This window comes from Pongo abelii, chromosome 16 (genome assembly GCF_028885655.2).
Source record: "Pongo abelii isolate AG06213 chromosome 16, NHGRI_mPonAbe1-v2.0_pri, whole genome shotgun sequence".
Classification (NCBI taxonomy): Eukaryota; Metazoa; Chordata; class Mammalia; order Primates; family Hominidae; genus Pongo; species Pongo abelii.
The window spans coordinates 17,806,512-17,867,459 of NC_072001.2; the positions used below are offsets into that span (position 1 = coordinate 17,806,512).

The window sequence follows — 60,948 nt, forward strand, 5'->3', positions numbered from 1 at the left end:
ACCATAGTGGTCTAGAGCATTAGAACTTATTCCTCCTATCTAGCTTTAATTTTGAATCTTTTAACAAATCTCTTCCTATCCCTCCCTTCCTCTTATACTTTACAGCCTCTAGCATCCTCTGTTTTAACTTCTATAAGATCAAAATATTTTAGCTTCCACATATGAGTGAGAAGCTGTGATGTTTAACTTTCACTCACATAATACCCTCCATTTCTATGCATGTTGCTGTGAAGGACAGGATTTCCTTGTCTTTTATGGCCGAATAGTACTTCATTGTGTACTATTTCCCTCTCCTCCTTTTTCCCTCTCCTCCCCTCCCCTCCCCTCCCCTCCTTGAGATGGAGTCTTGCTCTGGAGTGCAGTGGTGTGATCTTGGCTCACTGTAACCTCTCCCTCCCGGATTCAAGTGATTCTTCCACCTCAGCCTCCCGAGTAGCTGGGGAGGTGCCACCATGCCCAGCTAATTTTTATATTTGTAGTAGAGATGGGGTTTCACCATGTTGGCCAGGCTAGTCTTGAACCCCTGACCTCCAGTGATCTGCCCATCTCGGCCTTCCAAAGTGCTGGGATTGCAGGTGTGAGCCACCGTGCCTGGCCTATATACCACATTTTCTTTAACCATTCATCTGTTGTTGGATCCTTAGGTTGATTCCATATCTTGGCTACTGTGAATAGTGCTGCAATAAACATCTAGGTGCAGATGTTTATTCAATATACTGTTTTCCTTATATTTTTTCTAAATTATCTTTTGATTTCTTTTATGAACTATGAGTTAGTTAAATAGTGTTTCATGTTATTTACAACTATTTGGGGGTTTCCTAGGTAACTCTTATGTCATCAATTTCAAATTAAATTTTATTGTGATCAGAGAATATATTCTATAAAATCTAAAACTTAAATTCATTTAAACTTACTCTTTGATTCAGCATTTGGCCTATGTTGGTGATGCTTTCAATACACGAGAAAACAATGTATATTCAGCATTTTAAGTGTAGTTTTTATAAATGTCAATAAGCTCAAGGTGATTTATAATGAAGTTGAAATGTTCTATAGCCATACGAATGGTTTGTCTTACTGTTCTATCAGTGATGAGCAGAGGGATGTTAAAATCTTTAATTATTACTGTCATTTATCCATTTCTCCCTTCAATTCTGCTTTTTCCTTCATGAATTATGAGGCTTTATTATTAAGTTGGTGTCCCTTTCATAATTCTGAAATGGGGGCATTTCATAATTATGAAATAACCAATTCATCAGAGGACAATTCCTGATATTATTGTCCTCTGATGAATTGGTTATTTCGTGATTATGAAATGCCCCCATTTTCTCTTATAATGCACCCTCTTTTCCAGTCTACATTGCATTTTGCTAATATAGCCACACAAGCTTCCTAATGCTTGCTGTGTATGTGGTTTATCTTTTCTTATAGGTTTACTTTTCACCTATGTGTGTCTTTATGTTTAATATATGTCTCTGGTAGACAACATTAGTTGGGTCTTGTTCCTTTGTCTAATATGACAATCTCTACCTTGTAATTGGATAATTTAGTTCATAAATATGTTAAATGAAACGTGTTGCCACTTTTAAAAACTGTACAATCTCTTTCTTCTCTTCTCATATTTTTGTTTAATTGTATTTTAAGTATTCATTTTAAATTGCATAGATGAGTTAGTTGCAATGCTTTTGTATTGAGTTATTTGTATTACAATAATCATCAATTTATACTTAATCTAAATTTTACTTAGAGGTAATTTTTTACAACTTCATATATAATGTAAAAAACTGATGACATCCTTTTTCTATTTTTACATTCTCTCCAGTGATTGATAGTGTTGTCCACTTTGTCAAATCAAAACAAGGCAACATTTTCCTAAAAAGTGATCTGTGCTCCACCTATCCTATTCATTTGCACTTTTAGGGCAGAAAACTATTCTGCATGATACTATAATGGTATGTGAATCTGCCCAAACTCATAGAATGTATGACAGCAAGCGTGGACCCTAATAGAAACTATGGACCTTGGTGATAAGGATGTGCCAATGCAGGTTGATCAGCGGTAAGTTATGTGCCACTCCAGAGGAGAATGACAGCAAGGGGTCAGGCTGTGCCTGTGTGGACACGATGATGTATGAGAAATCTTTGTATCTTTCTTTCAATTTTGCTGTGAACTTACAGCTGCCCTAAAAATAAAGTCTATTTAAAAAACCCAAAACAACAACAACAACAAAAACTGATGACAGTAACATTTCCTTTATTCCTCTGTCTTTTGTGATTTTTTTAGTGTAAGTTTTTCTATGCACATCATAAACCCCACAATAAAATGATATCTTTTTCAATTTAAATAGTCAGTTTCCTTCAATGAAATTGACAGATTAAAAAAAGCATTTCTTGTTACTTATATAGTTATCATTTCTATGCTTTTCATTTCCTCTAATTTGAAGTTTAGATTTGATGTTATTTCCCTTCAGGCCAAAAACTCTGATAGCATGTTTTGTAGTACAGATTTGCTGGTGACAAATTAGCCCATTTAATTTTTCTGAAAATGTCTTAATTTTACCTTCAACTTTGAAAGATACTTTAATAATATATAGAAACGAACCTGATGCTCTGTCATCTCCAAATACTTTAGTAGAGTGATTCTCAACCAGGAGGAGATTTGCCCTCCAGGAAACATCTGATAATATCTGAAGATATTTTTAGTTGTTCGCCTGGGGAAAGGTGTGAGGAAGATGCTACTGTCGTTTAGTTATTAAAGGCAAACCAAGTCGCTCAACATCCTACAACTCACAGGAAATGCCCACAACAAAGAATTATATGGCCCAAATGTCAAAAGCGATAGTGCCAAAGTTGAAAAACCCTGTTTTCATATATATTTTCTACAAACACAATTGTGTCTATATATGTATATACATATATATAATTCTATATATTACAAATCTATTACAGTAATATGTGTGTGCCCCCCCCCCACAAACACACAATACATGCACAGTACAACTAACAAAACCAGAAAATTGATATTAATATATTGCTACATCTGATTTTCAAGCCCCCATTAAAATTTCACCAATAGTCAGCCGGGCACGGTGGCTCACACCTGTAATCCCAGCACTTTGGGAGGCCGAGGGGGATGGATCACGAGGTCAGGCAATCAAGACCATCCTGGCTAACACGGTGAAACACCGTCTCTACTAAAAATACAAAAAAAAAAAAAATTAGCCAGGTGTAGTGGTGGGTGCCTGTAGTCCCAGCTACTGGGAGGCTGAGGCAGGAGAATGGCATGAACCCAGGAGGCAGAGCTTGCAGTGAGCCCAGATCGCCCCACTGCACTACCGCCTGGGGGACAGAGGGAGACTCCGTCTCAAAAAAAAAAAAAAATTTCACCAATAGTCCCAATAATGTTTCATTGCAAAAGGATCAAGTTCCGCATCATGCATTGCCTTTCATTGTCATGTCTTTTTAATGTCCTTGTATCAAGAATAGATCTTTAAACCTAACTTGAGCAAGATTTCTGGCCCATATTTTCTTTCTTTTTTTCCTTTGCTTTGCCTCTCCTTCCTTTTCTCCTTTCCTTTCCCCTTCGCTTTCCCCTTCTTTTTTCTCTTCCCTCTCCCCTTCCCTTCCCCCTCCCCTTCCTTCTCCTTTCCCCTTTCCCTTACTTTTTCCTTTTCCCTTGCTTCTTTTTTGAATGGCTCCCTTTAGGTTTTCTGAGGTTTCTTGTGACTAGAGTCAGGCAATGCATTTTGGAAAGAATATCACAGAATTGATGCTGTGTTTTTTTCATTGCATCCTATCAGCTGGTACATGATTTCAGTTTGTCTCATTACTGACAATGCTTATTTTGACAGGTTGATAATGGTGGTATATACAAGGCTTCTATCTTGTTATTCTCTATTTCTAGATTCTGTTACTTTATTTTATGTTGCTTTTCCTAAAGGGTAATAGGAATTTTATCTGTTTCTTTGTTTTGTTTTTGTTTATTCCCCTACATATTTTTATTCCTTACTATACTTTTAGTACATAGTACCTAGTGCAAAACACTAATGTATGTTGAACACCAACATTTGTTGAACAAATGTCTGAAACTGAATCTGTCCTGCTACTACAAAATCATATATATATATGTTTTTTTTCCCTATAGGGATACCATCAGCTATGTAGTTGTCTAAGCCAAGACCTCCTGCTGGGACTGATTAAAGCCCATGCATCTTCATTATCCAGAGCCTGTGTTGCTCATCTAGAGCTATAGTCAGGCTAACCACTCCTTCTGGTTAATATCTGAGAGGAAAAATCATGCAGCAAGGAGATAACTGTGAGGGAACAAAAATGGCACAAACCCAGCCTGGATTTCTCTCTCCCCTTTTAAAGATTAATGAATGAAAAAAATTCATCATTAGATGTAGTTGGTTTCTATTACATAAAAAGGAAGCTGACGAAATATATAACTGAGTTATATACCTACATCCAATTGGTTCTATTTCTCTGGGGAAGTCTATTAAAGAAGTTATTGAGTATTGTTTACATGTACACTGACAAATATGTCTAAAGGTTATGTCTGAACACCTATAAATTTATATCAATGATTATATTTAGTTCATTCTTATTACACTGGATTCTAATTCTTATGAAGTTGATGTTTGGTAGAATTAATGATAAAAGGAGATTCTGTCCCCTATTGAAATTTGTGTGTAGTTACATGCCAGAGTTTTGAAGATTGAGGAAAAGGTTGAGCTTAAGTAATGTTATGGGCAAACTCAATGCCTGAATGTAAGATAGTACTTTACTTTGAAAGATTTGGAGGATTTCATAATGACTTTTACTTTTGCTAGTTATTGATACATTCACACGTAAATTAAGGTTTACTTAGGTAAGCTCAAGGAAATCGTGCTTTTTCTCAGGCTTATTTTAAATCTGAATATTTTTACTGCCTTTGCTTTTACAAGAAAATATTCATCATTGTATTTTTTGTCTTAATTTTCAAAGTCAAATGTTAATTGTTTTTGTGGGATTACTTTGGCAAATATGGGAGATCCCCAAACAAATTTTAAACAGTTTTTTCAGCCGGGCGCGGTGGCTTAAGCCTGTAATCCCAGCACTTTGGGAGGCTGAGGCGGGCGGATCACGAGGTCAGGAGATCGAGACCATCCTGGCTAACAAGGTGAAACCCCATCTCTACTAAAAATACAAGAAAATTAGCTGGGCATGGGGTCGGGCACCTCTAGTCCCAGCTACTCCGGAGGCTGAGCCAGGAGAATGGCATGAACCCGGGAGGCGGAGCTTGCAGCAAGCCCAGATCGCACCACTGCACTCCAGCCTGGGCGACAGAGCGAGACTCTGTCTCAAAAAAAAAAAAAAAAAACACAAAGTTGTTTCTGTTCTCCTTTGTTTTCTACTTTCTCTTAAATAGAAATATATTTCTTTTACAAGTAAATACCATGAATTTAAAAAATAATAAATTATGACTTTCGTGAGGATCAGTTCTCCCAGACATTGGTTTAGCTAATGCCAGCTATTTGGTATAAAAATCTGTGTCAGTGGAGAGGTGAAAAAGAGCTAAAGGAAGAATACGAAAGACAACAGCATCTTTAAGAAGTTCCTCTTTTTTATTTTTTTATTTTTTGAGACGGAGTCTTGCTTTGTTCCCCAGGCTGGAGTGCAGTGGAACGATTTCTGCTCACTGCAAACTCCGCCTCCCGGGTTCACGCCATTCTCCTGCCTCAGTCTCCCGAGTAGCTGGGACTACAGGTGCCCGCCACCACGCCCGGCTAATTTTTTGTATTTTTAGTAGAGACGGGGTTTCACCGTGTTAGCCAGGATGGTCTTGATCTCCGGACCTCGTGATCCACCCGCCTCGGCCTCCCAAAGTACTGGGATTATAGGCATGAGCCACAGCGCCCGGCCAAGCAGGCTCTCTTAAAAGAAATCAGTTCTTGTTTTCTTACAAGTTATAACTTCACTACACTAAAGTCACATTTTTTAATAACTTAGGAATTTTCCGAAACTTCAAATACCCTATGGCCCAATGGTAAAACATCAGATGACATTTGCCCCTGATTTAAACCATTTTTCTTTTCCTCTTTCTTCTTTATTTTTCTTATACTGTCTCCTCATTTCTTTTTCTCTCTTCCTATTTCTCTTTTTCTCTGTTTCTTCCTACCTCCCCTCGTGACTTTGTCTCCTCATCCCATCCCCGTGCTACTTAGATGCCACATCAATTTGACTAGCCTCAAATTTACAATGAATATTTTTTAAATTCATGCTTCTGAAACTTTTAAACGATGAAGAGGTGTAAATGTCTCAAATAATAATTTGCTTGATGGCTGAAATGAATGGCATTTCTCAAAAAGGCCAAGGGACTGAATACAGAAATTTAAACAATAACTTTCTGTTAGTGATATGGTTTGGATGTTTTGTCCCCTCCAAATCTCATGTTGAAATGCAACCTCCAGTGTTGGAGGTGGGCCTAGTACAAGGTGTTTGTTTCCCAAGGGTGGATCCCCATGAATGGTTTTGTGCTGCCCTCCTGGTAATGAGTGAGTTCTTGCTCTATGAATTCACAAGAGATATTGTTGTTTAAAAGAGCCTGGCATCTCCCTTGCTCCCTCTCACCCCATGTAATACGCCAGCTCCACCTTTGCCTTAAGCCATGATTGTCAGCTTCCTGGGCCTCAGCCGAAGCTGAGCAGATACTGGTGCCATGTTTGTACAGCCTGCAAACCATCAGCCAAATACTCCTCTTTTCTTTATAAATTACCCTGTCTCAGGTATTCCTTTATAGCATTGAGATGGACTAATATAGTCAGTTTTGACAACATGAACCTTTCATATTAAAATTTAATTTCTAAATTCACTCATTTACTGTGATTGGTTTATAGCTTTTCTGTAATAATGAGTTTTGCATGTGACTTTCTGTGTGCTTTAAAAATTGATTCACTTTTTAGCTCTATTTTTGGAAACTACCAGCTTCCACTGTTGAGGTAAAAGTATCATCATTGAGGCTCTACTGCTGAGGTAGCTGTTATCTGATTTCCCTTCAGTTCTACTGCTGTCCCAGTGGAAAAAGGGAATCTTCACAACTTACATGACATGTTTGCCTGAACTCTAATCTTCCACATCTGCTGTAGAAAAGAGAGTAAAGTGGCAGTTCAGGGCAGTTTACCCATTTAGAAATGGTGTCTGCTCAATATTTTCCTCTGTGTCACTTACTAAAACATATAAAAGAAATCATGGACATTAAAAGAAAGAGAGGTTTAATGTGATATTTTAATTCTAACAAAGATTTAGGGGCATGTGAATCCTCAAAAGCACATACCCCCTTAGTGTTTTTCATATCACACATATCACATCAGACACATATCACACATATCAGGCACATGTCACACAGAACTTACTATAATTATCAGTTTTTGAAAAAATATTATCATTTGCTTTTTCTATATAAATAATTCTTTTTTTACATATGATTTTCAGTTCTGGGATACACGCGTGGAACATGCAGGTTTGTTATATAGGTATACGTGTGCCATGGTGGTTTCTTATTTGTGTTTTTATCTTATGCCTTTGGCTAGAACTAGATTAGATAATAAAAATATGCATCAGTTTAAGATAGTTATTTTTAGTCATGGTAAGGACATATCTATAACTACTTTGTTAAATTTTATCAGTCACGCATGTTAAATATCATTAAATAAATATCTGAAATTGGGCTGCTGTACCCGAATACCATAGACTTGGTGGCTTATAAACAACAGAAAGGAATTTCTCACAGTTCACCAAGGTACTAGTCGGTTTGGTGTCTGGGAAAAACCTGTGTTCAAAGAAGGCTGCCCTTTCTCTATAACCTCAGTTGGGGAAGGAGCAAGGGAGTTCCAGGGGGCTGCTTTAGAAGGGTGCCAAACCCATTAATGAGGGCTCCTCTCTCACGACTTAATTACTTCCCAAAAGCCCCACCTTCAAAAACCCTCAATTGGCAGTTAGCATTTCAACATGTGAATTTGAGAGGGATATAAACATTTAGTCTGTAGCAGTAAATGTACAATATAAATAAACAGCTTTATTGTTGTGTTGCCTTATATTAATATATACTTCCTAGTATTAAATCTTTGTATGCCAAATCACTGGGGTGGGTGATTTCTTAGTAAGTGTGGAATTCAGTTCCTTTTTCTTTTAAGAATATTTTAACTATGTTTATAAGAGACACTGTTTAGTAATTTTATTTTTTATATTCACTTCATCAAGAGTTGGTAATAGTTGTATTTGCTTTGTAAAATGAACTGAAAGGAAACCACTTTTTATAACTTTATCCGTATTTCGTAGTTTGGGGTCCATTTTACAAGGTTTTTTAAACAGATGCTTATTAAAATCACTGGTTATAGGGACTTTAATAAAAATTTTTAAAATAACGTTTTACTTTTCTTGCAAAAATTGATACATGCAACCTATTTACTATTGTTAAAATTAAGATTCATTTAAGCAGTACCTGTTTATTTTAGTGAAACGTATTTAATTTTCTAAGATAGTATTTTTTGTCTTTAAAACAATTGCTGCATGTTTTTGTTTTTTTCACTTTAAATTTTATATTTTCTGTTTTTGCTTTATCACATTTGCTGTATTTTTCTGTATTATGGGTTATTTGTTAAAGAATGAACTTGTGCATGTTTATAAATTGTTACTGTTTTTGTTTATAATTTATTGCCTTTTAATATGTAATTAGTATTCATTTTAATTTTGCTTGTATGCTTTGCTGTACCATTTTGAAATTCTTGAGTTAAATGCTTAACTATTTTTTATTTATAAAGTTTAAATATTAAATTAAATATGTCCCATGAGTTTAGTCATTTTAATATTCTCACTCATCAGACATTTTTTGGGAACACCATATGCCTTTTCATCAAGTCAGTTTCAAGAAAATGAAAATTTCTTTTTATATATGTATACTCAAAGCTTGGATAGAGAAAGTCTCCACTTCCTTAAGTTGGGGAAAAAGTGATTTCTTCCAGGCTATAGTCAAAAGAGATACAATTATAGTAACTTTTTGTGTTTGTGTGGGTTGTTTTTGTTTGTTTGTTTGAGATGGAGTTTGGATCTTGTTGCCCAGGCTGGAGTGTAGTGGCATGATCTCAGCTCACTGCAACCTCTGCCTCCTGGGTTCAAGCAATTCTCCTGCCTCAGTCTCTCCAGTAGCTGGGATCACAGGTGCCCGCCACCACACTGGGCTAATTTTTGTGTTTGTAGTAGAGACGGGGTTTTGCCATGCTGGCCAGGCTGGTCTGGAACCCCTGACCTCAGGTGATCTACCTGCCTTGACCTCCCAGAGTGCTCGGTTTACAGGCGTGAGCCACTGCAACCAGCCTATAGTAACTTTTTAAAATAGGTTGTGGTGGACAAAAGTTCGCAGAAATAATAAACAGAAAAATCAATTTATTAACACTTTATATTTTATTCTCTAAACAAAATGTTTCTCATTTTTTAAATTTAAATCATGATGGCCTGTAACAGATGAAGCATCTAAAAATTGAAATAAATATATAAACTTTTAACATAAAATATTTTAACATTTTTAGCACAAAAATTTTCAAGATTTTAATTTATATCTTTTTATTACTTTCCATATACTCTCTTGATACATTACCCATTATGTTGATTATTAACATACACTCAAGTCAAGATCTTTTATTATGTGAGGTCATCAGTCAATGATAACAGATATTGATGAATTAGTCTCATCAGAAATTGAGCAACATTTTCATTCAAGACGATACATGGGCCTTGAAAACATATTCAATAATATTGAGTCTCAGTCTTCTCCTGCTGTTTTCTGAGTGTGCATTTAGACCTTTATACATCTATCTATCTACCCACCCATTTATTAAATTTTCAGCATTTACTTTCTACTCCAAGGACCAGAACCATGTTTGTCTTGTTCACTGCTGTACTCCTATTGCAAGGACCTAGAACATAGTAGGAGCTCATTAAACTCTGAGGACTCAAAATAAGTGAATAGAAGTTGTAGCAGGAAGAATTCTAAGCCCCTATGACCTTCATTTCCTCCTGTTACTCTGCTGATACTTCACACGGCAAAGGAGTCTTGCAGATGTCACTAAGGCTAATAATCCGTCAGCCTTAAGACAGGGAGAGTATCTGGGTAAACCTAATCTAATCACACAAAAACTGAACAATCAGGGAGTTTTCTACAACTGAGAGTAGAATGGAAAGTCAGAGAGTTTCAAAGTACAAGAAGCATTTATAGCACCCTTACTGACTTTGAAGACGATTTGCGTCTTCTTTTGAGTTCAGTTTGAGATTATCTTTCTAATAATTGATTAGATTTTATTCCTGTAAAAAAAGAAATAATTTTAAAGGAATCTATTTTTAAATACTCTGAGGAGGGTGATACTATGGGTGCTGGTTGTCCTGTTTCAACTTTGTCTTAATTTCTAATGTAATTAAACTTTGAGTAGGTAATGTGACCTGTGTGGTTTTTATTTTAAAAAATATATTGAGGTTTTATATCATCTATTTTTAAATTTTTCAATGGAAACTTGAAAAAATACTGTTTCACATATTCTTGAATACATATATTAAAAATCTTTTTTTTTCTTGAGACAGTCTTTGCTATCAGTAAAGCTATCCTCAAAAAAATGGGAATTCCCTCCTCCAATTTTCTGAAAAAGTTTGTGTAGAATTGGTATTATCTGTTAGCTACATGTCTGTTAGAAATCACCAGATCTGGTCCTGGAGATTGGTTTCCAGGAAATTCAATTTCTTAGACACATCGCTAAGAGTATGTCCTTTGAGGAACTTGTCCATTTCATCTAAAAAGTCAAATTTGTCAGCATTAAGTTGTTCATTATACTTATTTTCTAATATCTGTATACTCTGGGGTGACAACAACTCCTCTATGCCTAATATTTTTATAATTTGTAATCTTTTTTTTCTTGACCAGTCTAGATAGAGATTTTAACAATTATATTGATCTTCTCAAAGAACCGGTTTTTATTTCCTTTGCTTTTTCTCTATTGTTTTTCCGTTTTCTATGTTATGGATTCTCCTCTACTCTTTCTTACTCCCTCCGTTTCTTCTGTTTACTTTGGTTTGTATCTGTCCTTCTTATTGTTTTCTAAGATGGACACTAAGGTCATAGTTCTGAGACCATTTTTCTTTTTTAAAATAGGCATTTCATGCCATAATTTTCCTTCTAAGGTCTGCCTTTGCCGGATCCCACACATTTTGGTACACAGTTTTCTTTTTCACTCTTCAAAATTATTTGTAATTTATTTCTGATTCATTCTTTGATCCATTGTATTTGGAAATGTTTTACTTTCCACATACTGGGGATTTTCTAGGGATCTGTTATTAATTTCTAATTTAATTTCCCTGTGGACAGAGAATATATTTTACAAAATTTGAATCCTTCTGATGCGTAAGATTTGTTTTATGGTCCAAATCATGATCTATATTGGTAGGTATTCCTCATGCACTTGAAAAGAATGTAAAATCTGTCCAGTGTTCTAAAAAATGTCAATTAGGTCAAGTTAGTTGATACAGTTGTTCAAATCTTATATCAATTTTTTAAACGTAGTTGTTCTATCAATTATTGAAGGAGGGGTATTCAAATCTCTAGTTACAACTGTGGATTTGTCTATTTCTCCATGAAGTTTTATTTTAGTTTCATGTATCTGGAAGATCTATTATGAAGGGTGCAAAGGTTTAAGACATTATGTCGTCTTGATGAACTATCACCTGCATTGTCTGGATACTATTCTTTTAGTCCCTGTCAGTATTGTTTGCTATGAATTCTACTTTGTATGACATTAACACAGGCATTCCAGCTTTCTTTTGATGCACATTAGCATGGTATGTACCTCCCTGTCCTTTTGCTTTTAGCCTATTTATTTGTTTGTATTTAAAGTAGGACCCCTGAAGGCAGCGTATGGTTTGATCTTGCTCTCATATCCATTCTAACAACTTCTGACTTTTAACTGGGCTGTTTGAATCATTTATGTTTGATGTGATTATTAACATATTTGGCAGCTGGGGTGCGGTGGCTCACACCTATAATTCCAGTGCTTTGGAAGACTGAGATAGGAGGACTGCTTGAGGCCAGGAGTTTGAGACTAGCCTGGGCAACACAGCAAGCCCCAACCTCTACAAAAAATAAAAATAAATTAGCTGGGTGTGGTAGCACGAACCTGTAGTCCTAGCTATTCAAGAGGTGGAGATAGGAGGATTGCTTGAGCCCAGGAATTCAAGGCTGCAGCATAACCTAAGGTCGGGAGTTTTTGAGCAGCCTGACCAACAGGGAGAAACCCTGTCTGTACCAAAAAAAAAAAAAAAAAAAAAATTACAAAATTAGCTGGGCATGGTGGCTCATGCCTGCAATCTCAGCCACTTCCTAGGCTGAGGCAGGAGAACCACCCAAATCCTGGAGATGGAGGCCGTGGGGAGCCGAGACCGAGCCACTGCCCTCCAGTCTGGGCAACAAGAGTGAAACTCCGCCTCCAAAAAAAAAAAAAAGTGACCGGGTTTCATGATGTCGCCCAGGCCAGTCTGGAACTCCTAGGCTCATGAGATCCCCCACGCTCAGCCATCCAAAGTCCTGGGATCACAAGCGTGAGCCACCACTCCAGGTCGATCTATTCCTTTCTGATTAATAAAGTGGGCTGGTCGCGGTGGCTCACACCTGCAATCCCAGCACTCCGGGAGGCTGAGGCGGGCGGATCACCTGAGGTCGAGAGTTTCAGACCAGCCTAACCAGCAGGGAGAAACCCCATCTGTACCAAAAACAAAACAAAACAAAACAAATACAAAATTAGTCAGGCATGGTGGATCATGCCTGTAATACCAGCCATTCGGGAGGCTGAGGCAGGAGAACCACCCAAACCCGGAGGCGGAGGCCGTGGGGAGCCGAGACCAGTCACTGCCCTCCAGCCTGGGCAACAAGAGTGAAACTCCGCCTCCAAAAAAAAAAAAAGAAAGAAAAAGAAAAAAAAAAAAGACCGGGTTCCACCATGTTGCCCGAGCCGGTCTGGAACTCCTAGACTCAGGCAATCTGCCACACTGAGCCGTCCAAAGTTCTGGGATCACAAGCGTGAGCCACCACACCAGGCCGATCTATTCCTTTCTGATTAATAAATTGGGCTGGGCGCGGTGGCTCACGCCTGCAATCCCAGCACCCTGGGAGGCCGAGGCAGGCGATCACCTGAGGTCGGGAGTTTGAGACCAGCCCGACAAACATGGAGAAACCCCGTCTACACCAAAACAGTAACAACAAAAAAAAAACAAAAATACAAAATGAGCTGGGCATGGTGGCTCATGCCTGTAATCCCAGCCACTCGGGAGGCTGAGGTAGGAGAACCACCCAAACCCGGAGGTGGAGGCCACAGGGAGCCGAGACCGCGCCATTGCACTCCAGCCAGGCAACAAGGGCGAAACTCCGCCTCAAAAAAAAAAAAAAAAAAAAAAAAAAAGACCGGGTTTCACCACGTTGCCCCGGCCAGCCTGGAACTCCTAGGCTCAAGCGATTCCCCGCGCTGGGCCGTCCAAAGTCCTGGGATCACAAGCGTGAGTCACCACGCGAGGCCGATCTATTCCTTTCTGATTGATTGATAAATTGGTCCTTGCGAGCTGGCTCATCCATGAAATCCCAGCACCCCCAGAGGCCTAGGCGGGCAGATAACCCGAGGTCGGGAGTTTGAGACCAGCCTGACGAAAATGGAGAAACCCCATCTCCACCGAAAAAAAAAAAAATACAAAATGAGCCGGGCACGGTGGCTCATGCCTGTAATCCCAGCCACTCGGGAGGCTGAGGCAGGAGAACCATCCAAACGCGGGAGGCGGAGGCCTCGGGGAGCCGAGACCTCGCCGCTGCACTCCAGCCTGGGCAACAAGAGCGAATCTCCGCCTCAAGAACAAAAAAAAAAAGTGGCCAGGTTTCACCATGTTGCCCAGGCCGGCCTGGAACTCCTAGGCTCAAGCGATCTGTTGCGCTTGGCCGTCCAAATTCTTGGGCTCACAAGCGTGAGCCACCACGCCAGGCCCATCTATTCCTTTCTGATTAATAAATTGGGCCTGGTGCGGTGGCTCACGCCTGCAATCCCAGCACCCCGGGAGGCCAAGGCGGACAGATAAACTGAGGTCCGGGGTTTGAGACCAGCCTAACCAACAGGGAGAAACCCCGTCTGTACCCTCCCCCCAAAAAAAAAATTCAAAATGAGCCGGGCTTGGTGGCTTAGGCCTGCAATCCTAGCCACTCAGGAGGCTGAGGCAGAACCACCCAAACCCGGAGGCGGAGGCCGCGGGGAGCCGAGGCTGCGCCACCGCACTTCAGCCCGGCAACAAGAGCGAAACTCCGCCTCAAAAAAAAAAAAAAAAAAAGAAAAAAAAATTGACCAGGTTTCACCATGTTGCCCAGGATGGTCTGAAACTCCTAGCTCCAGCGATCTGCCGCGCTTGGCCATCCAAATTCCTGGAATAAGAAGCGTGAGCCACCATGCCAGGACTATCTATTCCTTTCTGATTAATAAAGTGGGCCGGGCGCGGTGGCTCACGCCTGCAATCTGAGCACCCCGGGAGGCCGAGATGGGCGGATAACCTGAGGTTGGGAGTTTGAGACCGGCCTAACCAACAGGAAGAAACCCCATCTGTAACCGACCCCCCCCAAAAAAAAATTAAAAATTAGCCGGGCATGGTGGCCCATGCCTGCAATCCCAGCCACTCAGGAGCCTGAGGCTGGAGAACCACCCAAACCCGGAGGCGGACACTGGGGGAGCCCAGACCAGGCCGCTGCACTTCAGCCTGGCAACAAGAGCAAAACTCCGCCTCAAAAAAAAAAAAAAAAGAGACCGGGTTTCACCATGTTGCCCAGGCCCGTCTGGAACTCCTAGGCTCAAGCGATCCGCCGCGCTTGGCCGTCCAAAGTCCTGGGATCACAAGCGTGAGCCACCACGCCAGGCCGATCTATTCTTTTCTGATTAATAAATTGGGCTTTGCGCGCTGGCTCACGCCTGCAATCCCAGCAGCCCCGGAAGCCAAGGCGGGCGGATAACCTGAGGTCGGGAGTTTGAGACCAGCCTGACCAACAGGGAGAAACCCCCTCGCCCCCCACAAAAAAAATTACAAAATTAGCCGAGCATTGTGACTCATGCCTGCAATCTCAGCCACCTGGTAGGCTGAGGCAGGAGAACCACCCAAACCCAGGAGGCGGAGGCCTCGGGGAGCTGAGACCTCATCACTGCACTCCAGCCTGGGCAGCAAGAGCGAAATTCTGCCTCAAGAAAAAAAAAAAAAAAAAAAAAAAAGACACTGGGTTTCACCATTTTGCCCAGGCCGATCTGGAACTCCTAGGGCTCAAGCAATCCGCTGGGCTAGGCCATCCAAAGTCCTGTGATCACAAGCGTCAGCCACCATGCCAGGCCAATCTATTCCTTTCTGATTAATAAATCAGGCCTGGCATGGTGGCTCACACCTGCAATCCCAGCACCCGGGGATGCCGAGGCGGGCAGATTACCTGAGGCCGGGAGTTTGAGACCAGCTCGACAAACATGGAGAAACCCCGTCTGCACAAAAAAAAAAAAAAAAAAAAAAAAAAAATTACAAAATGAGCCGGGCATGGTGGCTCATGCCTGCAATCCCAGCCACTTGGGAAGCTGAGGCAGGAGAAACACCCAAACCTGGGAGGTGGAGGCCGTGGCGAGCCAAGACCATGCCACTGCACTCCAGCCTGGGCAACAAGAGTGAAACTCCGTCTCAAAAAAAAAAAAAAAAGAGAGACCAGGTTTCACCATGTTGCCCATGTTTGGTCTGGAACTTCTAGGCTCAAGCGACTCTCCACGCTCGGCCGTCCAAAGTCCTGGGATCAAAAGTGGAGCCACCACGCCAGGCCGATCACGCCTGTAATCCCAGCACTTTGGGAGGCTGAGGTGGGTGGCTCACCTGAGGTCAGGAGGTGGAGACCAGCCTGGCCAATATGATGAAACACCATCTCTAATAAAAATACAAAAAAATTGGCCGGGTGTGGCGGTGGACACCTGTAATCCCAGCTACCCAGGAGGCTGAGGCAGGAGAATTGCTTGAACCTGGGAGGCAGAGGTTGCAGTGAGCCAAGACAGTGCCACTGCACTCCAGCCTGGGTGACAGAGTGAGACTCCATCTCAAAACAAAAAAATAAATAAAATAAATTGGGCCATGCATGCTGGCTCATGCCTGCAATTCCAGCACCTCCAGAGATCAAGGCAGGTGGATAATCTGAGTTTGGGAGTTTGAGACCAGCCTGAACAACAGGGAGAAAGCCCTTCTGTACCAAAAAAAAAAAATCAGCTGGGCATGGTGGCTCACGCCTGCAATCCCAGCCACTCAGGAGGCTGAGGCAGGAAAACCACCCAAACCCAGGAGACAGGTTGTGGGGAGTCCAGACCGCACCACTGCACTCCAGCCTGGGCAACAAGAGCGAAACTCTGTCTCAAAAAAAAAACTGGGTTTCACCATGTTGCCCAGGCCGGTCTAGAACTCCTAGGCTCAAGTGATCCGCCATGCTCAGCGGTACAAAGTCCTGGATCACAAGTGTGAGCCACCACACTAGGCCAATCTGTTCCTTTCTGATTAATAAATTAGGCCGGGCACGGTGGCTCACGCCTGCAATCCTGTAGTGGGATTTTTAAGGAATTAGAGAGACTGATGGGGTTTAGGAGGTTATTAATTATTTAGGTGCATCGGGCCCAGTCGGATTAACATTTAAAGCACTGAGTTCTGAACAAAGAGTTATCTTTTAAGCCTTTTGTGGGGAGGGGGTAGATCTGTGCAGGGGGAAGCATATTATAGAAGCGAGAAACAAAGATAGTTGTTTAACTGAATCATGCATTATATTATTTTTTCCTTTTTTAGGAAAAATATGTTTTGTGACTTGAGTTTATTTGTTTAGTGACCCTGCAGTTGCACAGCTAGGGAATTAGGGTTTTTATAATGCCTGGGAAGGGAGGAGAGATAAGGCTCACTAGCCATAGAAAAACAGGTCGTTTTTTTAAAGGACTCCAGCTCTTTCCCTTTCTAAGGAGGAATTGGGTTTTTTTTTTTTACATATAACTGAGTTTTTGCTTACACATTTTTAAATTTCTTTTAATTCTTGTTCCCATCCTAGCACCCTGAGAGGCCGAGGTGTGTGGATAACCTGAGGTCGAGAGTTTGAGACCAGCCTGATGAACATGGAGAAACCCCATCTCCACCAAAAAAAAATATATATATATATGTATATATACATATACACATATATACATACACACACACAATTAGCCAGGCATGGTTGCTCACGCCTGCAATCCCAGCCACTCGGGAGGCTGAGGCAGGAATATTTTCTCCCTCCCTTAGACAAAAGACAGCATACACCATTGTGCACTTTATTTATTTTTTGACCTGGGGTGGGGTCTCACTCTGTCACTGAGGCTAGAGTACAGTGGTGTGATCTTGGCTCACTGAAACCTCTGCCTCGTAGACTCAAGCTGTCTTCCCACCTCAGCCTCCAGGGTAGCTGGAACCACAGGTGTGTGCCACCGCACCCAGCTATTTTTTTTGTATTTTTGGTAGTGACTGGGTTTTGCCATGCTGCCCAGGCTGAGCTCTTGGGCTCAGGCGATCCACCTGCCTCAGCCTCCCAAAGTGTTTTCAAAGTGTTGGGAATTACAGGTGTGAGCCACTGCACCGGCCCATTTTGCACCTTTTTAAACTTATCTCAGAGATCACTTCGTATCTGTTTATAGAAATATTCTTCATCTTTTTTTAAATTAGTACTTTGTAGCGTGGATGTACCACTTTTTTTTTTTTTTTTTTTGAGACGGAATCTTGCTCTGTCTCCCAGGCTGGAGTGCAGTGGCGCGATCTCGGCTCACTGCAAGCTCCACCCCCAGGTTCACACCGTTCTCCTGCCTCAGCCTCCTGAGTAGCTGGGACTACAGGCGCCCGCCACCACGCCCAGCTAATTTTTTGTATTTTTAGTAGAGACGGGGTTTCACCATGTTAGCCAGGATGGTCTCCATCTCCTGACCTCGTGATCCGCCTGCCTCGGCCTCCCAAAGTGCTGGGATTACAGGCGTGAGCCACCACGCCCAGCCGTACCACATTTTTACTCAGCTAGTTTTTAACTGACATTTGAGTGTTAGGCCTTCTTTTCTGACATTATTAGACTAAAATATGAAAAGGAAATCTTGCAAAAAATTTAAAAGAAAATTTACCTGTCTTTGTGATCTTGTTGTAGGGAAACTTTTCTTAATGATTAGTATCCAGGATATGAAAAATAGCCTAGTAATGAAAAGGAAAACTTAAGACAAAATGGGCATAGGATGTGAAGAGTTACTTTACAGAGGAAGAAATTGGAACGGTCAGTAAACACGGGAAAAGATAATTGAATAGAAACTAGTGGATAAATGAAAGTTAAAATGAATGTTCTATCATCTTCAGATTGGTGAAAATGTAAGTCTGACAGAATTGCTGGCAGAGATATGGGCCAGTGGAAACTCAGCTAGGTAAAGTGGAGTGCAATTTTATACTCTCTATTGAAGTTGAAGACGCACATACCTCAGCCAAAAAATACATGTGTACAAAGAAATTTGGAAAAACTTTATCACAGTTATCACACATATGCAGTAACATAAGACGATGCAGAATGTAAGTTAACCAACAAGAGATTGGATAATTAAACTCACATCCATGTGGTGGAATATTATACAGCAATTAAAAATGAACATACTAGATTGAAAAGAATTAACATAGGTAAATCTCATAAAGAAAACTTTGAAAAAAAGCTGCAGAAGGATATGCACAATATAGTAACATACGTGAGTAGTTCATTTCCATATTTATGTTGTTTCAATGTTTTTTTTAAAAAAAGAGTTATCAGCTGGGTGCGATGGCTCACACCTGTAATCCTAGCACTTTGGGAGGCTGAGGTGGGTGGATCACCTGAGGTCAGGAGTTTGAGACCAACCTGGCCAACATGGTGAAACCTCACTTCTACTAAAAATACAAAAATTAGCTGGGTGTGGTGGTGCACACCTGTAATCCCAGCTACTTGGTAGACTGAGGCAGGATAATCACTTGAACCTGGGAGGCGGAGGTTGCAGTGAGCTCAGATTGCACCACTACACTCCAGCCTGGGTGACAGAGCAAGACTCCATCACCAAAAAAAAAAAGAGTTGTCACCATATATGTATTGTTTTCTTATATTCATTAGCATGTGGATATAGATATTATTAATACTGTAAATTATTTTGTTTAGTGGTCTAAAGATACACTTCTTGTCTGGATAAGTAAAATACAATTGTTTAAAAATATAAATCTTTATATTTCTTATGGATACATGATTATGTAGTAAAAAATATCTGTGGTGGTAACCCACCAGAGCCAGAGCATGATTGCTTCTGAGGCTAGAGGGAGGGCCGTGGGATTGGAGAGAGCTAGAACAGAAGCTTCAGCTGTGTCTAATTCATTGTTTCTTAAAAAGAATTTGGGCTTACAAGTTCAAATATTAAGATTTGATAACGTGAAATGGATTTTAAAAAATCACCCTACTTTATCTTTGAAATGTTCCATAATTTAAATAAAAGGATTGATATTATATATGTACTTGAGTTGCTATAATGTTTTACATTTTTCTTTGCTTCACTCTGAATTTTTCAATGATCTCTGGGGAAGCTTCAGTCATTTTCTCTCTGAGGGATTTGTGTGTGGTGGTGGTAGTGTTGGTATTAGGTATTATAGTCTTCCTACCACATGAGCAGATTTTACTCACATGCAGTGTGATTGGAAAGGAAAAGCACTGTAACATCTTACAGATATTCATGATTTTTTGTTGTTGGAAGTGAGGGACAGTTCTTATTTCAAACCTTATGTGCTTTTTTGGTGTTTACTTATAGTATTAGTAATGATAGAATGTACAAATCATTAATTTACATTTACTGAGTTTTGCCATCATTTGTAATTCTAAGGTTCCTTTTGTTGTGTAGAAATGTGTTTGAATATCAAAACACTGCGACAATGCATTCTTTCTTATTTCATCCTATTTCTCCTGAAAGTTTACATTTTTTTTTTGGCAGTCTGATTATGATGTACCTTGGTGTGATTTTACTTTGCTTCTTCTGCATAAGGCTCACTGAGCTTCTTAGACCTGGAATTACCAGTTTTCATGAATTTGAGGCTGCAGTGAGTCATGATCATGCCACTGCACTCCAGCCAGGGTGACAAAAGAAGACCCCAGCTCTAAAAAATGTGTGTGTGTGTGTGTGTGTGTGTGTGTGTGTGTTAGGTTTAAATCTGTATCTTGCTATTTATTTGTTCTTTGTTGTCATTTTCCTCTTGCTTTCTTCTGGATGAACTGATTATGTTTTATGACTTCACTTCAACTTTTGTTGGTTCATCAGATAAAACTCTTGGGTTATTTTAGTGATTGTTTTGGGGGTGTGTAGATGACATCTCTAACTTATCACAGTCTATTCTGAAGTCATATGCTACACCTGTATAAGAACTTCACAAGTCTACTTCCACTTCCTCCCCCAGTCTTTGTGTTACAATTAACTTCTGTGTAGGTTTTAAACACCCTAATTTATTTGTATTATGTCCTTGAAATATTCAATTATCTCTTTCAAAGATCTAGGAAAAACGTCACGACATTAATGTTTCTTCATGCCTTTGATAGACTGATGATTCCATCTGGTATAATTTTCCTTCTATTTAAAGATATTCTTTTAAGGTTTTGGTTGTTCAGGTCCGTGGTAATGAGTTCTTTCAGTTTTTGTTTATCTAAACAACTCTATTTCAATTTCATTCTTGAAAAAATATTTCTGCTGGGTAAAAAAAAAATATGTCGACAATAATTTTTCCTTATAGAAAATCCACTGTCTTCTAGCTTGCATTGATTCCTAAAAGACATCTGTATCTATGCTTATCTTTCTTCCTGTATGGAACATGTTTAGTACCCCCACCCCTGCCCTCGCCCCCACCCTCGCCCTCGCCCCTGCCCCCGCCCTCACCCTCGCCCTCACCCCATCTGCTTTTAAAATATTTTTCTCTTTATCTCTGGTCTTGATCCATTCACCTTAGTATAGTTTTCTTCATGTTTCTTTTGCTTAGGGTTTTTTAAACATCTTGAATCGTGGATTTATTGTTTTCAACAAATTTGGAAATTTTTTAGCCATTATTTCTTCAAAACCCCCCAGGTTCCCCTCCTTTGGTGGCTCCGATTATGCATATATTAGGACATCTGAGGTTGTCCTACAGCTCACCTCTCTGATGTTCTGTTCATTTGTACAGTCTTCTTTCTGTTTCATTCTGGATAGTTTCTTTCATTATGTCTTCAAGTTCACTGATCTCTTTTTCCTGCAATGTCTAATCTGCCACTAATCCCATCCAATGTATTTTTCATCTTTAGAACTTTGATTTGGGCATTTAAATATCTTCTAGGCTTTACCTAACACATTCAAATTCTCTTCTAGCTTCTTGAAGATACGGCATATGGTTAAAATAACTATTTTAATAAAGTTCTTGTCTAGTAATTCTACCACTGATACCATTTCTGAGTCAGTTGCAACTGAAGATTTTTCTCCTCGTGTAAGTTGTATTTTCCTGCTCCCCCCTTGCAAGCTTGGTAATTTTTTATTGGATGCAGGAAATTGTGGAATTTACCTTATTGGGTGGTTCATGTTTGTATTCATAAAAATATCCTTCTACACACTGCTTTGAATGTGTCCCAGAGATTCTGGTATGTTGTGTCTTTGTTCTCATGGGTTTCAAAGAACATCATTATTTCCGCCTTCATTTCGTTATGTACCCAGTAGTCATTCAGGAGTAGGTTGTTTGGTTTCCATGTAGTTGAGCAGTTTTGAGTGAGTTTCTTAATCCTGAGTTCTAGTTTGATTGCACTGTGGTCTGAGAGACAGCTGGTTATAATTTCTGTTCTTTTACATTTGCTGAGGAGAGCTTTACTTCCAACTCTGTGGTCAATTTTGGAATAGGTGTGGTGCTGAAAAGAATGTATATTCTGTTGATTTGGGGTGGAGAGTTCTGTAGATGTCTATTAGGTCCGCTTGGTGCAGAGCTGAGTTCAGTTCCTGGATATCCTTGTTAACTTTGTCTTGTTAATCTGTCTAATGTTGACAGTGGGGTGTTAAAGTCTCCCATTATTATTGTGTGGGAGTCTAAGTCTCTTTGTACGTCTCTAAGGACTTGCTTTATGCATCTGGGTGCTCCTGTATTGGATGCATATATATTTAGGATAGTTAGCTCTTCTTGTTGAATTGATCCCTTTACCATTATGTAATGGCCTTCTTTGTCTCTTTTGATCTTTGTTGGTTTAAAGTCTGTTTTATCAGAGACTAGGATTGCAACCCCTGCCTTTTTTTTGTTTTCCATTTGCTTGGTAGATCTTCCTCAATCCCTTTATTTTGAGCCTATATGTGTCTCTGCACGTGAGCTCGGTTTCCTGAATACAGCACACTGATGGGTCTTGAGTCTTTATCCAATTTGCCAGTCTGTGTCTTTTAATTGGAGCATTTAGCCCATTTACATTTATGGTTAATATTGTTATGTGTGAATTTGATCCTGTCATTATGATGTTAGCTGGTTATTTTGCTCGTTAGTTGATGCAGTTTCTTCCTAGCCTCGATGGTCTTTACAATTTGGCATGTTTTTGCAGTGGCTGGTACCGACTGTTCCTTTCCATGTTTAGTGCTTCCTTCAGGAGCTCTTTTAGGGCAGGCCTGGTGGTGACAAAATCTCTCAGCATTTGCTTGTCTGTAAAGTGTTTTATTTCTCCTTCACTTATGAAGCTTAGTTTGGCTGGATATGAAATTCTGGGTTGAAAATTCTTTTCTTTAAGATTGTTGAATATTGGCCCCCACCCTCTTCTGGCTTGTAGAGTTTCTGCCAAGAGATCCGCTGTTAGTCTGATGGGCTTCCCTTTGTGGGTAAGCTGACATTTGTCTCTGGCTGCCCTTAACATTTTGTCCTTCATTTCAACTTTGGTGAATCTGACAATTATGTGTCTTGGCGTTGCTCTTCTCGAGGAGTATCTTTGTGGCATTCTCTGTATTTCCTGAATCTGAATGTTGGCCTGCCTTGCTAGATTGGGGAAGTTCTCCTGGATAATATCCTGCAGAGTGTTTTCCAACTTGGTTCCATTCTCCCCATCACTTTCAGGTACACCAATCAGACATAGATTTGGTCTTTTCACATAGTCTCATATTTCTTTGTTTGTTTCTTTTTATTCTTTTTTCTCTAAACTTCTCTTCTTGCTTCATTTCATTCATTTGATCTTCCATCACTGATACCCTTTCTTCCAGTTGATCGAATCGGCTACTGAGGCTTGTGCATTCATCACGTAGTTCTCGTGCCATGGTTTTCAGCTCCATCAGGTCCTTTAAGGACTTATCTGGCATTGGTTATTCTAGTTAGCCATTCGTCTAATTTTTTTTTTGAGGTTTTTAACTTCTTTGCTGTGGGTTCAACTTCCTCCTTTAGCTCGGAGTAGTTTGATCATCTGAACCCTGCTTCTCTCAACTCGTCAAAATCATTCTCTGTCCAGCTTTGTTCTATTGCTGGTGAGGAGCTGCGTCCCTTTGGAGGAGGAGAGGCACTCTGATTTTAGAGTTTCCAGGTTTTCTGCTCTGCTTTTCCCCCATCTTTGTGGTTTTATCTACCTTTGGTCTTTGATGATGGTGACGTCCAGATGGGGTTTGGTGTGGATGTCCATTCTGCACATTCAAAGCAGTGTGTAGAGGGAAGTTTATAGCACTAAATGCCCACAAGAGAAAGCAGGAAAGATCTAAAATTGACACCCTAACATCACAATTAAAAGAACTGGAGAAGCAAGAGCAAACACATTCAAAAGCTAGCAGAAGGCAAGAAATAACTAAGATCAGAGCAGAACTGAAGGAAATACAGACACAAAAAATCCTTCAAAAAATCAGTGAAGCCAGGAGCTGGTTTTTTAAAAACATCAACAAAATTCATAGACCACTAGCAAGACTAATAAAGAAGAAAAGAGAGAAGAATCAAATAGATGCAATAGAAAATGATAAAGGGAATATCACCACCAATCCCACAGAAATACAAACTACCATCAGAGAATACTATAAACACCTCTATGCAAATAAACTAGAAAATCTAGAAGAAATGGATAAATTCCTGGACATATACACCCTTCCAAGACTCAACCAGGAAGAAGTTGAATCTCTGAATAGACCAATAACAGGCTCTGAAATTCAGGCAATAATTAATAGCTTACCAACCAAAAAAAGTCCAGGACCAGATGGATTCACAGCCAAATTCTACCAGAGGTACAAAGAGGAGCTGGGACCATTCCTTCTGAAACTATTCCAATCAATAGAAAAAGAGGGAATCCTCCCTAACTCATTTTATGAGGCCAGCATCATCCTCATACCAAAGCCTGGCAGAGACACAACAAAAAAAGATAATTTTAGACCAATATCCCTGATGAACATCGATGCAAAAATCCTCAATAAAATACTGGCAAACCGAATCCAGCAACACATCAAAAAGCTTATCCACCATGATCAAGTGGGCTTCATCCCAGGGATGCAAGGCTGGTTCAACATATGCAAATCAATAAATGTAATCCAGCATATAAACAGAACCAAAGACAAAAACCACATGATTATCTCAATAGATGCAGGAAAGGCCTACTGACAAAACTCAATAACCCTTCATGCTAAAAACTCTCAATAAATTAGGTATTGATGGGACGTATCTCAAAATAATAGCTATCTATGACAAACCCACAGCCAATATCATACTGAATGGGCAAAAACTGGGAGCATTCCCTTTGAAAATTGGCACAAGACAGGGATGCCCTCTCTCACCACTCCTATTCAACATAGTGTTGGAAGTTCTGGCCAGGGCAATCAGGCAGGAGAAGGAAATACAGGGTATTCAATTAGGAAAAGAGGAAGTCAAATTGTCCCTGTTTGCAGATGACATGACTGTATATCTAGAAAACCCCATTGTCTCAGCCCAGAATCTCCTTAAGCTGATAGGCAACTTCAGCAAAGTCTCAGGATACAAAATCAATGTGCAAAAATCACAAGCATTCTTATACACCAATAACAGACAAAACAGACAAACAGAGAGCCAAATCATGAGTGAACTCCCATTCACAGTTGCTTCAAAGAGAATAAAATACCTAGGAATCCAACTTACAAGGGATGTGAAGGACCTCTTCAAGGAGAACTACAAACCATTGCTCAATGAAATAAAAGATACAAATAAATGGAAGAACATTCCTTGCTCATGGGTAGGAAGAATCAATATCGTGAAAATGGCCACACTGCCCAAGGTAATTTATAGATTCAATGCCATCCCCATCAAGCTACCAATGACTTTCTTCACAGAATTGGAAAAAACTACTTTCAAGTTCATATGGAACCAAAAAAGAGCCTGCATTGCCAAGTCAATCCTAAGCCAAAAAGAATCAAGCTGGAGGCATCACGCTACCTGACTTCAAACTATACTACAAGACTACAGTAACCAAAACAGCATGGTACTGATACCAAAACAGAGGTATAGACCAAGGGAACAGAACAGAGCCCTCAGAAATAATGCCACATATCTACAACTATCTGATCTTTGAGAAACCTGACAAAAACAAGAAATGGGGAAATGATTCCCTATTTAATAAATGGTGCTGGGAAAACTGGCTAACCATATGTAGAAAGCTGAAACTGGATCCCTTCCTTACACCTTATACAAAAATTAATTCAAGATTAATTAAAGACTTAAATGTTAGACCTAAAACCATAAAAACCCTAGAATAAAACCTAGGCAATACCATTCAGGACATAGGCATGGGCAAGGACTTCATGTCTAAAACACCAAAAGCAATGGCAACAAAAGCCAAAATTGACAAATGGGATCTAATTAAACTAAAGAGCTTCTGCACAGCAAAAAAAACTACCATCAGAGTGAACACGCAACCTACAGAATGGGAGAAAATTTTTGCAATCTACTCATCTGACAAAGGGCTAATACCCAGAATCTACAATGAACTCAAACAAATTTACAAGAAAAAAACAAACAACCCCATCAACAAGTGGGCAAAGGATATGAACAGACACTTCTTAAAAGAAGACATTTATGCAGCCAAAAGACACATGAAAAAATGCTCATCATCACTGGTCATCAGAGCAATGCAAATCAAAACCACAATGAGATACCATCTCACACCAGTTAGAATGGCAATCATTAAAAAGTCAGGAAACAACAGGTGCTAGAAAGGATGTGGAGAAATAGGAACACTTTTACACTGTTGGTGGGACTGTAAACTAGTTCAACCACTGTGGAAGTCAGTGTGGCGACTCCTCAGGGATCTAGAGCTAGAAATACCATTTGTCCCAGCCATCCCATTACTAGGTATATACCCAAAGGATTATAAAACATGCTGCTATAAAGACACATGCACACGTATGTTTATTGCGGCACTATTCACAATAGCAAAGACTTGGAACCAACCCAAATGTCCAACAATGATAGACTGGATTAAGAAAATGTGGCACATATACACCATGGAATACTATGCAGCCATAAAAAATGATGAGTTCATGTCCTTTGTAGGGACATAGATGAAGCTGGAAACAATCATTCTCAGCAAACTATTGCAAGGACAAAAAACCAAACACCGCATGTTCTCACTCACAGGTGGGAATTGAACAATGAGAACACATGGACACAGGAAGGGGAACATCACACACCGGGGACTGTTGTGGGGTTGGGGGAGGGGGGAGGGATAGCATTAGGAGATATACCTAACATTAAATGACGAGTTAATGGGTGTAGCACACCAACATGGCACATGTATACATATGTAACAAACCCGCACGTTGTGCACATGTACCCTAAAACAAAGTATAATAAAAGAAATACAAAAATTAAAATATATATATATATATTCTTGAGCTTTGATCTCTGTGATAAGTTACTTATAAGTAGTTTAATCCTTTCGGGTCTTGCTTTTAAGCTTTGTTGCTGGGATGAGAGCAACAATTCGTCTGTCGCTAATTTTTCACCAATACTGGGTAACATCATTCTTAGTACTTTAATCATTGCCCTGTAAATTGAGGTTTTGGGAGCAGGCTCCATCTTCCTGCTGTGTGAGCTCTCGGGACTATTCCTTGTCATCCCTTTGGGTGGTCTGTTCCTCAACCTCACAGCTGTGAGTGCCATATTAGGCTCTGCAGGTCTCCGCAGTCCTCTCTGTGCAGCTCTCTCCGCTCTGGTACTCTGTAGACTCTGTATGTCTTGGCCTCCCTGGACTTCCAGTTCTGTCTCCTCTATAGTAAGGGAGTCTGCCAGGATCTGCCTGGTGTTCTCCTTCCTGTGTCACAGTCTGGAAACTTTCTACAGGAAATCCATTGGGCAATTTTTAGAACTTGCCTTGTTTTTTTTTATTTTTCATTTAAAAATTTTTTAATTTTTAATTTTTGTGGGTACTTAGTAGATGTATATATTTATAGAGTATATGAAACATTTTGATTCAGGCATACAATGTGTAGTAATCATATCAGGGTAAATGGGTTATCCATCACCTCAAGCATTTATCCTTTCCTGTGTTACAAACAATCCAATTATAATTTAGTTACTTTAAAATGTACAATAAGTTATTGTTGGCTATAGTCACCTGTTGTGGTATCATACTTGATCTTATTCCTTCTATCTAACTATATTTTTGTACCATTAACCATCATCCCTTCGCACTCTCCTTGTTTCCCATGACTCACGGAACACTGTATTTTGTTGCCTGATATTCAGTGGCTTTGGGACCATTTCATCATTTCATTTCATTTCATTTCAATTTCATTTCATTATTTCATTTCATTTCTTTCGACAGGATCTCACTCTGTCACCCAGTCTGGAGTGCAGTGGCACAATCTCACTTCACATTTCATCATTTCATTTCTTCATTCATTTATTTCATTTCATTTCATATGACAGGATCTCACTCAGGATCTCACTCTGTCACCCAGGCTGGAGTACAGTGGCACAATCTCAGTTCACATTTCATCATTTATTTCATTTCATTTCACTTCATTTCATTTCATTTTGTTTCATTTCATTTCATTATTTCATATGACAGGATCTCACTCTGTCACCCAGATTGGAGTGCAGTGGCACAATCTCAGCTCACAATTCATTCCATCATTTCATTTATTCATTTCATTTCATTAATTCATTTCATTATTTCATTTCATTTCATTATTTCATTTCATTATTTCATATGACAGGATCTCACTCTGTCACCCAGACTGGAGTGCAGTGGCACAATCTCAGCTCACATTTCATTTCATCATTTCATTTCATTTATTTCATTTCATTATTTCATTTCATTTCTTTCATTTCATATGACAGTATCTCACTCAGGATCTCACTCTGTCACCCAGACTGGAGTGCAGTGGCACAATCTCAGCTCACATTTCATCATTTATTTCATTTCATTTCATTATTTCATATGACAGGATCTCACTCTGTCACCCAGGCTGGAGTGCAGTGGCACAATCTCAGCTCATATTTCATTTCATCATTTCATTTCTTCATATTTCATCTCATTTCTTCATTCATATTTCATCTCATTTCATTATTTCATTTCATTTCATTTCTTTCATGTCATATGACAGTATCTCACTCAGGATCTCACTCTGTCACCCTGGCTAGAGTGCAGTGGCACAATCTCAGCTCACATTTCATTTCATTCATTTCATTTCATCATTTCATTTCATTTCATTTCATTTATTTCATTTCTTTCGACAGGATCTCACTCTGCCACCCAGGCTGGAGTGCAGTGGCACAATCTCAGCTCACATTTCATTTCATCATTTCATTCATTTAATTTCATTTCTTTCATTTCATCATTTCATTTCATTTCATTTATTTCATTTCTTTCAACAGGATCTCACTCTGCCACCCAGGCTGGAGTGCAGTGGCACAATCTCAGTTCACATATCATTTCATTATTTCATTTCTTCATTTCATTCATTTTATGTCATTTCATATGACAGGATCTCACTCTGTCACCCAGGCTGGAATGCAGTGGCACAATCTCAGCTCACATTTCATTTCATCATTATTTCATTTCATTTCATTTCAATTTCATTTCATATGACAGGATCTCAGTCTGTCACCCAGGCTGGAGTGCAGTGGCACAATCTCAGGTCACATTTCATTTCATTTATTTCATTTCATTATTTCATATGACAGGATCTCACTCTGTCACCCAGGCTGGAGTGCAGTGGCATAATCTCAGCTCACTGCAACCTCTACCTCCCGAGTAGCTGGGACTTCAGGTGTGCACCACCACATCTGGCTAATTGTTTTTCTATTTTTCATAGAGATGGGGTTTTGTCATGTTGCCCAGGCTGGTTTTGAACTCCTGAGTTCAAGCAATCTGCCCACCTCAGCTTCTCAAAGTGCTGGGATTACAGGCGTGAGCCACCATGCCGGACCTGTTTAATACATTTTATATGGTGTTTTAGTTATTCCTAGCATAGGAAGGCCCCTGTTACTCCAATCTGGCTGGTAGTTCCCATTAATTTTTTAATACTTGTGAGTTTGGTTCGTTTGTTTAAAAAATGGTGTTGAGTGTGTGTTCTTTCTTCCTCACCCCTGCCGTTTCCTCTGTATTTGCAGTTTTACTATCATGAGTGTTACACAAAATGCCAAATGTGATTCAGTGGATAATTTAAGGGAGAAGGACAAAAAAACACTTACTTAGTACTTGTCATCAAAAACACAGAGGTGACTTTTTTTTCCTCTCAACAGAGGAGTCATATGGGTAAGCCTTCATATTGCAACATAAAACTATTTCTGCCAAATGAGTCATTAACATTATTTAGTTTGAGCAGATTATTTTAAATGTTGCCTTGAAAAACAAAGCACCAATAGATTGTAGCAGCATTAAAACAAACAAAAACAAAGACAAATAGAATGTTGAAATAATTTTTTCACATCATACCTTCTGTTGCCATGCCCCAACTTCCCATCTTCTGCCTCACCCCAAGAGTAAACTTCTCCTTCTGAAGACAGGGCAAGGCAGTGCTTTCCTTCCGAGTTTATAGCTACTTTCTTAATAAACACATGCTGAATGGATTCAAGCAATGTTGGGGTAGACACCGACTCTGTCCCTCCAATGCCTAGTCTGCCACCTGCAGCATACCCCGTGGCATACAGCGAAGAAAAGAAAAAGCAATAATAACATCAGTTTTTAATCTCCATATCCCCTAAATTTAGTAATTCATAAACCTAATCCATGCTTTAGACATTTTTACCACATAGAAATAAAATGTAAAGTTAAAAATCACAGGAATGTTTATGCCTTTATACATGCTCTATCAAAGTTCTAGAAATGAAATAAAAACATGACTATTAGAAATTCCAAATTCAGAAAACATATTGTGAAAATAAAGTCTCCCTGGAAGCTCTTCCATTTTTGTGTAGAATACCAACTACAATTAACACCAAGAAAAGCAAAAAACAATTTAATTATCTACTATATGCAAATCTGACAATAACAGCCACAAAAACATACCCATAAAAGAACACAAATACATTTTAATATTTCAGCAGGGCAGCATATGAACCACACAGGAAAAAACGCTTTTATTTTTCCATCTAAGTGGGAATGTTTTAGGACACAAAACATCTATGATTAATTTTTAAAAAAACATGATTAATTTAAAAAACACACACACAGTCAGACTGCCGTTTTCCAAATGAAGGCAAACATCCCTCCTGATAAAAACTTAAATGCTGTTCCATGCTGTTTTAGACATCTTTCAAAGGTGCTGCTGCACTGACATAATGTAAGGAAGCCACAAGGGCCAACGCAGGAAGTGAAACCCAAACTCAGGTGGATAAACAAACCCCACCCCTAAAGCCAGCTTCTGGTGGGGAGGGTGTGAGGCTCTGGGGTGCACAGGGTGCAGGGTAATGCAGCGTGCCTCCAAGGACTTCCTGTAGAAAGTGGGGCTCCAGGGGTTACCCCTCAGTGCCTGTGAATAAGAAGAACACCACAGAAAGCTGCCTTTCTCAGCCTCAGCACTGACAGGGAGACAGAGGCTTGTCCCTGAGAATTCATAACTACAACAGGAGTTGGCAAATTATGGCCCATGGGCCAAATCAGGCCCATCATTTGTTTCTGTAAATGAAGTTTTATGGGAACACAGCCACACCCACTCATTTATAATATGTCCAGGGCTGCTTTTGTAGTTGCAACAGAGACCATATGGCCCAAAGCTGAAAATACTATTGTGCCCTTTACAGAAAGTGCTTACCAACCCCACCCTAGAAAAAGGACAAAATAAAGATATTTTGAAACAAACAATCAGAATTAACCAAGGAAAGAATTTCACTAAAGTAAATTGAGAAAGATATGCTAAAGAAGAAGGAAATGATTTTATAAGATCTGAGAAGTAACAAATGATGGTAAGAAATGATAGTAAGCAAAGATATGCAACATTTGGCTAACTCCAAAAAAAACCCACGGTCCATATAAAAGCACCAAAACAACAACAATAATGTCTACGGCAGAGGGGAACAGGTTAGAACCCAAACACTGGGTAACAAGGGGTCACTGATTGGGAGGAGGGGAGAAATACTAATTAACTTTAGGTTTTTAAGTACCTATGTTAAAATAACCAGAGAAACAATGAAAAGAAACAGAATTCTCCTGAGAATTGTCAAAGAGGGGCTATATTTCAAACTTTTTTTTTTTTGAGACGGAGTCTCACTCTGTCATCCAGGCTGGAGTGCAGTGGCATGATCTCGGCTCACTGCAAGCTCCACCTCCCGGGTTCACACCATTCTCCTGCCTCAGCCTCCTGAGCAGCTGGGACTACAGACGCCCGCCACCAGGCCTGGCTAATTTTTTGTATTTTTAGTGGAGATTGGGTTTCACCGTGTTAGCCAGGCTGGTCTCAATCTCCTGACCTCTTGATCCGCCTGCCTCTGCCTCCCCAAGTGCTGGGATCACAGGCGTGAGTCAAGGCACCTGGCCCTCAAACCTTTTTATGAGGCTAGACCACTTTGACACCTGTGCTAGCAGTCCGCCTCTGACACGGTTCACAATGAACCCTGCTTCCAAATATGCATGCTCCTGTACACAGGCACACCCCATTTGACTGTGCCTTGCTTTACTGTACCTCGCAGATACTGTTTTTTATAAACCGAAGGTCTGTGTCAACCCTACACTGATCAAGTCTATCAGCGCCATTTTTCCACCAGCATGTGCTGACTTACTGTCTCCATGTCACGTTTTGATAATTCTTGCAATATTTTAAACTTTTTCATTATTATTTTATCTGTTATGATGATCTGTGATCAGTAATGTTTGATGTTACTGTTGTACTTGTTTTGAGGCATCAAAAACCACACCCATAGAAGACGGTGAACTTAAATGATAAATGTTGTGTATATTCTGATTGCTCCGCCAACCAGCGTTCTCTCATCACTCTCCCTCTCCTCAGACCTCCCTATTGTGTCCCTGAGACACAACTTATTGAAATTAGGCCACTTAATAACTCTACAGTAGCCTCTAAGAGCTCAAGTGAAAGGAAGAGTTGCGTATTTCTCACTTAAGTCGAAAGCTAGAAATGATTAAGATTAGTGAGGAGGGCATGTTGAAAGCCAAGACAGGCTGAAAGCTAGGCCTCTTGCACCAGTTACCCAAGAAAAAGTTCTTGAAGCGCAATTAAGTGCAACTCTAGTAAACACACAAATGATAAGAATGCAAAACAGTCTTATTGCGATAATAGAGAATGTTTGACCAGCATAGACAGAAGATCAAAACTGACACAACATTCCCTTAAGCCAAAGCCTAATCCAGAGCAAGGCTCTAACTCTTCAATTCCACGAAGGCTAAGAGAGGTGAGACAGCTGCAGAAGGAGTCTGAAGGTAGCAGAGATTGGTTCCTGAGGTTTAAGGAAAGATGCCATCTTCATAACATAAAAGTGCGAGGGAAAGTAGCAAGTGCTGATGTAGAAGCTGCAGCAAGTTACGCAGAAGATCTAGCCAAGATCAGTGATGAAGGTGGCTACACTAAACAACAGGCTTTCAATGTAGATGGAACAACCATCTATCGGAAGAAGACACCAGCTAGGACTTTCATAGCTAGAGAGAAGTCAATGTTTGCCTTCAAAGCTTCAAATCTTTTGTTAGGGGCTAATGAAGCTGGTGACTCTATTAGTTGAACTCGTTGAAGTCAATGCTCATTGACCATTCTGAAAATCTTAGGGCCCTTAAGAATTATGTTAACTCCACTCTGACTGTGCTCCAGAAATAGAACAAACCTGGATGGAAGTCAGCACATTTGTTTACAGCATGCTTCACTGAATATTTTAAGCCCACTATTGAGGCCTACTGCTCAGAAAAAAAGATTTCTTTCAAAATATTACTGCTCATTGACAATGTACCTGGTCACCCAAGAGCTCTGATGACCATGTACAGAGATTAAAGTTGTTTTCCTGCCTGCTAACACATCATCTTTTCTGCAGCTGCATGGATCAAAGAGTAATTTCAACTTTCAAATCTTGTTATTTAAGAAATACATTTCAGTCTCTACTAAAAAATACAAAAAATTAGCCAGACGTGGTGGCGGACACCTGTAGTCCCAGCTACTTGAGAGGCTGAGGCAGAAGAATGGCATGAACCTGGGAGGCAGAGCTTGTAGTGAGCAGAGATCACGCCACTGTACTCCAGCCTGGGTGACAGAGTGAGACTCCGTCTCAAAAAAAGAGAAAAAAAACAAAGACATACATTTCATAAGGCTATAGCTGCCATAGACAGTGATTCTTCTAATGGATGTGGACAAACTAAATTGAAAACCTTCTGGAAAGCCATCACCATTATAAATGCCATTAAGTACATTTGTGATTCATGGGAGGAGGTGAAAATATCAACATTAACAGGGATTTGGAAGAAGTGGATTCCAACCCTCATGGATGACCTTGAGGGGTTCAAGACGAGTGGAAGAAGTGACCTCAGATGTGGTGGAAACAGCAAGAGAACTAGAATTAGAAGTGGAGCCTGAAGATGTGACTTAATAGACTATAGTATACACATACTTTTATATCCACTGGGAAACCAAGAAATTTGTGTTACTTGCTTTGTGAAGACACTTGCTTTATTGTGTTGGTTTAGAACCAAGCCTGCATACCTCCAAGTATGCCTACAGCTCCCGCTCCCTGAGTGTGGGCTGGACTTAATGACCTGCTTCTGATGAGCAGAATAGGGCAAGAACGATGGAGTGTGGTCACTTCTGTGATTCAGTTACACAGGACCGTGGCTCTGTCTCGCTCCACTCTCTCTTGCTGGTGCTCCCTCCTGCGCCTCCCTTGCTCTCGAAATAAATGGGGGGAAAAAGCAGCTAATGAAAAGTGAAAATGGGCCAGGTGCAGTGGCTCACACCTACAATCCCAGCACGCTGGGAGGCCGAGGCGGGCGGATCAGTTGAGGTCAGGAGTTTCAGACCAGCTTGGCCGACATGGTGAAACTCCAACTCTACTAAAAATACAAAAATTGGCCCGGTGTGGTGGCAACCACCTGTAATTCCAGCAGCTCGAGAGGATGAGGCAGGAGAATTGCTTGAACCCGGGAGGCAGAGGCTGCAGTGAGCCAAGATCATGCCACTGTACTCCAGCCTGGGCAACAGAGCAAGACCCTGTCTCAGAAAATAAAATAAAATATTCATAGTCTTAATAATGGAAAATAAAAACATTTACTGAATGCCAAAAAATCTCCCTAAAAACCCCAATCAGTTGTGATCTACATAAAGAACAATTATGCTCTGCTTTCTAACCACAATTTTAAAGAACAAAAATATTCATCAAATGTGGGCCGGGTGCAGAGGCTCACGCCTGTAATCCCAACACTTTGGGAGGCCGTGGCAGGCAGATCATGAGGTCAGGAGTTCAAGACCAGCCTGGCCAATATGTTGAAACTCCGTCTCTGCTAAAAATACAAAAATTAGCTGGGCGTGGTGGAGGGCACCTGTAATCCTAGCTACTCAGGAGGCTAAGACAGAGAACTGCTTGAACCCGGGAGGCGGAGGTTGCAGTAAGCCAAGATCAGGCCACTGCACTCCAGCCTGAGCGACAGAGCAAGACTCCCTCTCGAGAGGAAAAACAAACAAACCGAAAATTCATCAAATGTAATAAATAAAACATATACTTTGGATTTTTCCATGTACTTAGCTTTTCTTAGAGCATCTTTTAGAATTATTGCTTCACAAAAAACACTTTGGGAAATGTTTTAATTTATTAACAAATACTGGAGGGCTAGGAAGAAGAGGTTAAAACTTTTTAAAATATACACAATGAATTACGGATACGTGAAAAAAATACAAAATTAGCCAGGCGTGGTGGCACACACCGTAATCCCAGCTACTCAGGAGGCTCAGGCAGGAGAATCGCTTGAACCCGGGAGGCAAAGTTTGCAGAGGGCCGACAAGATCCTGCCATTGCACTCCAGCCTGGGTGACAAGAGCAAGACTCCATCTCAAAAAAAAAGAAAAAGTATATATAGTAAGTTTGCACTTGGGCTACATGAAAATAATGTAAATGGCTCCTTCTCCCTGTGCATCCTTGATTCATAGGTTAAGATAACAGTAGCTGCTACATTAAGTCACGTCACTCAAAACAACTAAGCATTTTCTACATGAAGAAAGGCTGTTTTTCTAAAGGTGTTTAAACATGTTGAAGTTTTTTTAAAACTTGAGTTGTTCAATAAAAAGTACACTTCATAAATTCACATTTTAAAATAATTAGAACTACCTCATAGATGCACGGTACCTTCTAGGTTGCTAAAGACAGGCCCTGCTCAGCACAGAAGCACAAGCTCACACAGCTTCCTGGAAGGCAAACTTGAAGTACCAGAATCAAGTTCTTTCAAGTGCTAATGCTGGTGCTCCGTTCTAGTGTAAAGCCAATTTCCCTTATCATACAGTAACTGAGCACAAGTTCACCTACTGGTTTCAGCTGATTCATTGGGCAAACGCGACACGTCCGCATGTCAGAGAACTGCACGGTGATTTTGCCCTTCAGGGTGATGCGAGTCACGGTGCCTTCTCCAAACTCATCGTGCACAACTTGGCCACCCAGGCGCAGGCGACCATCGATGCCTCCAATCACGGCCAGGACCGCCATGAGGCCCCCCACTTCAGGGTTCTCGGAGTCGGGGAAGTAGTCCTCTAACTGGGCCTAGTGCAGACCAAACAGCGAGCTCGACCAGGGACACTCACGGAGCTGCCCAATCCCTACAGGTTTACCGTTCAACTAAATTAATTCTGAGACCACAAACCCACCCCTTCTGAAGGCCTTCCCGCAAAGCTGTGGGTGATGGAGCGGAGCTGGGAGTTGATGTACTTGCTGATGAACCCATTCCACTGAGTCAGGGAGTGCAGCGTGTGCAGCAGTGCCACCACCTCCTCCACCAGTGTGCTGCTGTGGGTGGCAGTCAGCGAGGCCTGAGGGCGCACCCTGCGCCGCCTCGGCGTGGACTCTGAGGAGGAAACAAGGGGAGAAGCTGCTGCACCACTCTTCACCAGGGCATAGGGAAGGGAGACGGCCACCCACTTCTGAGTGACGGCACTACGCCGCTCTTCACCAGGGCACAGGGAAGGGAGACGGCCACCCACCTCTGAGTGACGGCACTACGCTGCTCTTCACCAGGGCACAGCGAAGGGAGTCAGCCACCCACCTCTGAGTGACGGCACTATGCCGTTCTTCATCAGGGCACAGGGAAGGGAGACGGCCACCCACCTCTGAGTGACGGCACTGTGCCGCTCTTCACCAGGGCACAGGGAAGGGAGACGGCCACCCACCTCTGAGTGACGGCACTATGCCGCTCTTCACCAGGGCACAGCGAAGGGAGTCAGCCACCCACCTCTGAGTGACGGCACTACGCCGTTCTTCATCAGGGCACAGGGAAGAGAAATGGCCACCCACCTCTCAGAGACGGCATGTCAGAGGAGCAGGTAGTGAGCAAGTTCCCCAAGAAGTCAAACAGCTTCTCCATGAGGCATTTCATGTCCCTCGCCCTTTCGGTCTTGTCCCATGACGGAAGGACTTCTTGCAACAAATGCACAGCTAAGATCTGATAAAAGAAAGTTTAAAACGACAAGCATTAAAAAAAAATCTGATTAGGAAACTACAGATTGTTATTTTCACTTTTTCTTTTGTTTTTGAGACAGAGTCTCACGCTATCACCCGGGCTGGAGTGCAGTGGCATGGTCTCGGCTCACTACAACCTCCACCTCCCAGGTTCAAGCAATTCTCCTTGCTTCAGCTTCCTGAGTAGCTGGAATTACAGGCACCCACCACCAAACCCGGCTCATTTTTTTTGGATTTTTAGTAGAGACAGGATTTCACTGTGTTGGCCAGGCTGGTCTCAAACTCCTGACCTCATGATCTACCTGCCTCGGCCTCCCAAAGTGCTGGGATTACAGGCATGAGCCACTGCACCCAGCCTCTCATTTTCTGTTCTCATAATGCAAGTAATCATGTGAAAATTTTGAGATTCATTACTTTACAGCCAAGTAATTACACTCAAGTTGATTAGTGATTAGGATTGTCAGGGATTTTAGAAAAAAGCAACACTACAGATGCATGTGTTTAATTAAAAAATAATTATTTTTAGTTTAATTCTTAAGACAATTACACTACAGATTCTGTGAAGCAGATGAGTGAGTAGTTACAGGATTTACCACTTAAGAGAAAAGCAGGTAAACTAAAGGTTAGCAACTTACCAATTATCAAGGACCTCTGCCCCTTGCCTCCAGAAAATCTACCCTGTCAGTTCTAGACCCTTTCTGCACTCGTTACTGAATAAAGGCCCCTGAATCTGAGGGCAGGGAACTTCAGTACATGGAGGCCTCTCTCAGGGAACTGATTTTGCCTGGCAGCACATTACCTGTCTCTGCAGCGAGGCAGCAGTAAAGGGTGCGTGCCCTTCCACGACCTTCATGAGCAGCGTGATCCGCTGCGGGGAGCTGAGGGCGCTGCACACCTGCGGCATGAGAGCGATGCTCCACACAAACCCCAGCGTGCACCAGCTCTGGTGTTGCTCCCTGTACACCAGCCTGTTTGGAGAAGCTGCAGGAGGGAAAATAGACATGCTTGGTAACAAGTCCCTAAAGACAAATCTCTAAAGATAAATCCTTATTTTTTTATCAACTTATTTTATTTTCTACAATAAGCTCCTTTAACATACATTGCAGTTTGTAAATTAATTCAAACTAATTCAAAGTGAGAAGTGGAAGAAAGCTTTTAAGTTAGTTCAAGAAACATTTCCGAATTTTTCTTTTTTTTTTTTTTAGAGATGGGCTCTCACTATGTTGCCCAGGCTGTTCTAAAACTCCTGGGATCAAGTGTTTCTCCTGCCTTGCCCTGCCGAATAGCTGGGACTACAGGCATTTTTAAAACCTCCTAAGGATGTGTAGTAAAAGTAGTTAGGGAATTTTAGCTATGCATTGTTTCTAGGCAATAGGAAAATGATCTATAATTCAAATAGCAGTACTTTGCAACAATGCATCTATTATATTTTTAATTTCATGTTTTAAATATCTCCACAATCTTACTTATATTTAATCTGCATCACTTACTTTTTTTGTATTTTCAGTAGAGAGTTTCCAATCCAAGTTTAATACATCTGCATTAACAAAATGAGTTTTTCACTAGGTTTACACCATTGGATTCTGGCACCAGTGGGCCCACCTCTGCTCTGCCTGGCTCCAGGACTCCACTACTCCCTGAATGGAGGCTGAGGCTTGGAGGCTGGGCCCCCCGAGGGACCCCGCCCACAGCCCCACAGGACCTTCTCTCCCTCCCACCTCCCCCACCCTGCCCTCAGCTATCCAAGCTTATGAGGACACCTGCCTTCCTTCAGCACACTCACATGAGCTCACACACACACTCTCTCACACCCTCATATGCATCCTCACACTCACACCCATACTAAGTTATTCAGACACACTCATGGGCACTCACACACCCATCCTCACACTCTCAGGTGCACTCACACCACTGTCGCAATCACTAACACACACACAATCCCAGTCACACGTATGCACACACAACCTACAATGCAAGCTGACACACACTCCTATGCACTCTCACATACACTTACCCCTCCCAATGCATACAAAAACTCACATATGTACTCACGCTCCTAAACACTAGTCACAACTGATTACTCACCTACTCACACCTTTACCCACACACTTTCTCACTTTACACTCACACCTATACTGTTATAACCTCCCACTCACTGACATGAGCAAAATGCTCACATTCACTCACACGCATTCACAATAACGTCACTCGTGCTCACACTGACACAAAGCACTCATACACATTTACACAAATGCTTGCACTCAATCGCACACTTACACACTTGTGCTGCCACCCACTCATACTTCCTCACACTCACCAAGCCTGACTCACACTTCATCTCATTCGCACACCCAGTAATTCCCTCACACTCATGCCCCCCTCGTGCTCACCCTCACACACACACACTGGCTCAATGCACTGATGCTTTCACTCCCACTTCACCTGAATGTAGTCACCTGCCCACTCACACGCTCTCATGGACATACACACCACTCACATAAATGCACGCATACACACACCCACACAACCACATGCTACAAACACACCGTCACACTTGCAACACAAACGCTCAGCCACTTGCCCATCGACTGCTAACACACTCACTCTCATCAATATGTGCGGACTCTCCAGCACACCACTAATACACGCATGCTCTCACACACACTGGAGCACGCCCACATATCCACCCACACTCACATGTGCTCACTCTGTCACAGGCACACTCACCCCACTCCCTCAGCTCACATTTCTCATACTTACTCTCCACACACACAAACACTTTATGGATTAAACTGTGCCTGTCCCCCAACTTCACATACATTCGGAACCTCAGAATATGATCTTATTTAATGAGGTCTTTGTAGACGTCATTAAGGTAAGAATTTAGGTGACATCAAAAGAAACTCAATGAAAGAGTCCTTTCAGAGACAGAAAAGGACATGCAGAACACAGGGGCAGAGGCCATGTGAAGACGCAGGCAGAGACTGGCACAATGCGTCCCCACACCGAGGAAGCCTGGAGCTCCCAGAAGCTGGACGAAGTAAAGAAGGACCTTCCCCTAGAGCCTGTGGAGGGAGCATGGCCCTGCCCGCACCTGAATTTGGGACTTCTGGTCTCCAGAACTCTGAGAGAACAAATTTGTTGTTTGAAGCCAGTGTTAGGCGTTGAATTCAGAATTGCAAAATTCGTATGTTGAAGCCTTAACCCCTACCATACCTTGGCAGGTGACCTTGTTTGGAAATAAGGTCACTGCAGATGTAATCAGTTTGATGAGGCTGAATGACGTCCTTATGAAAAGGGGAGATTTGGAGGCGACTCACACACACGGAGAATGCCATGTGAAGATGACGGCAGAGATCGGGGTGTCACCTCTACAAGCCAAGGAACAGTAAAGAGACCAGCAAACACCAGAAGCTGGGGCAGAGCCCTGAAGCAGCTTCTCCCTCACAGCCCCAGAAGGAACCACCCTCGATCTCAGCCTTCCAGCCACCAGAACCATGAGAATTTCTACTGTGTAAGCCCCCAAGTTTGTAGTACTTTATAACAGCAGTGACAGGAAATGAATCCACACACATCCACACCCACCCACCCACACGCACACCCAGACACGACAAGCTTGCGGTCCCTAGCGCGGACTCCCTGGGCCCTCGATCTCTCATTCCATACATGTCTGTCGTTCCGCTTTCCACTAACATTTGCAGCAGTCCACATAAAGTCTTGGCAGCTTCGCTCTGCATGATCTCAGCATGAACTCCAGCAGACAAACAAAGAGACTGCAGTAAGTTAACAGTGCTGGTAAACATCATTGCAGTGGGGTGAATGTTCCTTTCAGTTTGTTCGGCTTCTAAAAAAAAAATCAAAATAACAAATGATATTGGGAGCCCCAGCCTCTTGGATGGTCTTACCAAGCCCAGCCATGTGAAGCTTCACATGTCTTTTAGGAACAGCTAAGAAATGTCACGAAACCTCCTCCCACAACCTGGATCTCCACAGATAGGATCTAGCTTTCTTGGTGCACCCCTAAATTCTCACCTCTGCTTCCCTAGAAGTACATTACATGAAGAGTTCAGAGTCAGAGACCGCAGAGAAAAGGTAAAGGCAGGTAGAAGGTGGGGTGTGCTCCGGCGGGGGCTCTCACTGGAGGAGGAGGTGATGGACCGAGACTGCAGGGCAATTCCACCAGGCCTCGGCTCACTCGCTCAGATGCAGGCTCAGCACCAACCACATGAGACTCACTGGTGGTGCAGCTGCCCCCACCTGGCCACCACATTCTCAAAGAGGGGTGGGTGCACACATGAGAGGAAAATGCAGAAAGTCAGTTCTAGCCAGATTGTTGGATCCCACAGCCACTCCACACACCTGCATCGGAGGTGCTTGGGAGCTTACTTAAATTGCAGGCTCCGAGGACAGAGCGCCAGCTGCAGGTGCGTCCTGACATCCCATTCTAAGGCCCAGATGGCAGTGGTGGCAGCCAGCACCTGCACAGTTTGTGGGCTGCCTTGGACTAAATGCCTTCCTGAGTCACCCACCAGAGTCGTCCTCTGTGTCCGAGTCCTCTGCTGAGGGCTGTGCAGCGACTGGCAGCTCTACCACCTTGAGGTCATATTTTCCTTCTTTCCCCATCCTGTAGGAGTTGGTGCTGTCCGTGTCCCACTGGATTCTTATCCACCCATCCTCTCCCAGCTCACCAATCACTCGGCCTAGGCCTGGAGGAGGCCCATCCTGAGAAAGCCAAAGGAGAGATCAGTTAGGAGGGTGCGTGCCCCGCCCTGGTCCTTCCATGGCTCCCAGCAGACCTGCCACACAGATTTCGCCATATGCCACCCTGTCTGTCAGGGGCTGTCCCCAGAAACAGATTTCACCTCTTCTACAAAATGTGTGCTTGCATCATTTTAAATTAAATGGCATAAAATAACGTGATCATGCTGCTTTACCAAGGAAGTCAGGGAAATCTCATCTCAATGAGGATCCTCTAAGTCAATGCAGAGACAGGGCTTTGCAGCAAGTCCTGACCCCTCAGTCCCTCACAGGCCTTGCAAGAGCACAAACCTGAAACAAGCACCAGCACCTCCACATTCTCTTTGCTTCAGTTTCCCCCGGGCTCCAGGGGGAAGCTCTGCCTCTCACTTCTGCAGGAGAAAGCTGTTTCTAGAATGGATGCTGCTGTCTCCAGACACTGCTATTTCTAAGATGACTGTGACAAAGCCGGGGCTTACCAGCATGGCTGAGAAAAGCTAGACAGACCATGGGAAGGTGAACACTGCCCTAACTTAGCTAGGGCTGTGGTAAGTGACTTCCACCTGGGGGCACCTGGCAGAGATTTAGAAGAGGCCTGCGATGAGGGAAAATGGAGACATGGCCACAGGCCCATGAAGTATATCCCTAACTACTGGGTTCAGGGCACTTCGCAGCACATGCCATCAGCTCACAGGGGCAGCACCTGGGCTTCCTGCCGCAGAGCCTTCACTACACCAACTTTCAGGATGAGATTTACTCTCTTGCTCACTCTCACTCTTGTTCCAGTGACCCATCAAACTGAGCCTCATGCCAGTGAGTTTCCTGAAAAGAGCTGTCTCTCTTTCCAGACTTGATTCTGCTCAGATGCCCTACTTATGATTCCCTACTTGTGTTCACTCCCTTCAGCTGCTTGGGAACCAACACCTGTGTCATCGATCAACCGACACATCCTGGATTATTCCAATTTCCACCCACCAATATCATACACACCTGTGCAGAAGATAACTAATGTGTGGCTAATGTGTTCCCATCAAATCTCTGAGTACCTGATCACCCCATTTCCAGTCCACATCTCTCATGACCCTCGTTCCAATCTTCATCATGGCAGCCAGTTCTGGCCCTGAAACAGGGAGCTGCACAGGAGCCGTTTCCTTCCTTGTTTCTTCCAAAACTGTGGCAGAAGCACCTTGAGCAGAAGCATTCATATCTTCCTCAACATTGTCACAACTGGGGCCTGACAGAGCGTCAAAAACAATAGCTGAGCCAACAAGTAGCTGCAATGTCCCCTGAATACACACAAAACATTTAAAAAGTACTAATGAAGATCATAATTTTGAAGAATCCATACTATATGCTTTATCAATTAATATAATACTATCAATATTTTACTGATGTAGGATAAAAAGAAGACAAACTGAAGAACGAAATACATAAATAGGCTAAGAAAATATAAAAGATATTAAAATGCTCAGTAAAGCTACTTTCTCTACTTCTAGGAGTTACTCCCCTGAAAAAGCAAAATAACTGAGTTAGAAAGATACTCATCACATTTTTTACTAATAGAAAAACAAAGATAACTACCTAAATATCTAACGGTGGGAAACTAACAAACTTTAATCATGGTTCTGTGCAGAAGACAGCTAACAGCTGGCCCGAGATACAACCTCAGACAGGATTGCTGCAGGCTAGCCCTCGGCTGGAGTCTGGATCTCAGGAGGACTCCCCCACTTCCTAGGTGGGAGGTGTGGTTTGCTGTGCCTGAACTGTCTGTACAAACAATGTGTTCTGTGCTGAAACCTGTTTTCCTTGTACTGGAACTTGGTACGTGCCAGGCAGGGGGTACCTGTGTGATCAGCCCCGATGGAAACCCTGGGCCTGGAGTCTCTACCCAGCTTCCCGGCAGACAGCACTTGACACGGCTCAGTGCCAGGGCAGTTAAGCTCGTCCTGTGTGGATCCTGTGGAAGCTTGTACCTGCTTTCCTCTGGACTTTACCCATGTCCTTTTTCATGATTTTGCTCTGTGTCCCTTCACTGTAATAAACTATAGCCCTGGGTACAACTACATGCTGAGTCTTGTGAGTCCTCCTGGCCAACCATCAAACCTGGAGACCCCTGACAGTTGGTGCCCTGGGTGGCTACAGAGTCATCCATAGCATGAAACAGAAGCTGAGCTGCTGTCACCTGAGAGAAGTAAAACTTACCAATGGATTTGAAAATAGGAGGCTAACCCTAGGAGAGTAGGCTAGATTTTTAACCCCCCTTTTCCCACTTGCTAAACTGAGAGGGGGTGGGAGTGCGGTTCTGCTAACTCCCTTGATTTTAGTTTCTCCTCCAGGTGGGAGGGGAGAAGATCCAAACAGTCCCAAAGGTGGGCTTGGGTGGACCAAAAAATGTAAAAAGTTTGTGTTTCTCTCTCTTCCAAGAGAGCAAAAAAGGATATTCAGTTCCCAGGGCTGGAGCAAAACTTTAGATAAACTAGTGGAGGAAATAGCCTTTCCTTTAGCCTAGCCGCTACTTTAGGGCCCCCAGGAAGGGGCCCCAAGGAAGGGACAGGAGTTGCATTCCAGGTGGATCTCCCAGTATCCCCTGGGCAGCTATACTGTTAACTCTGTAAAGACTGAATTTATTGCTAAGGGCTTGAATACATTTGCAGCCAAAACTGGGGGGAATTTTTTATTTTACATAGCTTTATGTTTTGTGGCTGTTACATGTGGATGTATACATTACGCTGGTATAAAATATTATATGCTTATAATTTCTTAAATGATAAGAAGGATACCCTGATCAGGGCAAGCTGCAAATATAGACAGATATTCATGAGACACAACCTCCTTGCTTTTTGCAGCTAGTGGGCCAGATGAAATTTAAACACATGAATACTATCAACAGAACAAGTCCCCATACTTAATGATTTGTGCTGTGATTTTCATTATTGGAACCTCTGGGGAAAAAGAAGACAACATAAAAAGGCCATTTCTCGATGGAGATATGCTTTTGTAATTTTTAAATGCAACTTTTCGTTGTTAATGAGGCCTCAAGAAATGAGATGTAACTCTTACTAGATGATTCTTTTCAGCTGTAATACACATATTAAAATATATATTTAACACAACATATAAATATATAAATTAAAAAATAATTATATATATATATACACACACACAGAGAGAGAGAGAGAGAGAGAGACAGACAGACTGACAGACAGACAGATAGAAAGATTCCCCCTGCCCCCAAGACAGGATTTCACTCCGTCGCCCAGGCTAGAGCCCAGGCTGGAGTGCAGTGGCTTGATCTCCGCTCACTGCAACCTCTGCCTCCCTGGCTCAAGCAATCCTCCCACCTCAGCCTCCCAGGTAGCTGGGACCATAGGCACACACCACTATGCCCAGCTAATTTTCATATTTTTTGTAGAGACAGGGTTTCGCTATGTTGCCCAAGTTGGTCTCAAACTCCTGAGCTCAAGCAATCCACCCACCTCAGCCTCCCAAAGTGCTAGGATTACAGCCTGGCCTGATACATATTTTTGAATGGATTAATGTGAACTCTAAGACTGATGTGATTAAAAGAGCTTGGGAAAACCTTGCTTTTTCACTGTGACTTTGACAACTGGCCCTGCAGCATCTCAGTTTTAGCCAAAGAACACCACCATAAACCAATCAGATCTAACAGACATATACAGAACATCTCACCAAAAAGAGCAGAATACACAGTCTTCTCAAATATACCACAGAACACTCTCTTAGACTGAACAGACCATATGTTAGGCCACAAAGTCTCAAATTTAAACAGACTAAAATCATACAAATTACCTCTCCAACCAAAAGGAAATGATGAGAAATTAATAACAAAAGGAAAAGTGGAAAATTCACAAGTATATGAAAATTAAACAACACACGGTAAACAATCAGTGGGTCAAAGAAGAAATCACAAGGGAAATTAGAAAATACTATGAGATGAATGAAAACACAACATACCAAAACTTCTGTGCTGCGCCAAAAGCAGGGCTAAAAGGGGCAATTATACTATAAAAGTCTGAATTTACAAAAGATGATCTCAAATCAATAATTCTACATCTGGAAGAACAATAAGAACACAATAAAAACCAAAGTTAGGCCAGGTGTGGTGCCTCACACCTGTAATCCCAGCATTTTTGGGAGGCTGAGGCAGGTGGATAACTTGAGCCCAGGAGGTTGAGGCTGCAGTGAGCCATGACTGCGCCACTGTACTTCAGCCTCAGGGACAAAGTAAGACCCTGTCTCAAAACAAAGACGAAAACAAAAACAAAAAAATACAAAGCAGAAAGAAGGAAATGATAGAGATTAGAACAGCCAAAAATTAAATAGAGAATAGAAAAATAATCTACAAAACCAAAAGTTTGGTTTCTGGCAAGAACAAAAAATCTGACAAACTTTTGGTAAATTAAGAAAAAAAGAGGCCAGGCAAGGTGGCTCACACCTGTAATCCCAGAACTTTAGGAAGCTGAGGTGGGCGGATAACGAGGTCAAGAGATCGAGACCATCCTGGTCAACATGGTGAAACCCCGTCTCCACTAAAAATACAAAAAAATTAGCCGGGCATGGTGGCAGGCACCTGTAATCCCAGCTACTTGGGAGGCTGAGGCAGGAGAATCACTTGAACCCGGGAGGCGGAGGTTGCAGTGAGCTGAGACTGTGCCACTGCACTCCAGCCTGGCAACAGAGCGAGACTCCGTCTCAAAAAAAAAAAAGAAAAAAAGAGAAAAGATGCAAATAACATCAGAAATGTAAGTGGAGACACTACTACCAACATAAAAATAAAAAAGAGTATAAAAGAACACTGTGAACAACTGTATGCCAACAAATAAAATAGCCTAGATAAAATGGTCACATTCCTAGAAACATACATTACCCAAACTGACTCAAGAAGAAATAGAAAATCTGAATAGACCTGTAACAAGTAAAGAGACTCAATCGGTAATTAAAAATCTTTCAGGCCAGGCACGGTGGCTCAAGCCTGTAATCCCAGCACTTTGGGAGGCCGAGGCAGGTGGATCACGAGGTCAGGAGATCAAGACCATCCTGGCTAACACGGTGAAACCCCGTCTCTACTAAAAATACAAAAAATTAGCTGGGCGTTGTGGCGGGCGCCTGTAGTCCCAGCTACTCGGGAGGCTGAGGCAGGAGAATGGCGTGAACCTGGGAGGCGGAGCTTGCAGTGAGCTGAGATCGCACCACTGCAGTCCAGCCTGAGCAACAGTGTGAGACTCTGTCTCAAAAAAAAAAAAAAAAAAACAACAAACCTTTCAACAAAGAAAAGCTTAGCTGGTCAACTCTACCAAACATTTAAAGCAGAATTGACACCAATCCTCAAACTCTTCTAAAAATAGAATATATGGGAACACTACCTAGTTCATTCCATGAGGCCATTATTACCCTAACTGTAAAACAATAAAATATTGCTGAAAGAAATTAAAGAGGACAGAAATAAATGGAAAGACATTCCACATTCAGAGAATGGATGTTAACATTGTTAAGATGGCACTATTCTCCAAAACAATCTACAGATTCAATCCCTAGCAAAAATCCCAATGGTCTTTTTTGCAGATATGGAAAAGCCAGCCTTGAAGTCCATATGAAAATGCAAGGGACCCAAAGTAGCCAAAATAATCTTGAGAAAGAAAACACACTTCTCAATTTTAAAACAGTACAAAACTACAATGTTTAAAACAGTCTGGTACCTGCATAATTATCAACATATAGAATGTGATAATGTAATTGAGAGTCCAGAAATAAACCTAAATATCTACAGCCAACTGATTTTTGCCAAGGGTACCGAGAACTTCAGGGAAAGAACAGTCCTCAACAAGTGGTATTGAAACAATCAGATCATCCAAAGAAAAAGGCTGGACTCTTATCTTACACTGTGTAAAAGAAATTACCTAAAAATGGACCAAAGATCTAAATATAAGAGCTAAAACTATAAAACTTACAGAAAAAAACATGAGATGAGGATAATCTTCATCAACCTTGTATTTGGAAATGGCTTTTTCCATCTATCAAAAGCATAGACGACAAAAGAGAAACAGATAAATTGAACTTCATCAAAATAAAAAACTTCTCTATCAAAGGAAATACAATCCAGAGAACAGGAGAAAATACCCTCAAATTATATATCTGATAAAGGTCTACAGATCTGTGAAGGTCTAGTATACATGAAATTTTTAAAGAGTCTGAGGACTGGTGTTAATTCTTCTTTAAATATTTGGCACACTTATATAGTGCATTTATTGGTACAACAAGAAGATGACGACAAATAACCCTATTTAAAAAGGAGAAAGGGGCTGGGTGCAGTGGCTCACAGTGTTATCCCAGCACTTTGGGAGGCCAAGGCAGGCAGATCACCTGAGGTCAGGAGTTCCAGACCAGCCCGGCCAACATGGCGAAACCCCATCTCTACCAAAAATACAAAAATTAGCCCGGTGTGGTGGTGTGTGACTGTAATCCCAGCTACTTGGGAGGCTGAGGCAGGAGAAGCGCTTGAACCCAGGAGGCAGAGGTTGCAGTGAGCCGAAACCCCATCTCTACCAAAAATACGAAAATTAGCCCGGTGTGGCGGTGTGTGACTGTAATCCCAGCTACTTGGGAGGCTGAGGCACGAGAAGCGCTTGAACCCAGGAGGCAGAGGTTGCAGTGAGCCGAGATCGTGCCACTGCCCTTCAGCCTGGGCGACAGAGTGAGACTCCGTCTCAAAAAAATAAAATAAAAAATAGAGAAAGGGACTTGAATAGACACTTCTCCAAAGAAGATATACAAATGGCCAACAAGCACAAACATGTAAAGAAGCTCAATGTCATTCGTCATTAGTGAAATGCAAATCAAAATCACAATGAGATACCACTTCACACCCACTAGGATGGCCTTAATCCAAAAAAAAAAAAAAAAAAAAAAAAGAAAACCACAAAAAATAGTGTTGGCAGTGAAGTAGAGAAACTGGAATCCTGCAATCCTGCCCACTGGTGGTGGGAATGTAAAAATGATACGGCACTGTGGAAAAGTTTGGTAGTTTCTTAGTAAGTTACACACAGTTGTACCATATGACCCTGTAATTCCAGTCCTAGGTGTATAATCAAAAGAACTAGAAACAAGTGTTCAAACAAGTATTTGTATATAAATGTTCCTAGCAGCACTATTCACAAAAGTCAAAAGGTAAAACCAACCCAAATGTCCATCAACAGATAAATGAATAAACAAAATGTTATTACATATTCATACAATGAAATCTTTTTCAGCCATAAAAATAAAGTACTGATATATACCAAATGAAATAACCCAGACACAAAGGCCACAAACTGTATGATTCCATTTATATGAAATATCCAGGATATGCAAATCCATAGACAGAGAAAGCAGATTTGTGACTATCAGGGGCTGGAGAGCAGGGTGAGTCAGGACTGATGGCTAAATGGGGTGCATTTATAGTGATGAAAAAGTTCTACAACTAGACAGTGGTGATGACTCTAGAAAATTGTGAATATATTTAATACCGCTGAATTGCGATGTTAAAATGCTACACTTTCTGCTATTTGTGTCTTACCATAATTTACAAAAAGCTTAAAAAAAAAAAAAAAGAAATCAAAGCAAAATCTTGACGTTTTCCCCAAGGCTCTCAAGCCGGTGCAGACCTACCAATCAGGCGCAGTGCCGTCTGAGCGAGGGCCAGCGTGCTGGAATTGAGCAGGAGGTCGACGTTGTTTGTGCCGTGCTGCAGGGTGAGCATGCTGAGCACCACCAGAAGGAAGCGGGCTTGCGGGATGGTCCCCAGGCTCGGTCCTGACACGTTCTCATTGGTGATGGTTTGCAGGGGAACCGGCTGGATACCTAATAAGCATTGACACCCACTGACATTTCTTGTGATGGATACAAGAATAAACGTAACGCAGAAAGCACGGGCTATTACTTTAAACATCTGACTAATAAGCATTGACACCCACTGACATTTCTTGTGCGTGGATACAAGAATAAACATAATGCAGAAAGCACGGGTGATTACTCTAAACTTCTGACTATTTTTCAGTGGTTTCCACAGAGTGGGCAGCTCTGTCATGCTGCACGATGGGTCTACCCCCTGTATTCTATGCACAGGTCGTTCCATCTGTCTATAGGACTTAGCATGGTGCTCTCTGAATACCCTGGTGCCCTATTCCATTCCTTCCATTTCAAATATAAAAGTTATGCCTCACTTTTCCTCCACAAAACCAATCCAATCAACTCTCTGTAGATGCTCAAACTATACAGGAAATAAATATTAATATAGGACACAGACACTTTAGGATATGTGGTGATACACATAAAAATGTAAAAATGTAAAAATGTTATACTAGAGTACTTCAACATTGTGTCTCCTGCTAAATTTTAAAGTTTTGTTTAAAATCTGAGAAAGCTGACAGCAGCATAGATTATACAAGTACAAAGTACAAACACAGTCTTCTCAAAAGCAAAAATTGGCATTTGCAAGTTTCCACAACATATAATTAAAGGCAAACTATAAAATAACATTGATGCAACTGTTGACTCACCAAACTCTTTAAATTTGGCACTGGCATCCATCAAAACATTTCGAATGTTCTGAACAGCCCAAGCATACAGCTTGCCAAAGGTGACTTCCAGCAGCATCCGATTAAAAGGTGGGATCAAATCAACATCCTTTAAACAATCAGTAAGAGGTTCCCTTTCAAATAAAGATAAAGAATTTGACTCGGGACACTGCCAGACTTCTAACTGTTACAGAACAACATTTTGTTGCCGCAGCTTCCTTAATTAAGAAAAATATGCTAACGTTTTACCCTATATCGATTCCCTCAGGAATAAGTCTCTGCCATCCACAAAACATCGCATACTGCACAGATGGAAGTAAGAAATTCTTGCTCACCAGTTTTAAAATTGTATCTATCCCTTCCAGGCGAATCTCTGCTCTCTCCAACTGCAAAATATCAATGCATACAGTTAAGTGTTATGTATATTACCCAATGCAGACATGCGTTTCTCATCAAATGTTACCTGTTTTAGTAGACACTTTCTCATTTTTTCCACATCCACCGGTTCCGCCTTAAGGGCAAATTCAGCAATTGTACTGAGGAGTGGAGACTGCGGATAAAGACCCTGCACATTCTGCTTCAACCACTTGTATTTGTGAACACCTGTAACAGTACTCAACAGCAGCTGCCATTTGTCCTAACAAAGGAAAACCATTTTCATCATTTGTCTACCCTATTTAATATTAAACTGTGCTCTAAAAGTTATTCAAGTAAAATATAAATAATGCTCATAGGTTTAAATTGGTTAAAATGTTAAATTTAGTCATTAATACATGGTTTTAAAACTATGCTATAAATATAAGTGAATTTATAATCTCTATACTAATATATGTTGGAACAGGCTAGCTTGGCATACAAAGTTAAGTTATGGTTCATTTTAATGGCCACAGGGCCCAGCACTGTTTCTGGAACAAAGAATATATTTAAGGAACGAATGGTGAATAATTAATGATACAATCTAGTACCAAAAATAAAAGGAAACCCTTCTCCAGCTACAGCTCTGACCAAGACATCATAAGTCAAGTTCATGAAGCATCACTGGGGCCATATTTCTAACAATCGCCCATCCCTCCCTCTGGATGCTCAGGTACAGAGGTACGAGACTGTGGATTCCTTTGCTATGTGCTATGATTCTATTCAGCCAACCTCAGAATCACAGAAAATACTGCACCTTGGGTGATTTAATTGCAATGGGTCTCTTGTCCACATTTATTGGACTGTAAGGCAAAATGCAAGCTTCTTCTAAATCACTCCATTTCCAATTTTTTCTTCATCATCTATAGATTCTGGCTTCTTAGGAACTGTGTTTTAAAACATCATTCACTATAAAAATCATATACTTAAATATTAATTTTAAATTAAGAAATACTTAGATTTACATGAAGGACAAATATTTCATTCAAATAAACATCTGAACAACATTATAAATTGCAATGCTCAACAACAAGAGTGAAATGATCACCCTGGCAGAACAAAAAGACAAAGTGAGAGTGCGACGAGGGGAGAAGCCCCGAAGCAGGGGAAGCCCGGCAGCCAGCAAGCTCTTCCTCAAGTGCCAGAGAGTGAACATTTGAGTCTTTCAGGCCATGCAGTCTGTTGCAAATACTCAACTCTGCTGCTGCAGCACAAAAAGTAACCACAGATAAAGCAATAGGTGTGGCTGTGCTCCCGTAAAACTCTATTTATGGTGCTACAATTTTAGCTTCATGTAGTTTTCATGTGTCAAAAATAATATACTTCTTTTAATTGTTAAAAAACAATTTCAAACTGGAAAAAAAAAAAAAGGTCTTAGTCCATGGGCAACACAAAGCAAGCAAGAGGTGGAATTTGGCCCACAGTTCCTGGCTTGTCCACCCTGGTCCAGTTCAGTGGTTCTGTTAGTGTGTAACTGAATCAATTGAATTCACTGTGATATGTGGAATTTCCTCCCTATATTTTATCTTTTAAAATTTTTGGTCTAAATCTCCTCAGCATATAATATAAAAAATAAGCAACATGATAATACACCTGGGCAGTAAAGAGCTAACATAGCAGGCCGGGGTTGCTCAGACCCTGCAAATTCCCAAGGAAGGTCTGTCCCTTCAGGATTGGTCCTTCTTCTAGGAGCTGAGCTCTGAGCCCTTGGAACACCCTGCCTGATAAGTTTTTTGGTATACCTGACACCCAGGACCTTGTGGCAGTGGTCTGGCCAGGTAGTTTATGCTAATGATGTGACTTGCGAGGGACCACTTGTTTTTGCACTGGGGCACTGGAGTCTGAGTAATTGAGGTCAGTCACATGGGCACTGCCTGCATATGTGACTGGCCCCCAACAAAAACTCTAGACTCGAGGCTCAGGTGCGCTGGCCCGGTTAACATTTCTTCACACATGATGTGACACACTTGCTGGGAGAGCTAAGCACATCCACGTGACGCCACTGGGGAGAGACACCAAAGCTTGGGCCTAGTTTCCTCTGGACTTCCCTCCATTCACCCTTCCCTTTGCTAATTTTAATCTGTACCATTCTTGCGGTAAAAAAAAAAACAAAACACAGCTGTGAGTTTAACAGCTCTTCTGGGTCCTTTTAGTGAATCATCAAGCCTGAGAGAAGGCTCAGGGATCCCTGACACAGCAACAGGAATATTAATCACTTAATCTTTTCAAGTTACTTAATTTCCAAAAAAAAGAAAACCACCTTGAAACAGCACACAATAAATCTATAAACCCACAAGAAACTCTAAGAGTGACAGTGTGGGCTCAGCACCCACGGATATGAGATGGCAAATGGTGGAGTCTCTCTCCCTCATGCCGAGGCAGCCTGTCTCCTGGGCCCGGGCTGAGTTCCTGCGTGCCTGGGTTAAAGGAATCACAGAAGTGTGACTGCTGTGACTTCCTGATCCAGAGCACCCCTCGGATTCAGACAGGCTGTTATGGTGTAGGGTTTGTTCAGGAACAATCAAATTAGGATGGCTTCTATCACACTTTAGTCTTTCATAAGCTTATTGTTCAAAACACCCATCAGAAACTCAGTAATTAATACTGTTCAATAAGCAGGTTTGTGAGTAAATCAGTATAAGTCTTAAGAATATGATCAGAGGCCAGGCGCGGTGGCTCACGCCTGTAATCCCAGCACTTTGGGAGGCCAAGGCAGGCAGATCACGAGGTCAGGAGATCAAGACCATCTTGGCCAACATGGTGAAACCCCGTCTCTACTAAAATACAAAAATTAGCCAGGCATGGTGGCACGTGCCTGTAATCCCAGCTACTTGGAAGGCTGAGGCAGGGGAATCGTTTGAACCCGTGAGGCAGAGGTTGCAGTGAGCTGAGATCGCTCCACTGCACTTCAGCCTGGCGATAGAGCAAGACTCCGTCTCAAAGAAAAAAAAAAAGGATATAATCAGAAATTTCTGTAGTTTATTTATAATCACAAGTGACTAAATTCTAAGCATTTTTATTCAAATTTGGATTTAATGCAAAAAGATTTTTCTGTACCCTTACACAGCTACTTCCAGGAAAATGTCAGTAACTCTTTTAGCTTCCCTTTATAATTCTCCATGTATCAGAATACTCAATATTTCCAAACAAAAAACATTTCTTTAGAAGAACGGCAATAAGTTTAAATGTTCCCATTATATCTCATTACCAGGATAACTAATAAAATAAAAACACTTCCTTGTTCCCATCAATTTAGTAAAGATTATTTACATTTTCAACATCAATTTACTAGTAATCAAATCATACCACACTCAATTCCTAAACTGCCTCTTGGAAAAATAAGCGAGATTTCTGTATTTAATCATAACTATACATAAAAATGATGGCAGCAGGTAGAAATGTCACATGGAATTAACAGTAGAGAAACTTCACTCTGAAATCACAGGTCCAGCGCAGCAGGGTGAAGCACATGCTTTAATAGTATCTTCTGTCCTTTTACATTCTTACCTCTCTTTTTCCTTCATTCTCGAATTATCTTCTGAGCTATCCTCCTCCAACGGGGCAAAGAACTTAACGATTTAAACTTAGACATTATAGAGAGGTCATTACAAACACCAGGTCTCAGTTCATTAAAGGGGAATCTCAAACGTTCCATGACAGGAGCACAGACCTCCTTGTAAGAACGGCCCTGTTCTTGATGAGTCTGCAAAGTTAACCAGGAAAAGACAACTTTAACAACAAATATTTCAGTAACTGTCTGCAAAGCACAGAATAAAAAGAATTAAAATCTATCACCTTAATGAGCGAACATTTTGCTTGGCAGACAACTCTACAAACATCCACCACTGACTTAGGCAACGTTCTGTGCTTTACTTGCTCAATACCAAGTGCACCTGCATGAACTAAAGATAATGCCACATGACCTGCAAAAAGACATTTAAAAGAAGGGCAGGGAAGGAATGAATATGTACTGCAGGTTAGTCGAGGGATCTGCAGTGTAGCTAAAGTACACAGATATTGAGCTCCTTACCTAAATCTTCATGTTTCGAGAGGCAACATAACAGCAAGCGACCGACCTCTTCCACGGGATGCTCGGGGGGAAACATGATCAGTGTGGTCAAATGGCACTGCCTACAGTACCTTTCTATTTGACACAAAAAGTCCTGCAACAGAAACAGCTGGAGGTAACTTCAGGGCCACCCAGTGAGTCTTCACAAATTTTAAACATGCCAAAGCTTCTGGTGCACTTGCAATCAGTAATGCTTCTGAAGCCTCGCTAGCATGTTAACACAATCAGGTTCTCACCTCAAAACCCTCCAAATAATACATGAAACAAAGTCTGTGCTATGTTAACCAAAGAGCACATAAGTATTCCCATGTCAAAGTCCCCAGATAAACAAAAGCACTGAGGTGGCAGTGAGGGCAGGCCTAGCTCACCTTCACGTTGTGATCCTGAATGTTATTGTCTGCAATGGCTGGCAGAAATGCCTGCGAATGGTCCCCCAGGGCCCGTCTGTGGGAGCAGGGTCGAGATTTGCTGGCAGGTGTGCCCACTGGGAGCTGCAGTGGTCCTCATCTTTCTCCTCGTTGTAGCTGTAGTGGATCTGGCTGGTCTGCAGGCCTCCAGAGAAGATGGATGACTGAAGCCATTCTAGAAAATGCACATGCAAACATGAAACAGAAACTCAAGTGCACAACTCAAAATAAATGCTAAAAAAAAAAAAAAAAGATGCTCAACTAAACACTCAATTTAGAAGGTGAAATTCAGCATCATTCATATGAAAGAGCTCCACCTAACATGTTTACACAGCTTGACTTATAATTCCTCTATCTACGTGAACACACTTTCTGGTGATTCCACACACCTCAGGCATGGCATCAGAACTCAGGATCATAGTTCCAGTCCAACATTCTCTGGATACCTGTGCTCTGCCTGCAACTGCCTGGTTCCACATATACCGCGTGAAGACTGAGTTGCACATTCTAACAGGGAGGGCAGCAAAGGGCACTGCTGACACAATTAATCACAGGATTTCGAGTCTGAAACTATGTGCAACGGATGACTATGGGGGTACCAGGGAGACTGGAAGACAGACCACCGCTATTCTGAGGGTCAGTAAGGGACTTGTGGAAGCAACAACTGAGCTAAGATGAGGAATAAGACCTAGATGCTGAGTATCCAGGCAGGGAACAGCACCTCTGAAGGGTCTCTACAAAGAATTACATCCTCAGGGTAAGCTACGTATTCCTAGAGCCCTTATAAAGGAACAAAAAGGAGAAAATATTTAACAAACACACAATCTTTAATGAAGGATAGATCCTTGGAGATGGGAGGGCCGATGAACTGGAAAGGAGACCTGTGCGTGGTGCAAGGCACGGGATCGGCCAGTGAGAATGTTAATTACAACTGCTTATGGCAACTTGAGGGAGTGCACCACTATAGATCTCTAGTAACGATCTGTGTTATCAAATACTGCTCCAAATCCAAGCAATCAAAGCGGGCATGCACTTAGTGTTCTTTTACTGGACATTTAGATTTTAGAGCACTCAGGAGCATTCCCCAACCCACCACATTCGTTCTTCTGAAACACTAATCCAATGCCGACTCTCTCTGGCCCTCTCTCTTTAAGCACAGGACAGCCCCTCCTTACTGTTGCAAGATAAGCCTCTGAGCCTCCTGTGGATCGGACCCACCTGCCAGGGCCCATGGCACCCTCTGCCCTGGAGCTCGCCAGCCCTGCCCTCCTTGCCAATTTAAACAAAGCCCATCTTCTGGCAAGCAATGAGCCTTGAGGAGGAGGGAGGGAAGCAGACACCTCACAGGACACCACAGGCAGCCCAGCACCCAGCACTGCACAAAGGTCCACCCAACAGGGGGGCTGTGTGGACACCAAGATCCTCCTTCCCCGCAAGCCTCTGCCACACCCACTCTCGCAAGCAGCAGGAAAGCCCTGCTCCTCTCAGCAGTGCCCTTGACACTCCTGTGTTTTCTGCCCAGAATGCTCCCTCACACAATTTCAGGACTGCTGCCAATGCGAAGCCTTTCTTCTCCCAGAATCATGTATGAACGTCTCCATTTCACCATTCACCACCTTGTAACGTGACCTGCTTAGAATGCTGGCTCATCAACAAGCAGCAGCTGAAGGCAGAGGCATGTCCTATCCATCACTGCATCCTGAACACCTCGCATGGTAACGGCACCAGAAAGCAGAGGCGTGTCCTATCCATCATTGCATCCCGAACACCTCGCATGGTAACGGCACCAGAAAGCAGAGGCGTGTCCTATCCATCACTGCATCCTGAACACCTCACATGGTAACGGTACCAGAAAGCAGAGGCATGTCCTATCCATCACTGCATCCTGTACACTTCGCATGGCAACGGCACCAGGCAACTGCTCAACAGAAGCTGCTCACACGGACGGACAGACAGACAGACGGGAAATGCACAACTACATGAAGGAAAATGTAAACCCATCTTAGGAGACAGGAAGAAGCTTATTATTTTAGGTGGTTACAAAGGCTGCCATCCTGAACTATAACTGACTTGAGCCTGGTCTGGTAAAAACGCAGTCCTCAAGTAGAATGCTGTTCCCTGAGAGGACAGCTGATCCACATTCTGTGCAATTTCTGGGCATGCAGGCAGAAAAAAGCCATGCTGGGCCCATCAGGCAGAGGCTGCAATACGTGAGAACACCACAGGGTAGACGGGTAGACATTCCTGCACACTTTTTAGCTTCCTCTGCAGCAACAGACCATGAGGGCAAATGACAGCCACTCACAGCTGTTTCTACCTGATTCAGTCTCACTATCCTTATTATTATTATTTTTATCATCATCAACCGTGTTGAATCCTCCTCTCTTTTTTTTTTATTGAGATGGAGTCTCGCTCTTGTCACCCAGGCTGGAGTGCAATGGCGCGATCTCGGCTCACTGCAACCTCCGTCTCCTGGGTTCAAGCAATTCTCCTACCTCAGCCTCCCGAGTAACTGGGATTACAGGCACCTGTCACCACGCCCAGCTAATTTTTGCATTTTTAGTAGACATGGGGTTTCACCACATTGGCCAGGCTGGTTGCAAACTCTTGACCTCAAGCAATCCACATGCCTCAGCCTCCCAAAGTGCTGGGATTACAGGCATGAACCACTGTGCCTAGCCCTCTCCCATTCTTAATGGCACTTACAGTTCAAAAAAAATAATCTGCTGATCAGCAAAAAGCAAAGATTTTCTTACTGGCACATTCAATCTTGACAGGAGACAGCGGTGTGCTCATTGCTAAACAGGAAGCATGTAATCCGAGAAGCAGGCCCACATTCCTCTCTGTGTCTATCAGAGGTGAAGAGAGACTCCCCAGATCTGGTATGGTGACAACTTCTTGGTGAGGCTGGAAAAATAAATTCCATCATCAATCTGAGGAAACAGAATTAATTAAAAACATAAAACCAAAAGGACAGCTCTGTCCTGCAGCTGTACCTCCATGTGAGCCCAGGGGTGCTCTGGGCATTCTGCCTCTCCATAGTGTAATGAGTTGATGCTGCTGTGCCCAAGTAACAGCAGATACCACATAAACCCACATGCCCAATAAAGCAGGCAGCAACCGCACAGCCCTACTGCAGAAAAACTAAAGCACAGATACGTGATTTGGCTACAATATTCCTTAGGAATCAGTTTCCAAAGTGACTGTACACCACGCTTCAGAAAGTATAATGAATTGTTACATGCACAAAGAACACACTGGGCAACAAAACTATGACAAGTATTCGATGACAAGTATTAGCGGACTGTGACCACACATGTAGAGGAAATGAAATTTATTCTAACAAAAACCTGAAAAAAGCAAGAGTTCAACTTTTCCAGTCACAGAAGATATTTACAGCAAAGTTAATTCTCCCCTTCATAAAATGCTTTAAGCCCTGCCCTAATGGCATTTAATACATTTTATTACTTGTGGATACCTAGAAAGCTAATCCCAATATATAAATTCTATGTGTTCGTGAATACATAGTAAGGACAAATTTCTATTGAAAAGAATTACACTTGTACATAGTTCTTCCCAAAAAATATGTACCTCAAGATAATAAGCCATTCCAAATTTCTACATAAGACCAAAGTTTAACCTCTTTTCTTGTGGAACACTGTCTATATTTCTCACAATTGATCATTTAAAAAAACAATCTTTCAAGACCAGTACATCACAGATCTCAACAAGAATAAATGTAAATTCATTTATGACAAAACTTCTAAAGGATCTTTATATTTATCTCTAATGCCCCCCAAAAGACTCAGATATCAGTACTTCTAGATCCAAATATTCCTATCACAAACACACAGAGGGTATCCCCTGCTATCCTCTGCATCACTCAAGGCATACAGCCTCACCTCCAAATATTGGCCAACACAAAACACGTGCATGGATTCCCGGGTGTCTTCAAACTGCAAAGCAGCTTCCAAAGCTACCACTGGGTCTTCCCCTGCAAACTGAGCTGAAACAAAAAGGGAAAAAGCAACATGAGTTCAATTCAGCTTGCCTGGAGAGCTATAGGAGAAATAGTGAGTAGGAAATAAGTTAGGTGCTTAACTCAAAAGTGAGGGTTACCAGAGTATAATGACCTCCCACTGTCTCCCAGGGTTGCCTGGGCCGACTCAGAACTTGAAATGAGTTCCAAGTATTAAAACAAAAATGCATAATGAAAGGAAATTCTTCAAATGTGCTCAATTTGTTGATAAGACAGACACCAAAGCCACCGATACATTAAAGTATGCAGGGGCTGGCACAAAACTAAAGAAATCATTTATAAGCCAAATACTCTGCTTAGAATGATACAGGCTGTAACTTTTAACCAGGAAATAAGAAGTGTAATCTTACCAAGAATACTATTTCCTGTTAACGACTGTGTCTGGAAGTCCTTTATATCATACACTTTCCCGTCAATCACAGTCCAGAAGCCTCCATCTTTATTATGGTTCTCCAAATCAGCTTTGCGTATAAGTGTCACTTCCTCATTATTTCTACAGTTCTGACCTGTAAAAAATGACTCTGTATATACAGAAACCAGAATCAGTCCATCGATCAATCAATAGGTAAAATGAAAAGAACTGTGTGAAAGAACTACAGCAGAAATAAAAAAATCCACAATCACAATGGGAGAAATACATATCTAGCTCTGAAACTAATACCACACATACAAATTCTATTAAATATAGAATGCTTTAAAAAAAAATCTAGGCAGCATGAGTATCAAATCGGGCCATGCCAGGCCACAGAGCAAATCTCAACAGATTTCAAAGAAATAAAGTTACAGAGCATGTGTGCTGACTACAATGCAGTTAAATTAGAAATAGGTTTTCAAAAATTCATTCAAAATAAAATAAAAATGACTGTATATACAGAAAATAAAAATATTCATCCACATATTTGAAAATTATAAAATACACTCATAAGTAACCCAAAATTCTAAGAAAAAATGACTATGAAAATTAGAAAATGTGTTCAATTAATAATCAAAATACTGCAGATCAAAATTGGTGACATACAACTAAATGCATGCTTGAAGGCATTTATGCCTTTAAATGTGTATATTAGAGGGAAAAAGCTAAAAAAGAAAAGAAACACCAAATCAATAAAAGTCTATTAGTTCATAAAAATACTCAAAAAAAGAAAATCTGAGTGGTGGTCACCTATGCAAGTGCTAGGATACCAACTCAATATTACGAAAAATAGTTAAAGGGAGGTGGCAGTTCAAGAAGTCAAGCTTAGACTATGTCCTTCCTGTACAGATTGTACCTCCTGCTAACCAGACAGCAGAGGGCAAGGTTGGTGGGGATTTTATAGGGGACACGCAACACATGAATTCCCTGGTCTAGCTTCACAGAACTAAAGCGGGAGCCACCAAGCACTACAGGCCTCCTGAGCCAACAGAAAGCACGCAGCATGACTCCAGACATAACACCACCCTAATGAGCCTGAATTCAAATCCAACCAAACCTCTAGATCTAACCAGCAGATTAATGGAACTAACAGAAGAACATGTTGGTCTAGAATAAGAGAAAGCAATCAACCAAATTCAGAAAATGTGA

General features: G+C 41.7%; 1 protein-coding gene across 1 annotated transcript; it reads right to left on the reverse strand.

Moving 5' to 3' along the window:
- Positions 1 to 35,276: 35,276 nt before the first annotated feature.
- On the reverse strand, positions 35,277 to 59,903 carry LOC129050290 (putative HERC2-like protein 3). The gene is given in 23 exon segments (XM_063716427.1): positions 35,277 to 35,534; positions 36,006 to 36,236; positions 36,341 to 36,537; positions 36,984 to 37,131; positions 37,948 to 38,129; positions 39,846 to 39,850; positions 40,815 to 40,992; positions 41,678 to 41,870; positions 42,932 to 43,119; positions 49,551 to 49,742; positions 50,441 to 50,592; positions 50,708 to 50,844; positions 50,922 to 51,095; positions 51,630 to 51,712; positions 51,715 to 51,759; positions 54,380 to 54,575; positions 54,668 to 54,795; positions 54,903 to 55,035; positions 55,310 to 55,431; positions 55,434 to 55,523; positions 58,105 to 58,255; positions 59,251 to 59,354; positions 59,738 to 59,903. Coding segments are annotated over 22 exon segments (3,072 nt in total). The 5' UTR covers positions 59,284 to 59,354; positions 59,738 to 59,903; the 3' UTR covers positions 35,277 to 35,420.
- Positions 59,904 to 60,948: the final 1,045 nt, after the last annotated feature.